The sequence below is a fragment of the Micromesistius poutassou genome, assembly GCF_964030765.1.
Source record: "Micromesistius poutassou genome assembly, chromosome: 17".
In the NCBI taxonomy this organism is placed as follows: domain Eukaryota; kingdom Metazoa; phylum Chordata; class Actinopteri; order Gadiformes; family Gadidae; genus Micromesistius; species Micromesistius poutassou.
Window position 1 is genome coordinate 14,475,751 of NC_140287.1, and position 72,089 is coordinate 14,547,839.

General features: G+C 43.3%; 4 protein-coding genes across 4 annotated transcripts in view; 2 read left to right on the plus strand and 2 right to left on the minus strand.

The window, feature by feature from the left end:
* The window catches only part of wdr25 (WD repeat domain 25), a gene marked incomplete at its 5' end in the record, with an annotated part of 10,512 nt that extends 6,209 nt beyond the window's left edge, over nt 1-4,303 (plus strand). The window contains 4 exons of the mRNA XM_084481643.1: nt 1,536-1,666; nt 2,289-2,459; nt 3,279-3,419; nt 3,966-4,303. Coding sequence (XP_084337769.1) covers nt 1,536-1,666; nt 2,289-2,459; nt 3,279-3,419; nt 3,966-4,187 — 665 coding nt within the window. The 3' untranslated portion in view covers nt 4,188-4,303. The remainder of the gene's footprint in view (nt 1-1,535; nt 1,667-2,288; nt 2,460-3,278; nt 3,420-3,965) is intronic.
* A 15,382-nt stretch (nt 4,304-19,685) lies between these two features.
* Nucleotides 19,686-34,111, minus strand: begain (brain-enriched guanylate kinase-associated; the record flags this gene model as incomplete). The annotated part of the gene is made up of 6 exons (XM_084482661.1): nt 19,686-21,302; nt 23,142-23,225; nt 23,636-23,743; nt 30,228-30,294; nt 31,215-31,376; nt 34,041-34,111. The coding sequence occupies 6 exons, from the start codon at nt 34,109-34,111 to the stop codon at nt 19,686-19,688; spliced, it is 2,109 nt and encodes a 702-aa protein (XP_084338787.1).
* Nucleotides 34,112-56,955: 22,844 nt separating this feature from the next.
* Nucleotides 56,956-60,245, plus strand: dlk1 (delta like non-canonical Notch ligand 1; the record flags this gene model as incomplete). Its single annotated transcript, XM_084482124.1, has 5 exons — nt 56,956-57,007; nt 57,261-57,324; nt 57,824-57,954; nt 58,785-58,926; nt 59,438-60,245. The coding sequence occupies 5 exons, from the start codon at nt 56,956-56,958 to the stop codon at nt 60,243-60,245; spliced, it is 1,197 nt and encodes a 398-aa protein (XP_084338250.1).
* A 7,252-nt stretch (nt 60,246-67,497) lies between these two features.
* dio3a (iodothyronine deiodinase 3a) lies at nt 67,498-68,292 on the minus strand (the record flags this gene model as incomplete). The annotated part of the gene is made up of 1 exon (XM_084482618.1): nt 67,498-68,292. One exon carries the CDS (start codon nt 68,290-68,292, stop codon nt 67,498-67,500), a length of 795 nt encoding a protein of 264 aa, XP_084338744.1.
* Between the last annotated feature and the right edge of the window lie 3,797 nt (nt 68,293-72,089).

Below are 72,089 nucleotides of genomic sequence, written 5' to 3' on the forward strand. Positions count from 1 at the left end.
GTCCCTTGATAACATAGTCCTTCCCAAACAAACTCTGTTTAATTTGGCTGAATCTGTCTGAAGGGCGTGTCATTTTTTGGCGGGTTAGGTTTGAGCGTGTGCAGCACATTTGCTCCACTCTGTCTGCGTACAGACATGAAAATAAGAAAGATAGCCGCCGAAAGGTCGCCGGCCGAAAACGCACGTCGGCCCGTAGGGGAAGCTTGACTAACGGTTCCTCTAAAACCCTTATCAAGGTTCGCTAGCGACGCTAACGGTTCTTTGCTAATTAAAACATGACACTTGGCTGTCTGTTTATTAAAGCGAGCGACATTGATTTGTTATCTTCTCTCACTCCCTCTCAATCTGGAACAGCTTGAAGCCAGTGTGTTGTTCCTCTCGAGGTGGGTAAGGCTTAAGCCAATTAAGATGGGAACGCCGTGCCGGGCAAACACAAGGATGACCTCATAGATGGTTTTTATACTTTGGATCGAAGGGGATCAAACAGAGCAGCACACTTGCAAGAATCTCCAGTTTTTTAGTTTCTGCTCGTTATGTAATCTGCGGGACTATCCAAAGTTGTTTTCCGTAAGGGAATTTATTTGAGCACAGCCATGAACTTGCATGTTGTTTTTTAATGTGTGTGAACAAGCCTGCCCCGGGTGGAGGACTGTGTTGTTTGTACGTCTAATTGGCAAGCAGCCACTGAACCCAGGGGTTCTTTTCTATACATTTTGACCAAGTCCCTGGCCCCCAGTCTGGCTTGGTTCCCGACAGGCCATGCATGTACCCTCCCCTTCTCTTTTCACATTTCATCTTTTTTTGGTATGAGGCGCTCCATGCTTTTTAAGTCGTTCAGATGAAGGGTATACAGCCCTGAGCCATAACATTGGTTCTGCTGATTTATTTCAATATATTACTTCTTCTTCTTCCACTTTTCTCTCTTGTCAGCTTGCATTATCTTTTTCATCTCGAGGGAAGTTGTTTCTTCAAAGGATCCCACCGAAACGTTTTTTCTCTGATGTTTTGATGACACGGCTTCAGTCCAAGTATAATCTCCCGTTAATCTCACTGTTCTTTTTGAACGACCTTATCCTTAAAAAAAACAATTGGTTCTTTCTGCGAGTGACTTTGGCTGCTTCTTTAGATCATACACCTGTCGTTCACTTCCTAGACACAAGACACAGCCATTCATATTAATCCCACTCTTGTGACGAATGCAGAAACATACACTTCTATTTTAAGCGAAAGGGTTAATGTTGAAGTATTTAGTATTCATGCAAAGTAAGGCATTTTTTGTGTTTTTGATGTTTGATCTTTTTATGATGTTTGATGTTTTTATATGTGTTGTATATACTTGTACCTAGGGACTGCAGATGTAAATTAGGCCTAAGGCTAACTCTGGTGCGATGCATCAAATGGTCCCGTTTATGTTTTCATTTGCACATCGTCCCTTTCAAATAAAATTGAAAATGAATTGATGGCTGCGTGACCATTTCAACGATCTTTCTCTCTCTTGACCGACTGTGTTGTTGTTTCCGTGGCGACCCCTGCAGGGCAGCAGGTGGTGAAGGTGGACAACCAGTTCAAGGTGATGTGTGTGGCGCTCCAGCCCGGCGATGAGCACGTGTTTCTGTGCGGAGGCTACAGTCCCGTCGTCAAGGCCTGGGACGCCCGCGTATCCAAGGTCACTCTCTTTACCCCCTCCTTACTGCTCTGCTGTACTGTCCTTGATTTGCTGTAGCAGAGGGTTCTTTAAGCTGAGGCTAACTCACACATTTAGTAGTATCGGAACTGACCTTAGAGCGATGGCTCTTTAAGCACGTGTTAGAGTTCGTGTGTACATTAGCGACAGAGAACATTAGCAAGAAGCCATGTCAGTCACACTCGTGGTGTTTTATGGAAATAAGTGTAGGCTGATGGAGATAAGGTCTCGTCAAACTTGCATTTAAGATGACCCAGGTTCAATGTCTGTTTTTGAATAGAGTATGCCGAATAAAGCGCCGTAAATGGTGTCTAGGTTTGGGTTGAATGGGGCAGCATGTGCGTACATTTCCTCTTCCGGGTTTGGCTAAAATATTTACTAACTGTCTGAACACTTTGTTTTTAACTCTCTATTATTTGCTTATATATTTATTCAACAATGTGTGCAAAATATAAATAAATACTAACTAAAAAATTATGTTGAATAATAAAATAAAAATAAAATGTAATATATCCCTTCATATAAAACCCATTTCCCATAATGTATTCCATGTGATTACCTGTGTATCTTTCGTAAAAAGTCAGTTTTTTCCATTGTCGTTCAGGCGGTGAAGGTGTACAGCGCGAGCATCCAGCAGACCCTGGCTATCTTGTTCCTGAAGGGCGGGGCTGAGTTCATAACCAGCACGGACTCTGTAAGCCGGGACTCGGCTGAGCGCACCCTCATCGCCTGGGACTACCAGACTACCGCCAGGCTGTCCAACCAAATCTTCCACGTAAGTAGATGGCCTGCATTTATATAGCGCTTTTATCCAAAGCACTTTATAATATTGCCTGACATTCACCCATTCATGCACACATTCACACACCGACGGCGGAGTCAACCAGGCAAGGCGACAGCCAGCTCGTCGGGAGCAGATGGGGGGTTAGGTGTCGTGCTCAGGGACACCTCGACACACAGCAAGTAGGAGCCGGGGATCGAACTAGCAACCAGTTACCAGCCAACCCGCTCTACCTCCTGAGCTACTGCCGCCCCAAAGTGGATGGCTCTGTGTGTCTCTGTGAAGCTGTGTGTGCCAGGACTTAGGCCTCCAAGCTGACTACCAACTAGGCCTGGCTGCCAACTGTGATATTGCAACAGAGAAAGAGCCAGGAAGCACTACTCCTTGGAGAACAACCCAGTCGAATAACGCACAACTTTGGAAAAGTGAAAGGATATTGTTTTCAAATTTTTCAAACAAGAAAATATTCAAATGAAACCCATTATTTTATTCAAACCGATACAGGTAAACATCCAGAGAAATTGAATAGATAGATAGATGTATACTTTATTGATCCCCAGGGGAAATTCAAGATAATATATTTTGGGGCGGGGGGGCGTTTTCCTCACTAATATGAATTGAGGGCCATTATTCTGTACCCTATCCAAACCTTCTTATACATCAGCGGTCGTGTCAGCAGGTGCACGCTAACAGGCTGCTGGGTGAACACACTCAGCTTCTTCACCGGCCACTGTCAATGTGAATCACAAGTGAAATCCAACCACCTGTCCATCTCTTTTCCCTCCTGGGTCCCGGTGGTCATCTGGTTCCCAGGAGAGGTACACCTGCCCAGGCCTGGCCCTCCATCCTACAGAGGACTGCTTCCTGGCCCAGACCAATGGCAATTACATGGCAGTGTTCTCCTCCCAGAGGCCCTACAGGATGAACAAGAGGAGGCGCTACGAAGGACACAAGGTAACCAGCCTCTTGTGTGTGTGTGTGTGTGTGTGTGTGTGTGTGTGTGTGTGTGTGTGTGTGTGTGTGTGTGTGTGTGTGTGTGTGTGTGTGTGTGTGTGCGAGGTACCTTTTGGAGGATCTCAGTGCGGATCCATCGCAGGTACCCGGGGCTAAATTAAGTTTCAGGAATTGACCCTCCGAAATAGCCTCTTAAATGTCCGTGGAAAGTACTACCCTGAGCAGTTAGTACCAAATTTAATACAGATTAAAATTATGAATCAAAATACCAATGATTTACTATATACTATATTATTTAATATTTATCTCTTTTGGTCCAGGTAACTATGTTATCAAAGCGGCTCAAATTGAACAGTAAACAAATAAAGGGTAAATAAAAAAAAAAAAAAAGCACATCTATACGACAAATGTTGTGTTAACAACTTTTAGTTTATCGCATGGATTCCTACCACGTGATTGGTCACACGATAGTGAATCGTCACAGAAGGTAGAATGCATCTACTTACTCCGTTCATCACCTCTGACCCCGCCCCCCCCCCCCCCCAGGTAGAGGGCTACGCCGTGCAGTGCGAGCTCTCCCCAGACGGAACCATCCTCGCCACTGGCAGCTCCACAGGCTCCGCCCACTTCTACGACTACCAGAGCACCCGCATGCTGCACACGCTGTGCGCCCACAGCCAGCCCTGCCTGCGGGTGGCCCAGCACCTTGTTCTACCCAACACCGCCGCCACCTGCGACTGGGGCGGCGAGGTCAAGGTGTGGCACTGAGAGCAGAACGCCACGGCCGATTGGCTCAGTGGGTTTTTAAAGGTCCCGTATTATACCAGCGGGTGTGAGTGTGATCAGCCGTCACACACCCCACTTGTGATGTCAGAAGAGGCAGATTTTCTTGTAACGGCTAATCACACTCACACCTGGTGGTATAATGTCACCTTTAACTGAGTGGCAAGGACCTGAAAGTGGATGGCTAAGAGAAGAGGAATGATTTTGATTGCAATGCTTTTGATTGCAGCTTACTTTCATACATAAATAAATGCAGAACAAAAATAAAACCCAGGTCCTGGCTGGTTTTTGTGAGTTCACTTGATTATTCTTCGGACTGGATGGTCTAGAATTGAGGGTTGTTGACTCGAGTGTTTCTCCAATAATTGTACAGGCACAAACAATTATAATTAAAATGAAAATGCAATAAAACAAACAGTGTGTTGTGTGTATTCAATTGAGAATAAAATTCTGTTATTCTGAATTGAAGTTAACTATTTCAGAATTCTGAGAAGTTTTCATGGGGAATAGAAATTCTGCTATTTTTCTGAATTACCAAGATAACTATCTGAGAAGATAAGTTGGATAAGTTTTCATGGCAAAAGTTCACTTTCTCTGAATTCTGAGATAGAGAACTTGTTAATTCAGAAAAACAGCACAATTGATTCTCAGGTGAATGCATTAGGCTTCCATACAGTGCTACCATTGAGTCCCTTTTTACATGACTGCAGGTCGAGGGCACGCCAGTGTATCAAAGAGAAATATCTGTAGCGCGTCATACTATGCAATTCAGATAGGGATGCAGGTTAGATATTGTGACATGGTTCCATAAAAAGAGAAAAAGCTTCAACGGACTACCAGAGCCGGATTAAATAAATGGACTACACTAAGCAGACTGTATTTTTTGGGCCCCCCTCCATCGATGTTATTCATAAATTGAAATCTGAAACTTACCAAATTTACTAATAAAAGTTAATTCACATTTTACATAGCGTAGTGTTTGGTTACAAGTTGGTTATTTGTACGCCAAAATAAGTCATGTGTTGTATATTAAACAGTCTATCAGACTATTTTTTGATTTTTATTATTTATATGTTATTACACGGCTCCATTAAATGCTATTAAATTATCCTCTCTTATCCATTGCCAGTGTCATTGTTAAGGCAGTAGTACCAGTAAATCACCAATAGGTGTCAGCATTGCAGGTTCACAGCTGTCGGACGGCTCGTGATTTTCACATGATTTTTGGGGAGGGGTTTGAGTCCGTCCGCCATGATGGCATCCATGGCTATCGGTTGCCAGGGGCAACGTTGTCAGAGCGGCATAGAGACAGATGAGGAAATACGCGACATAGAGACGCAGGAGACATTACGAGATAGAAATAAAGAAATAAATGGAGAAGAATAAGGCGAAGGAAAAGGGTCCTAGTGAAAATGCAGAGAACACACTCTCATCGACGAAAATCGGCCAAGATTATCCTGTCTCTAGTGTTCCAAGATATAATCTCATCAACTCCAAGAGCACCGGATCGCAAAATCGGGGTTATCCAACATGATAGATAATTTCGGAATGTTGAGTGAAGGGCAATTTCCACCAGAACCGTCACGGAAGCGGCACGGCAATAAAAACGTTCGCCGAAGACATTAAGCCCAGTTCAGACCAAAGATTCGCGACGCAACGACTTGCAACGAGACGGTTTTAGAACGTCGCAGGGGAAAAGTTGCAGCAGTGTGAACTGGTCGTCGCAAGGCGTTGCAAGGAGTCGCCAAAGATTGAACATGTCAAATCGCCAGGTCCAGTTTTAGAACGCAACGATGTGGCTATTTCTCTTCAGCCAATCAGGACACAGCACAGAACAATTTAGGCTTATTAAATAGGCCTACAAGTTGTAGATCCTTATCTTTGGTTCCAGAACAACGATTGTAGATAACGTTAGGCTTGAGCTGATTCATTGACATTATTTTAACGGGACCACCGTTACCGTTACACGTTAGCCGTTGTTATGGTTACATGCTGCCAGTCCGACGTGTTCCCATTCCGACAGTCCTGTGCGCGTATGCAAATTAGCCATGTGCGCCAAACAGAAGAAGGGCCCTATCTTGCGCCCGGCGCAATTTACATTCTACACCGACGCATGTGTCGTTGCTAGTTTGCACCCGGCGCAAAGCTGATTTTCCCCCGCAGCAACCAGGCACCACTACACTTGCATGTTAAATATTATGATGTCAAAGATTATGCATACGTGTGAAACTGCATAGAAATAGCGTGTGGATTGTGGAAACATTTTTTTTCCATAGGGCTGCATGAATGAACATGAATGAAGTATAGTAACCCAGCAAACATTTCGACGTCAATTAGAAGTCTAATCGACGTTGGTCATGGAGGTCGAAACGACGTCGATTTGAGGGGCTGATATGAAAGTTTTTCTGACGTCGGTCGAAATCGTTTCGACGTCTCATAGACATCAATCCACGTCGTCTCGACGTTGTATAGACGACATTTCAACCTACATGAAATTTACTTTTAAGCCAATACACTAAATACCCACTTAATTATGAAAAAAAAATAGTATTAAGCTACATTTCAGTTACCTTGTAGTGTGCCCCAATTTACGGTTTTCAGTATAGCTACCCACTGAACCTATAACAAGCAGTTCTTGTGCTGCATGTAGATAATTAAACATTTCTCAATCTGTTGTAAACATATTTACCTCAAACCGTGTGGTCAACAAGTCCAATAGACGTCGAGTCGCAACGTGACTTTATTTCGACCCTTTGCCGACATGATGTATAGATAGAACCAAATGTAGCCTATAGAGCATTTGGTCATATCAAAAGGACAGCAATATTTGGCTACATCTATAATATTTTGTTTAATTATGCATACTCTTATCAATAAATCATGAATACATGTCCTATTAATCTTCAACAAAAGACAGATTTCAGGGTATAAAGTGCACTGCATCAAAAACATTTTATTTATACCCAAGTAGGCCTACATCTTCTTTAAACAACAAAATGAAAACTTATTGGGACCAAAATCCCATCCCCCCAGTCCTTGCAGGTGCATGTTTCAGGTGTCAACTCATGGCTGCTTCGATTTATGTATCTGTGGCCTTGGGATTCCATCTCTTCACAGCAGCTGGAAAGAAAACACCAGTACAAGGTTTGGTGAGAGTGAGAAGTTAGTTTGACTGGGCAAAAAACACAAGTGTATGGCTCAGTGGACGAAGACTGCCTCACCATCCAGCGCCCCAGCCTCAAGGGCTACCTGTGGCTACATCCAGTCCATTTAGCTCGCTACATCGGACGCTATCACTAACTGAATAAACACTGTTTATATCGCTATTTAACTTAACAACGATGTAACTTTGTAACATTAGTGTGAACGGTAATGTTTACACATTAATAGTATTATTGAAAAGTGTTATTATTCCAAACGCAATATGCTATCATGTATATGGCCAATATAGGTGCTAAAATGTTTTATTCCAGCATTTACTCAAGTTCCATTGAGGAACTATCCTTGCGCACCAACACGTAATCCCTCCAACGCATGCGCAGGTGATATCAGTTCGCCGTCAAGTTCGGCAGCATGCAAGAGCTGCAGGTGAGTTTCGAAAAGACACTGTATTTGTAGAGACATTACCCTTTTATTATTTGCATGCTAAACTGTTGAATTTGAGGCTACATGGTGTATTCTCATGGATAGCGGGTTTTCGTATTTGTAACGTTACATACGAACTGGGAGCGGGAAGCTAGCAGGCTAACGTTAGCTTAGCCCTGAAACGGGACGCTGCTGCCTCCCAGCCGGGGAGCAGCAGCGTCCCGTTTCGGGGCTAACGGTGGCTGTGTGTTCTTGAACATAAAACACGGGTGGCAAAGCCCTTTCCCCGTGCATTACTCCTGTGAACTGTTAGTCAATTTTAGGACCCATTCTTCTCATTATTCATAGCGAGAGGGGTGATAGCGTCCGATGTAGCGAGCTAAATGGACTGGATGTAGCCACAGGTAGCCCTTGAGGCTGGGGCGCTGGATGGTGAGGCAGTCTTCGTCCACTGAGCCATACACTTGTGTTTTTTGGCCAGTCAAACTTCTCACTCTCACCAAACCTTGTACTGGTGTTTTCTTTCCAGCTGCTGTGAAGAGATGGAATCCCAAGGCCACAGATACATAAATCGAAGCAGCCATGAGTTGACACCTGAAACATGCACCTGCAAGGACTGGGGGGATGGGATTTTGGTCCCAATAAGTTTTCATTTTGTTGTTTAAAGAAGATGTAGGCCTACTTGGGTATAAATAAAATGTTTTTGATGCAGTGCACTTTATACCCTGAAATCTGTCTTTTGTTGAAGATTAATAGGACATGTATTCATGATTTATTGATAAGAGTATGCATAATTAAACAAAATATTATAGATGTAGCCAAATATTGCTGTCCTTTTGATATGACCAAATGCTCTATAGGCTACATTTGGTTCTATCTATACATCATGTCGGCAAAGGGTCGAAATAAAGTCACGTTGCGACTCGACGTCTATTGGACTTGTTGACCACACGGTTTGAGGTAAATATGTTTACAACAGATTGAGAAATGTTTAATTATCTACATGCAGCACAAGAACTGCTTGTTATAGGTTCAGTGGGTAGCTATACTGAAAACCGTAAATTGGGGCACACTACAAGGTAACTGAAATGTAGCTTAATACTATTTTTTTTTCATAATTAAGTGGGTATTTAGTGTATTGGCTTAAAAGTAAATTTCATGTAGGTTGAAATGTCGTCTATACAACGTCGAGACGACGTGGATTGATGTCGTCTATGAGACGTCGAAACGACGTCGGTCGAAAGACCGACGTCAGAAAAACTTTCATATCAGCCCCTCAAATCGACGTCGTTTCGACCTCCATGACCAACGTCGATTAGACGTCTAATTGACGTCGAAATGTTTGCTGGGAAGTCTTCCTTGAAATCACCATTCCTCTAATGATAATGTTTTCATGTCGAAATGAAGTCACGTCGTGACTCGACGTCGACTGGACTTGTTCGCTTCGACGCAGGTCGAGAAAATGTTTGCTGGGTGATTTCCGGTCCGCGGGAGCGCGCACGGTCTGTTAAAGTTGTGAAGCGCTGATTCTGTGGCGCTATGGCTGCTTTCGTCAGGCTCAAACAGCGCCAGTATGCCACAGTTTATATCGATGATAAGTATTTGTGAGACAATAAAACATATTTTAACACATTTGGCGGTGATGAACGTTGGCTGTTCAGAATGTAGGCCAATCAAGCGTTTATGAAGCGATCATTGAATGATCCGATAATGACGATAGTGTGAGAAAGATCATCAAATGTTGTTTTTATTTTTTATTTTTTTTTATCTCTGTTTATGTGTTTGATAGCCTCCTGTGTGTCCAGTAGCCTAATAGGCCTATTGTTGTTGGGTAGATGGTGAAAATCAGTTTCTGGCAAAAATCAACTTCTGGCACGACACCGGCACTACTTTTTTTGAAAGTTGCCGGTGTCTCACAACACTTGTACAGCCATTCAGTTTATGATGTTTATGATCTTTATTCATTAATTGCGCCGCGGCCGAACTGACACGGATATTCTCTGATATTATGTAAGCATAAGCACCGCGGAAACCACTGCTGTCAAAAGACGCTGATCCATCTTCACTGTTGACGCGAGTTGCTCTAGTTCTACCTCCACAGCCCTGCAGCGGGCAATTATCGGACAAGATTGCCCTATAGTGTGTGGTGTTCCGTCTTGTGTTCGAATCTCATGTATTTGTATTTACGATCGGAGAGCAACAATCGGCTGAGATTCTCTTTATGTGTGTGGTGTACATTCGACTCAAAAATCGTAGTGTGGGGCAGCCTTCAGTGCGTTGTCCGTTTAGGGAACCAGACAAACTGTAGCCCACTGTTCTTATGGTTTCCTCGACGATCGTGTGAGGCATTGGAGCAGTTTTTAACGCAGCAGTTATTTCCAGGCATTGTTAAAACAGTACAGAATTGCAACAACCTCCTCTGCTAGCAGCTATCGTGTCAACAATAACGCAAAGCTCAGCTGCACTCGGAGGGGCGTACCTACCAACATGGCGGAAAGGTGTTACTGTGCCGTGACGTCAACACAATTCGGTGTTTAGCTAGGCTAGTTGCACACAAAGTCCTTCTATAGTGTCTCTGTTGCACACGTCTTTTTTATGTAGACTAGCCTAGTCAAGGCCTGCGGTTCGATTAATACTTTTCTATTAGATGTAGGTACCCAATGTGTTCGCGTTATCCATACAGCATGGCCTTTTCATGCATTTTAATTGCCCATAGATAGGCTACACCAGCGGTCCCCAACCACCGGGCCATTCAGCTCTTAGCAGATCTTAGCTAGATTCCTGACCGGGCCTATGGCCGGCGGCGGAACCCCGACCGCGAAGCCCCCCGGCGGCGGAGCTAAGATCTGAATATTAGCCCCAGCTTGATGATTCGGATCTTAGATTATGGTAGGTGAAAAGTTTGGACCCCTGGGCTACACTATCCATTGGAAATTGACACAGTTTCTCGTCGGTGAGTTCGCCTTAGCACTACAGGCATCATGCACTTAGCACGTGATCAGACCAGAGTTGTTGGTCGTAGCACATTGAGACTAGTGCCGCGGTCAGTCGACCGCCTATTTATTTTTGTTCTCCCGTCAAACGGCTCACTGTAAGTTCACCTCCGCACAAGTCTGTGCGCTGTGCGCGCCCTGCTGGTTAATCTGCTATCCTCTTTCTTCCCCCTCCCCCCGCCTTCACTGCTTTGATATGAAAAATGGCTGAGGCAGGTGAGTCCTCCGAATCAAGTCGAGTATTTCAGGCCAACTGGTAAAGGAGTGTCACGGCTTTCAAACACACAAACCATAAAGCCTATGGACGCCTCAGAACGGACTAGTCAACGCGCTGCGGCATCACTCGGGCAGGTTGGTGTGTGTGTGTGTGTGTGTGTGTGTGTGTGTGTGTGATTTCAAAGTAACAAACTCAAAGCCGATGCATGCGTCAAACTATTCGTTCAAAACCAAATAAACAACAAAAACAGCGTCCCTTATTCGCTTTAAATACTTTATTTACCGCGCCGTATTAATTCCCAAGTTTTGAAAAGAAAAAAGTATTTGAAGCGAATAAGCGACGACACACACGCACGAACACACGTGCACGCACGTTCATTCACGCAAGCAGGCACCCACTACAACCTGGAGAGGCTGTAAATGCTTTTTAAAATGATAATGGCTATAGACAATTTTTGACAGGTTACAAATTCTCCCAATTTACTTACTATTCCTCTGTACATATTTGTTTTTTCCTGCATTTTACAGATTTGTGAGGAGTTTTTCTGTATTACAAACAAAGATCTACTCGGAACATTCAGAGCTGCTGTAGAAAAATATGCGCCCCTACTGCTGAGTTTGTAGGCCTACCGCGCCCGAAAAACAGAGTTTGGCAAGGATCTGAAGGAGATACTGAGAAAGCTTGATGATGAGGTGTGTGCACAGTACAGTACCAAACAATACTTTTGCCCAGATGAAATTCAATCTGTTGAATTACAATTAGTCTTGCTATTATTAGAGCTATCTTTCTGTTTTTTCTTTTTTTCTTTGAGACCACCAACATCGTCAGACACGGCAAGGAAGCAGCCATGAAAGGACTTCCTGTGTTCCTGCGTGAAGATCCTAATCTACTTTTCAAGCAGTGTCTTGTAAGTATTAATGGTCATTAATATAAATTTTACAAGCATAGAGATACAATTGTAAAATGAAGATACTGTAATTGAAAATACTAGAAAATCTGAAAGTTTATTTCTGTTTTGCCCTCGGACTGCTTGAGAGAGGGAAGGGAAGTTAATTGCCTGTCTTATATAAAAGCTTATTGGTTGTGAAGTGAGTCCCTCTAGCACATTTGACAGGGGTTTCAGATTATACCATGAGGAAAATGCTGCTTTGATATACAGGTTGTTGTCGGCAGATGTTAGACCGAGGCTACCTGCTTTGGCTAGAACAAGGGGGCTAGATCACAGCCATATCACTCACCACCTGTCAGGTCATTCTTTTGATACTAGTGATTAGGTCTAGGCCTCTACAGGCTACAAGCTATTTTTTTTCTTACAGTCCGAGTCAAATGTTCTAGGCCACATAACTACAAGGGTGATATACTCTTCTACATTGGTGAGCTGGCACGCATCTCACAGGGGTGAATTATACCATAGATTATAGATAGATAGATTATACCATGAGGGAAGATGCTTTTATTGAGCTGGCTCCTCTTTGCTCTTTTATCTGTTTAAATGTGCACTATGCATGATGGTGGAAGTTCAGTTTGTATTATTTGTTTAAATTTCTTGGTTGATGCTTTTGCCCAACAGAACGTAGAGTAGGTTTAAAGTTTAGGATCACTTTGAATGTTCTTGTTTTCAATGGAAACACACATGAGTTATCCTGCATAGGAAATATAGGAGACCAAATCCTGTCTTTATTCATTTTTTCCAGATTCATATGGCAGTCTTATCATGGTAAACTAGCTCATTGTCAGGTGTTTAACAGTGACACACACTCGGAGACAGTAAAGAAAGACGGGTCCGAGCTGCTACACGCGTTTGATGTGCTCTCACCGTTCTCATGCACACAATTGTTTTTTTCCATAATATTTTCCAAATGTGTTTTCTTTACAAAGTCCATGATAGAAATGTTCTTACCTCACACAACAAGGAAAAATTATTCAGCTTCCAGTTCATCCTTCTGACCCTCTGCTCCCACAATTTCCTCCTAGTAGGGTCCTGAGGGAAATGATGCAGACGTTTACCACGTCCGGGCCTTAGAGAGCAACCATAGGCTACACAACACAACATTTTCTTTCGAAAAGTAATGATATTACTAGGGGTGACCCCGAATATTCGACTATTCGGTGATTCGATCGAAGGAGCCTGATTCGACTGCCAATCTCATAGTCGAATCTTCGGCAAAACACACTTATGCCGCTTTTCCACCGACAGTATCAGCTCGACTCGACTCAACTCGCCTCGACTCGACTCGGTTCCAGGCGCGTTTCCATCTAAAAAAGTACCTCTTCAATGTGGGCGGGTCGTAGAAAATAACCTCTCCACCATGGGCGGGTCGTCATTAGGTTTTAATCACGGGAGACGAGATTCCCGGGAAATCTGAATCTGATCAAGACTATTTCCTGATTCCCGGGAAAGGTTATGATGGGAAATAAAATAAAAAGCGCAATGACTGCAGGTGGTCTCCCTAGCAACTCTGAACGCTCTGGCACAGCTAAGAGCCGCATCAGCATCACTTCCATCCTGCTAAAAAGTAACCTAACTTAGGTTTGCGATTAGTTTTATTTTGGTTGAGAGTAGGCTAGAGTTGCTGTGTTTCGCCATTCTCCACTACTTCTGCATTGTAGTAATTCGCTGGAGCTTAGTTTGTTTAGATCCCGCTAGTTGGATACATTGCATTCTTTCGTAGTGGCGACTCCTCGACTGCAAGGGAAGCTCGGCTTCCCCTAAAATTCCCCGAAAATTAAATGGTCAGATATAAACTGTTGTGTTAACATTTCATTGATTAAAAATGCGTTAGAACACGTCCATCTCGAAGACGAGTTCGTTCAGAATCAGCTGCTTATCGCAGGTCGACTGACTCGATTTCCTTCTCATACACTTAGGCCTACGTGTTTAATTTGCGTGTGTTTAGACAGATGGGCGTGCACACACACGCGCACCAAGCATCACCCGCATTCATTCATTATTTTAAACACTCACTCGCGGTAAAACTATGTTTTCTCACGATCAAATACTCATCAATCCTAAAAGTAATGGGCTTGTACACGATGTCTTTGTCAAGAACATATGTGTTTGCTGTACGGTGTTTGCAGATGCATTAAAAGTAGGCCTACAATTTACCGCTGTATCAGCTGTTCTTTCCCAAATCATTTAACCAATCATTTACCCTAAAACTAGATTTTGTTTTGGAAGCCTGGAATATACTTTCTCGAATGTATTATTGTTATTATTATTATTATTATTATTATTATTATTTTAACGCATGGCATAGCTTACTATACTTCATTCATGTTCATTCATGCAGCCCTATGGAAAAAAAAATGTTTCCACAATCCACACGCTATTTCTATGCAGTTTCACACGTATGCATAATCTTTGACATCATAATATTTAACATGCAAGTGTAGTGGTGCCTGGTTGCTGCGGGGGAAAATCAGCTTTGCGCCGGGTGCAAACTAGCAACGACACATGCGTCGGTGTAGAAAGTAAATTGCGCCGGGCGCAAGATAGGGCCCTTCTTCTGTTTGGCGCACATGGCTAATTTGCATACGCGCACAGGACTGTCGGAATGGGAACACGTCGGACTGGCAGCATTACGGGGGCGCGATTACGGGCTGGCGGAGTTACATTTAAAAAACGCGTTCAAGTAAAAATAAATAAGAAAAGCGGAATCAATTTGTGGCGCTCGTTGTTCAATCTGTGGCGCAGCGCCACACATTGGCCTATGTGTGGGAAATACTGCACGGCCATCACACATGTGCTCATTCGGAGCATTGTAAATCATTTATTGTTTCATTGTTGTAGCCAGTTCATTTATGTAATAAATGAACCGTCAACAATGCGATCGGGATTTTTGACGGGGGGGGGGGGGGGGGGGATTGTTATTGTTGTTGGATGTGTGGCGTGTGTGTAAGCAGGCAAAAGCGTGTGTCACACGGTGAACCCAGCTCTGCTTCAACTTTAAAAAAAAAAAAAATCGTTCATACTCCGCACCACTAGAGAACGCTCGCGTACCACCAGTGGTACGCGTATCACCGTTTGAGAACCACTGGTATAGGCTATTTCAAATTTTTTTATTTTTTTTTTGGTCCTTCTGTCTGGGCCCCCCCCGCCAATCAGGCCCTAGGCACGTGCCTAGTTTGCCTTTGGGTTAATCCGGCTCTGCGGACAACCCAAAATCTCAACGTTTTTATTAAAAACTCCAAAACTTGCGCTAATATCAGCGACTCACCTTTCTCGCATTGGCCTCCTCCTTAAGGTGACATACTGTACGACCAGGTGTGAGTTTGATTAGCCGTTACAAGCCGTTTAGAAAATCTGCCTCTTCTGACATCACAAGTGGGCGTGTCCACCTAGAAGCAGATTTTCAAAATGTCTTGTAACGGCTAATCCCACTCACACCTGGTGGTATAATATGTCACCTTTAATAACATGTATCCCAAAATAATGGACTATAAGTTTCCTCAAAGCATCTGCTGAAATGACAAAATGGTAAAATTTGAAACATCTACTTTAACTGAATGTCGCAATACTTGGGACTGACATGAAAGCCACCCACAGTATCATTTCATTCTAGACATAACTTTTCATGGCCAGTGGCTTCAGGCTTGGATTATATAGTCTACTGCTTGACTTTATACTCTTAAAGTGTGTCGCCCACATTTTCTTTATCTTGTGCTTGCATTGTTTTGACATCCCATAATCCGTGTGGGTTGAGTCAGGGCGCTTCGTTTTCAAGGATCAAAAGAATGTTTCCCCCTAATTAACATTTCAAAGAGAAGAATGTTAGTGTTGTTGTGCTTTTTAAAGTAATGGGCGGAAGGCACCCATGAAGTCTTTTCCTCTACACTGGCTCACCTAACTGCTATCCAAGTCGGAAATACACAGAAATAAACCACCCCTTTTGACCATTCGACCATTTCCATTAAGAAGGCAATGGTACATGTGTTCTCTAGATATGACTGTAGCCTACGGCTAAATAAATAATATAAGAGTGACACATTCTCTCCATTTCAAACATATCACCTAGTGTCTCTCAGGATGGGGAGTGGGGAGGATTGCCCCAATGCTAACGTCAGATGAAAAAATTTAAGTTAAAGTTAAGTTAAAATAAGAAAGAACAAATATCCCATCCAAAATGTGACGCCTCATGCCTTGTACTTCTCTTTATTAAGTAAAATCAACAATCAACATACAGCAAAAAATTAATATACTCATGCATATCAGACTGACACGCTTGCTGACAGAGGACATAGCACAGACCATGGCTGGGCCCTGTTGCTTGTGGAACCATTTTGGAGGTAGACCCAAACAGAATCGAACAAGGTTCTGTTTTGTTCAGTCACTTCCTCATCCTCAGTCACCTGAACTAACAACATAAAACAACCAATATAAACGCAACAGAAAACAGTTAAGATGTAATGTCAAACGTTATAATGATGGATGTCTATAAAAAATTATACTGCCTCCTGCAACTATACTTCCATATGCATGTTTGTCAAAACTCACTTTGTAAAGATAAAGATTAGTGCTTTTCTGTGATACTATTCTATAAATCTTGTTTTCAGATTAGAGTTTTGAATTCAAACTATGCTTAATCCCCTGCACATGAAAATATACTCAATCGTAAGATTGAGTTAGTTTGGCCACATCACTTTCATAAACATAATATTGAATGAAGAGATACAATCCTTTCTAAAAAAAAGTAACAGAAACAAACTCAAGCGGCTTTGATTCCATGCTTATATATAAATATCAATAGCAGGATAGAAGTATTACACTTGAAAAACTTCCCACACTAAAAAAATAGAAATATTTCCATAGCTATATGTATATCTTTCACTGAAGGAAAGAAATATGAAAGGAGGGCTGCCAGGAGAACGACACGGGAGTCATGCAAGACCCAAGTTAGCCAAAACGATGACGCCTCTAATGTGATTGTTGCCCATGTGAACCATTGACGTATTTGGCATGGTGAGTAGTAGAGTAAACATAGGTATGAGTTTTTTTTCAGCAAAGAACGGTCATGATATCCCGTCCACTTGGTATTATACAACCCGTTGACACCCTGGGACCATGCAGATACACACCCTCTTCTTTCTTTGTCCCTTCAGATATTTTTTCCCTAATGATTCCATTTCTGTGTACTGTATGTACTGATGAATCACGGGCTGTATCAAAACAGCGCTCACCACTCTGCTGACAACCCCTGCTGTGTTTAAAAGGGTTAATCAATGGTGGTTGCACCCATTTGTTAAAAAATAATTTCTTCAATGTCGAGTACGCAATTGGGATGTCGTACCATAGTAACGACTGGACACGCAAAAGATCACTGACCACCAATCCTATTTTGATTCTGTTCCACTTTACTTTTTTCCAGTGAAAGGGATGTCAATAGGAAAAGCAAAAGCCTGAAATATTAACCAAAATAAAAATGTAGGGGGAAAAGTGTTGCTACATTATTTTCCAAATCCCATATCCAATATTTCCTAGGACCTACAGTCAGAGCTATACCTCTGTATAGTGGCTAACCTATAACACTGTACCAAAATCGAGGCAATGCCACTACGTCATCCACTGTGCTCTTGCAACAACAACAGCAGCAACAGCAGCAGCAACAGCAGCAACAGCTCCAGTCTATCTCGAGATGATCCAAACCGAAACACTAGCGTTAGCGCTACGTTCACCTCACAGGAGAGAGGGAACAGTAGGCCTCCTCGTGAGAAAGTAGAAGAGTGTTTTATTCATTCAGCACAAGACAGAGCATTGATCGTAGGACAGGACTCCGGTCAGTTTGCTAGGCTGTTCATCACACTCTTGTAATGAATGAGATCCCATGGTATTAAAAAGCAGTAAGGATGAGCATGCTTTTTCATCAAATCACACCGACTCATATCCAAGTTGTGATCTTGTGCTGACACTGTTGTGATTACATTCCAGTATTGACCGATTTTTTTCTCAACTGTTGGCCACTTCAATGTCTAATGAAACAGATTTGTTTTTCTGTTGTCACAGCCTGGTAGCTAGTGCCAACGTTATAGAGTTTATATCAGGTTTAATATTTGGTTTGTGATAAAATCATAACAGAAATAAGTAACAGCACTTAACATACAGCTTACTAACACACAGACACACACCTTTGTATATACAGCATGTACACCCATGTGTGAGTGGATAAACATTCCATTTACTAAACCGCAATAAGGCAGAGTTTCCTGGTATAAAGTTAACTATTATATTGTAAAATACAGACATAGGTTTCATGCTCTGTACTGATTTTTGCGTTTAGAAAATGAGTTCAACATGAATTTTTGTCATTATGGTATGAAAAAATACTACGGTATAAGCCAAATAATCTGATTGGTGAATGGCCTTCCATTTACTCTACTTTTACAAACTTTCCCTTAGCTGAAAATGAGAAGCCAGCTTCTTTTTCAGTGGTTTGAAAAATGTTCTACCAATGTAAATTTCTTTGATCAATACACGGTGCATATCTGATCAACACAATGAGCACAAATCAATAACATTGTGACAAAAATGCAGTGTAAAATAGCATTGGGTTGATTTTAAACAGAATATCCACAAGGATCAAACGTGATACAAACCTAGGCCACCATAATACCAGTTTAATTGGCGAATGAAGGGAATAAAGAAAATCAAATGAACTCTTCAAACTATATGTACTCACAAAGAGAATCAAAAGTACAGTAGATTGTACGGAAAATAAATGATGAATGAAGTCTTCAATCCTTGGCTCTTTAATGTAATCTCTCAGTATTTCAGTGTTTCTATAAATAGAAAAAATATTTTTGATTAAACATTGTGGAAGTTGTTTATCTATGCTAATCAGCGGACATAAACTCTACCTACCCGTTATATTCATGGTCCCCTGTGAAACATTTTTGCGAGAAATATACTTTCTCCAGTTTATTCATATATGCATTACGCAGCATGCATTTAGTTTGAGGAAAAACTAAGGAATGGAAATTCTAGTCTGCAGGGTACTCTATGCATAATGGATGACCTCCCCGTTTCTCCAAACATCGTGTTAATTAGCTCTTAGTGAGAGAGGCAGCAACGGAACCTGCTTGCAATTACAAATCACCCTTATCTCTATTGTATATATCAGAGTAGTAATACAATTACTGTTGCAGGTTTAACTGACAAAACCCAGAAAAGGAAGAAAAAGATAGCATACTGTTTTTGTGTATCTATAATTCTCATCATTGCTGTCCTTCATTCGCACAGTGTGGATTCGTGTTTGTTTCCAGTTACACTTGGCTGGAGTACAAAGTCAAAATCATCGCAATACAAAGAGAACATAGAACAGGCTGGTCTTTTTGATACCTTACACTATCATAACATAAATATCTCCATTGAAAAAATAACACTTCTGTTGCAACACACACACACACACACACACACACACACACACACACACACACACACACACACACACACACACACACACACACACACACACACACACACACACACACACACACACTGAAATAAACGTGCCTTGGCTTGAGTAACATAGATAGACTTCTTACCACACATTTCCTCACAGCTATGTGTCTTTCCCACAGGGAAACATACAATACAGTACACTACGGATCATAATCAATGTCATGCAGAAAAATAGGGACAATTTTTTTGGTGGTTGGGGTAATAGTGGTCGGTGGGGGGTCTTTTCCTCAGACTTAATTCAGTAATGTACCATAGAGCTGTGCCTTGGTGAGACTGTCCTTTCTCATCAGTCCCGTGCTACCAAACTTCTGGTACCTGGGCGAGGTTTTCTTTGGGAGCTTGGGGCCAATGCTGAGGGCCGAGCTTGAGCTGGGCCGGGGTCGGGAGCTAGGCCGCGGGCAGGGGAAGTGTTGGAGGCTTGACGCCTCCAGGGAGCTCAGACGCAGGGACTCGGGCGAGCTGTGCGCACTCAGGTTGACGTAATCCCTGCTCTTACTGACGGCGGCGGCGGCTGCCGCTGCTCTCCCGGTGTTCTCCTTCTCGTTGGCGCTCCCTGAGAGGAAGAGACTGCACTCCGAGTCCTGGCTGTCCTCTCTCCTCAGCACCGAGCTCTTCTCCTGCTTGCGATGCTCTGAAAGCGGGCGCTTCGACCCGGCGGCCGCGCTCCGGCCGGTCGACGCGGGGCCCGCGTCGAAGCGCTGGTCCAGCAGGAGGCTGTGGAAGACGTCGTCCCCTTCCCGGAAGCTGCTGTAGAGCGGCCCCGCTTTGGACTTGCCCGACGGGCCCGCGGCGAAGTGGCGCTCGGAGAAGCTGTACGGGGAGGCGCGCCCCGTGAGGTTGTGATAGGACGACGACGAGAAGGTGTTCATGTCATCCACGCTCAGCTGCCTCCAGCGGCTGCTCAGCTCGTCCTCCAGGACGTGGACGTTGGCCGTGCGTTCCGCCCCGCCTCCTCGACCTCCTCCGCCGCCGCCGCCGCAAGCGTGAGCCAACGCCAGGGCGGAGCCCATGCTGTGGGAGGAGGTCAAGCGCGGGCTGCTGGAGTGGTACGGCTCGCTGAAGCAGGACGCCGTCCGCGTGTAGGCCGGGGAGACGCCCTGCTGCGTGCTCCTCCTCGGCGCCATGTGCTGGATGCTTTGGGACTTGTGGAAGCTCGTGGAGTCCTTCTCGCAGTGGGGCAGGCCCTTCACGCGCTTGTACTCCCCGCTGCCGCCGTCCCGCCAGTCCATGTAGAGGACCTGGTGGGAGGAGGACAGCGCGCCGCCGCCGCCGCCGCCGCCCACGCGCCCGCAGCCTCCTTCCACGCCGACGACGGCGCCCTTGTCGTCCGACGCGAGGCTGAAGCTGGAGTAGGAGCTGGAGGCGGGCAGGGAGCCGGTGCCAAACTTGTCGCGGGGATGGAAGGGGGACGGGGTCTCGTGGGGGGAGAAGCTACCCGAGTGGAAGGCCTCTTCATCGGGGTTGCTGTCCACCGAGTTCTGGGCGTGGAGCTGGAGCAGCCGGGTGCCGTTGAGGTCCACGCTCTGGCGTCTCTCGGCGTCCTGCCAGCGCTCGGGGCAGTACAGGGCCGTGTCGCTGCAGTACAGGTCGGAGGTCTTGTACGCGACGCGACGGTTGAGTTGGTCGGTGCTGCCCGCTCCCGACAGGAAGTCGCCGTCCGGGATCTGGGGGCTGGGGGAGCGGGTCGCTGGGCAGCTGCTTCCCGGTTCTGGCTTTTCAAGGATTTTTGTGATCACCGAGGTTGGGACGGAGTCGGAATAAGGAGACTGACACATGCCAGCAGGCAATCCCCCACCACGGCTTAGTTCCTCAAAGTGGGAGCCGATGCGTTCTTGGAAATCCAAGGGCAGCTTGATGGGACGGGAGATAGGAATAGACAGACAAAGAGGAGACAAGAAGATAACAATTTTATCAGGACATTTTTAACAATCTTTAACAGATGGAAGAATGGCTTTGTGTCGATCACGGAAATTGCCCGAGGTGGAACAACAATGGAGTTGCGGTGTTGGAGTTTATTTCCAGATTTTTGTCAGTAGGACCCCTTTGTTTGTCTTGCTTCGGCATCAGCTGTTTCACATTGCCGTCATCTGCTCTGCTCCTCTGCTCCGTTGTCGTTTTGGAATAACTTTTCAGCCCATGACCTTGAGGGCCTTTTACGAGCCACCAATGAACTTGTCATTTACAGCAAACAATAATTATATTTCCTGTATTTCCTTTTTCTTCTGTCCTGACTTGCATTTTAGTGCCAGATTGCCTCAGGTTGATGGAAAGAAAGCAGTTCCTCATTTTATGCAATCTCTAGACAAAAGTCTAAAAGAAGGACATGCAGGAGAGGGTCCGGAGCGAAAATCTTAATTATTTATTTCTATTTTATATAATTCAATTCAATTCAATTCAATTCAATTCACTTTTTCCCTCATTCATCCCCGAGGGGAAATTTAATGGGGCGCAGCACAGTAGCTAAAAAACAGACAAAAACAAACACAAGAAGCATTCACGCTGCATAATCGACAAACACACTCTCACACACACACACACACACACATACATACACACACAGACTACACAATCGAGCAACAACAACATTCAACACATGAGTAAAAAAAAGTGCTTCATAAAGTGCTTCAATTATAAAATTATATAAATTAAACATTCTTTCTCCCTAATAATTGAATCCTCCAACCTTCTTCCTTTTTCAGTGACCAGTTTGCCTTCATTTGTCTTTCACTTGTCTGTCTTTCCTTCTTCCTTACTCTTCACCCATTTCCTCTTCATCTGACTAACTGCATCCTTCTCTACCTGTACACCACCATCAAATACACATGGCGCCCGAAGGGATTTAGATTCACATTAAACCTGTGCTCCCGGCCTCCAGCTGGGAATTGAAAGAAGAAGATAAAATACAGACTTGGCTGTGTTATGAATTGGAGGCGCACCGCGGAATAACATCACCAGCATGTTTGAAGTCTGATCTATTTTTAGCCCCCATCCTCTCTCCCGGGTTCTCTCTCTGAATTGGAAAGTAGGTAAGCCCTACAGGGCTAACGTGCAGGGCTAACTGTGGTCCTTATTAGGTAGCTCAGTACCTAACTGTTATCCAACATGAATCATAATTAAAAGTTACACAGACTGCAGCCATAATCCATGTGATAATTGCTGTAGTCATTACTGGAAACGAATATTTGGTTGAATATGAATGAATTCCCCCATCAGTTATTGTTTTTTACGGTTTAAGTTATGACAGTTCCATGCCTGCTTTGTACATATTATGACGTTGATTTCTAAAATTCATTTTTCACATACACACACACACTTTGCTGTGAGGTTTATATGTTGTATGTCAGCGATTCTCTTGTGAGGACGGCCCTCAGACATCCTTGTGAGGTCTTCAGTATTAGGTTATTCAGTTATTTGCATTAGGCCTATTAAGGAACCTTCCTAAGACATCCTTGTGGGTGGGGTATATGTGTTGTATGCTATTGAGTGATGACTTGTGATGACCTACCGCAGACATCCTTGTGGGGTCTATGTGTCGTATGTTATTGATTGATGACTTTTGAGGACCTACCACAGACATCGTTGTGGGGTCTATGTGTCGTGTGTTATTGATTGATGACTTGTGCACTTCTATCTCCCACATCATTTGGGGGTCTATGTGTGTAATCGAATGACGGAGTGTGAGGACCTACCTCAGACATCTTGTGAGCTCTGTGGTGGGACGTGGAGCACTGCAGCAGCTGGGCAGCCAGGTTGCAGTCCTTTCTGTACAAGTCCTGAGAGAGGTAGGTACACGTTGTAACGCAGAACCATAAATGCAAGCAGCAGCAGTGTGGAGACCAATGGAGTCTATGTAATGTAACAAAGTCAAATTCAACCTTAAAGGTGACATATTATACAACCTGGTGGGAGTGTGATTAGCCGTTACAAGACGTTTAGAAAATCTGCCTCTCCTGACATCACAAGTGGGTGTGTCCACCTAGATGTGTGCTGGATAGATCAGTCTACCAGCCTACCCAGTGGACTGTAGCAAACGTTGCTCATCTATCCGTCATATATCTAGGTGGACACGACCACTTGTGATGTCAGAAGAGGCCGATTTTCAAAACGGCTTGTAACGGCTAATCACACTCACACCTGGTGGTATAATATGTCACCTTCTATGGTTGGTGCTTGAGTGACTCACGTTGTCCTTTCGGAGCTTATCCAGAGTGATCTTGGTCTCCATGAGGTGGTTGTTCAGGACGATGACCTCGCGACTCAGCACTCTGTTCTCCTCCTCGTGGTGCTGGGTCTTCACACCAGGAAAAGCACAGGAAATTAAGATCATGTGAATCAGACATTGAGTATTGGAACAAAACAGCAATAAAATTGAGACAACAACAGTGGATGAGAGGTGATCCATGGGGAGGTGGAGAGGATGGGAGGAGATTTAGAAATGGGTTTGAGAGAAAGGTAAAAGAAATGATGAGAAAAGGGTGGGGAGGAGTTGGATGGAGGGGGCAGGAACGGTAGAGGGATGATGGAGAGGAGTTGGCGGAGAGGAGAGGAAGGGGGTATTAAGTCACCATCAGTGTGAGGACTCTGCCAGCAGCAGGTCTTAATTAAAGGAAGATTACACTTGCCAGGGCTCTATTTAATCCTCATACAGAGGGCAGGGGAATAGGAACTAGAGGCAATGTGTGTGTTCGTGTGACTAAAAAAGACAGATGGAGACAATCATTTTGTTTACGGTGATCATGGAAAGAAAATCATTTAAACTGACAGTGTATTTGCATTGCCAGCCCTGGTTCTTTGCAATCTATACCAGTGTGTATGCCTTTCCTATGCCATTTTTCTTAAACGACCATGCACAAAGCACATTTATAGAATTACAATACATGTTTAATAATGTTTTTTTGTCTAAAATCTGAAATTGGTGTATTCAAACCCACTCAAAAGTCATCGTCAGCATTTTTCCTACGATATGCCTGCTGAAGAACACAAAGCATTGTGCACCATGTCCCCTCTTTACACTCTAATCTCTAAATGGCTGTGATTATTGTGAAACACAGGCAGTGGGGAGAGCTAATCTAATAGGTGGCAATTAATGTCAGCCAAAGTGATGGGCCTTTCATTGATATTCAAATCCAATTCTGATGGGGTCTCATTAGATGACTATGAGGCTTGCACCCTTCCTCCTTCTTTCCTCCTTCCTTTGTTTTTGTCTTAATTTGCCTTTCTCTTCGCAAGGCTGAAAGTTGTTATGGTAAATGGACTGCATTTATATAGCGCTTTTTTGTAACCAGTGCCCCCCCAAAGCACTTTACAATATTGCCCAACATTCACCCATTCATGTACACATTCACACACCGACGGCGGCTTCAGCCATTCAAGGCGACAGCCAGCTCGTCGGGAGCAGTTAGGATTAGGTGCCTTGCTCAGGGACACCTCGACACTCAGCTAGGCGGAGCCGGGGATCGAACCAGCAACCTTGCGATTACCAGCCAACCCGCTCTACCTCCTGAGCCACATGCCACCGTTATGCCAGCATTATAAGGTGCGCTTAACTAGCTATTGTTGATTCACGAGTCACTGGGTTTTGTGTGTTGAGAAGAAGATTTGTTGAAATAAAGACATTGCATTTCACAGATATATGCATGAAATGTAAATAGAATGTGGCAACATTAATCACTTTAATGATTAATGACCAGATGATATTTAACACTGTCAGCTAATGTTACAACTTATCTGCAGGTCAGGATAAATGCAGAACATTGGGTTTTCACGGGGTATTATTTGATGTTTGCATGTTTACTAAGCATTTTATCTTCGTCATCCTTAGCATTTGGTACACTTCTCGAAATAACTACTAAAAACATGGGCCCTTTTTTATCGTAAGTGGGAAAGTCTAAATCTCTTGTTTCACAGTTTGATTCAATGACATTATGTTTGCATATTATCTGAGTAATTAGCAAAATTATTGCTTTATTTCCACCACAGGTGTCTAATAAGCAACTCAATCTCAGTTCACAGTGTTCATGGTTCAGTAGTGCCATTTATTATCTTAGTTTATTATATTATTATATTTGCTGGAAGAAAATCCAAAATCTGATTTGTCCTGGTACACTGGAAGACACAGTGTTTCTTTAGAAGTTTAAACTCTGGCAGGGGAGTTTTTCTTTTGCTTAAGCCTACTAATATCTAAGAAATATAATAGCTAATGCCACTAAAACAAAGCCATTCTTAAAATTCAGAAAAAATAATAAAAAGTAATTAGCTTTTAATCCATTTAATTTGTGTAGTTGCCCAGCAACACACACATTATTTTTGATTGAGTTAATTATTCTCTATTATTGTTAGTTTATTATTATTCTCTCCATCATGATTAGCCATTTTGGCAACTTTCTGAATAAATAATAGGTTCTTAGCAACAAAGATTGCAAATGGAAAATAGTTGATACATTTCATCATTACAGCTTAGGGGAGAAACAATGCTTTTGGCACAAATCCCTGTTGTAGGCCTAGGCTACGTTACAATGGTTGGTTTGAGATGAGAAACTGACCTGTTGACCTGCCTAACCTGATCAAACTGACCAACTATAACCTTCAAATCTAAAAGAATGCTCGGAGTAATCTCATATGGAGCTACATAATTAGTTGCCAAATTGATAAGACTCATATCCAGCTAGACACAGGACAGATCTCGATAGCGAACATGATCAGGCTCTGTCGTTTCTGAGAGTGGGCGAGAGAACGAGATAATGTTTTAATTACGCCGCAGTGACCGGAGCATGACTCGTATGCTGAGCCTCGACAATCCCATACGTTGTTGGGTCCCACGGCTGATACTAGCACGACTGTTATCAGGTGCTGTGACACGCATTAGCGGAGAGAAGCGGCGAAAATAAAAATTAACATGCAAAGCTTTTATCCTGCGTCAATCTTAAGCATGGAGGATTCGGGGGTGGAATATCACGCATCCTTCCACCCCCCTCTCAGTCTCACGACACTAATACGCAGTGCCAATAGGACCCTCTATCTAACCCGCTCATACTATTCCTACCATAATGTATTATTCATAGTCTATTATTTGAATTTTCGGGTTAATTTATGTTTGCACTGTATTGCTTGCATTAGGCAACGTGATATCCAACTTTAGCGATGGAATAGGTCGTAAATATCACCCATAACGACCCATATCACACATATCCAATGGGCCCCACAAAAGCATGTCGTCATAATCTGTAACAGATAAATACATACATTTTACATATTAGTTTTCTTAGTTTTCCTAACATTTTTTAGGAATGTTTCAGTACCATGGACAGTGCCATTTATTTTGCCAGAGGCTATATAGTTGTGTGGTATATTTTTAATGTACAGCACTTGAACTTCAAGCTTTTTGGTCTATAAATACTGGTCGGCCTATAAATATAGCCTACTTACTAAAAGCTTATAAAAATAAAAATTATAAAGACATTATTTGTTTGATTCAAACATGTGGTTCCAGACAGGGATATGCTGAGATATGAGTACAATCTGAATATAAAGTGTTACTTCTGACTCTGTAATGTTCTAATATATGACAACTATGACATCACTCTAGTCATTCCACTGACCTTGCCAGTTAAAACTAGAATTTTTAATTGCATTACAAGTGTTGGATGGTGGGCTCCTTTTGTCTCACTGCTTGCCTAGCCTGTCTTCTACAAAAGTAGCCCATTTAAAATGCACTGCATGAGGACATCAAAGACAATGGAAATGAGTTTCCTTCGTGGCCTCTGCTAATGGAATTCTATACAATACACTCTGAATATACTACTCTATAGTGTTCTTCTAGACAGAGGATTTCCTTGAAAAGATGACCATTCGTCAACATTTTAACATGACTACTAGATTACTCAGTGTGTGTGTGTGTGTGTGTGTGTGTGTGTGTGTGTGTGTGTGTGTGTGTGTGTGTGTGTGTGTGTGTGTGTGTGTGTGTGTGTGTGTGTGTGTGTGTGTGTGTGTGCAGTGATATCTGTGTTTGCATATGTGTGAGACTTGGCTACAAGGGCTGCTAACTACTTTTAGATAAACCTTCAAATGATTCGATTTATCAAATCTCAATTTTGTGCACACAAATCTACATAAAATAATCTCCATAGGAATTCGGAAAAACCCTCCTGCATCTTTTCTTATTAATCATTTCACACATGGTCATCATCATTTCACAGACATTTCACATGTCAGCAGCGAGGCAACCGGTCGACGAGCCCTCAAACATCAACATTTAATTAGACCCTGATCCAGTTCAATCAGGATCTATCAGGGTCGATGCTTTCTGATATGCATTGCTCTGGCTTCATGGATAGCTCATATTGGCTAGGGGACTGCAGGACCCTCATAGAATGCAGAAAAGAGAACATGCGCTGTTTATAATCGGTTCAGAGGCTGGATGGGAATGGACAAAACGCCCCCCTCCCAGTAATAGTTTCTTAACGAGGTGGTGTGGCAGGTGAGACCAATCACTTTGGACATTGATTGTGCGCTCTGTCTTTGATCGTGTAATTGCTTGGAGAGAGAGGGAGGGGAGAGGCACTCCACACACCGACAGGCATGTTGGGATCGATCGGGCGAGATTTAGTTTGATTCCTAAGGGAGAGAGAGCTGGAGGGTTGAGCGATGTGAAGAGTTACAGACTGAGAAAAAGTGAGAAGAATTACAAAGGAGATATCATAATAAATAGGACATTTCACAACCTCTGTTGACATTGATTTGTTAATAAATGTGTTTTGAGAGGTGTATTTCTCATGTTTATTTATCAACATTTTGTCTCTCAAATTGGTTTCTCATGCTCTACACTCGAAACTGTTTAGACTGCAATTACACTTCCTTTCTTCAGCAGCAATCTCTGCAGGAATCCAACCACTCATCAGGACGCGGTTTGATTAGTGTGTATGTGTGTGTGTGTGTGTGTGTGTGTGTGTGTGTGTGTACGTGTGTGACACACACACACACAAACAAATACACAATTAAAACTAGGGTAAGCAATTTGGAGAAACCAACCAGAGTAAGCTTAATTTTGAAATTATCCAACCGAAAAAATCATACCCCTCCCTTCAGACCTCCCCCAATGCCACTCCTCACTAAGCTGATAGGTAGGTAGACGGACAGGTAGGCCATCTGATAATTTTATTTGGATGAATGAAATGGTCGAATGGGCTCATAACAGACTGTAAGCATGGCCAGACACTGCATTGGGCTCAATTCACATTCAACAAGAGACGTCCTGTATCACAGGGTCGGAGAAGGAGGACTGGGGGTCCCTAACATAGAGTGGGTGTATGTTGCTGCCAGAGTAAGCAATCTGTTAAGAATGCTTAATAGCGACGACTCAGTCGTGCGTGAGCTCGCCCAAGCCTCACTTCTGCTACATCTAAGAAGACGCAAGGTCCCTGCCTCTACATCTGAGGATGCCAGCTTCCTTGGATTCAAGAAAAAACGTACGCTCGGATTGGCTAGACCTGAATGACCTCTGTAACCACGCTAACATTCAGCAGCGGTGGAAGAGCACATCAGGACAGCCAGTAGAGCTTAATGATAACATCATAACAGACCTGACGACGACGGCAGAGGCAACCATCACCCTGGACGACAGCATTCACCACCTCAACACACAGGACACCAGAGGGACAATACTTAATTGTTTCCGATCGCGCATGATTCAGCACTGGACAGGGCTACGCCTACAAGGAAGCCTGGCCGGCCTGCCGTTGCGCTGATCACAGCGTATCGCATGCCGCACTGCAAAACACAGCACTACATGACGACACACACAAGTTCTTAATAAAAGCTTGTCTTCGGGTATTACCGACAAAAGCCAACTTAGCAACATGGTTTCCAACCAAGCATGAGCCGTTCTGTCTGCTTCACCACAACCGACAGAGGGAATCAATCGCGCACATCCTCAGTGGCTGCCCTGCCTACAAAGGACTATACATCGCGCGTCATGACCGAATTGTGGCGCGATAACACCAACTTCACCACAATCCACAGTAACGAGTCGGTAAAATCGTACTGGTTCTCCACTCCCCATGCTCAGCGGAACGCAATGGAATCTGCCATTAAGAACATTCCAAATACACCAGACCTTGTGATAATTGATGAACACAACAAAGCAATCACAGTAATTGAAATTGGTTGCTCTTATGACGCTTACATGGACACCTGCTATGCGTCAAAATTGTTAAAATACCAACCCTTAAATAATGTTTTAAACACCTATGGCGACTCATGTAAAGTCATTGCCCTGATCTTTGGTAGCTTAGGTCATGTACATAAAATGTGTGTGCGAGTCCTGCAGATCTGTGGACTACCTAAGAAAAGGGCCAAAAGCTTCACAAAGTACTGCTCTATATCAGCACTAATTGGTAGCCTCTTTATCTGGAGGCGCGGGTGTCACCTTTACCCTTAATGTACAAAATGGACTGAGACTTTCTCTGCAATCTAATACTTCCTTTTAGCCAAATTTGGATTTTGCCATGATATGTACTTATTTATCAAATCCAAATAAAGATGTAAAATGTGTGTGTGTGTGTGTGTGTGTGTGTGTGTGTCTGTGTGTGTTTGTCTCTACGGGCATGTAGCAAATGTTTTCATTAAACCATGAAATATCCTAAACGTATAACAACCTACAACCAGAAAATGTATTTCCTGCAGAAAATTCAGTGAGTGCTGTTGTGAGAAGTGTGGTTGAAAATACCTTTTCCATATTTCAATGATCACCCTAGTGAGCCCCCTAACCCTTTTCTCACCGTCCTGTGCATCTTGTCCTCCAAATCTTGATTGATTCTCTGAAGAGTTGCATAGCTGCTCTGGATCCTGAGAAGTAGAGAGCAACAGACACACAGAAACATTAAATGCTGAATCATTACAACAAATGCCGCTAGATAGAGAAAGAGATATATATATATATAGAGAGAGAGAGAGAGAGAGAGAGAGAGAGAGAGAGAGAGAGAGAGAGAGAGAGAGAGAGAGAGAGAGAGAGAGAGAGAGAGAGAGAGAGAGAGATAAATAGATACATATATAAATAAATAGGTACATGATAGGAAAAAGCATAGTACAAATATAGGTTATAGGTTACATTTTCTCCATGTGTATTAAAGTGGTTATTACTACTGGTGTTTAATGTTCCATTTTTCCTCTCTTTAAGGTCCCCTCACCATTAATTCCCCCCTTCGCTCATCTTATCTAAACCCTGCACCCTGTTAGGTTAGCGGGGCACTATGAACGCACTCCTGGAATGAATGGAAAGAGCTGTTGCTGCACTCCTTTTCTCCTTCCTTTTGTCTCATTTGTTAAGTTATTACATGCTTTACAGTTATTCTGAGCCACTGGCTCTTAGCTTTATCTGCCTCCTCAGGCCTCCCAGCCAGGGTTAGATATGTTGGTAATGGGGAGTATCAATCATGCTCTGAATTTAATGAAGACCGTAAAATAAAGACCCTTTAAGGAACTGGACCCGCTGTGGTTAAAATTAAACCATTTCTTGTCGCTCTTTTACATGTAAATGTAGGAAATCCACCATTGACACACTTTGGAAATGTAAAGCTGACACATTCAGGCGTATACACACTCACACCCAAACTTAAGCTCACAAACGCTCACACACACACACACACACACACACACACACACACACACACACACACACACACACACACACACACACACACACACACACACACACACACACACACACACACACACACACACACACACACACACACACACACACACACCTCCGTAATTTATCTGTAAACTTGTCCAGCTCCTCTTGCGCGCGGCGCAGCTCCGTCTCCAGGTACTGGCGGGTCGAATCGAACTCCATCTCCACCATCTCTAACTTGTGCGTGGTGAAGGACAGCCGCTTCCGCAGGTCATCCTTGTGGTCGTGGACAGAGCTTGACATGGAGCAGACAGAGGAAGAGAGAGACCATTATTTGAGAACAGAGAGAGAGTGAGACCACGGTTAATAACAAAGTGAGAGAGAGATGGTGAGAGAGATGGAGACAGGCATTAATAACAGAGAGACAAAGACCAGCATTTAAGGACCGAGAGAGAGAGAGAGAGACCAGCATTTATTTAAGAGAGCAAGACAAGCATTAATAACAGAGAGAGAGGAAAATCCTTTATGAAAAGGAGAGAGAGAGTGGACGAGAATTGAAAAAAGTGAGAGTTTGAGAGTTTTCATTGTATTAATCAGGGGCAGATCGGGGCAGATCTGAGAGGAGAACAAAGGAAAGTAGAGTAAAAGAGGGTAACAGTGAGATAGAGATAAAAAAGAAGCGGGAGTTAGAAATATGAAGGGAGATGTGGGGATTCATGGATGTGTTTTGTGCATGTGTGTAAGTGGCAGTGTGCATGACCTGGGTTTGTGTATATGTGCCACGGCATGTGTTTTATGTATGCATGTGTCTTTGCATGTGTGTCAGTGTACATGCATCTGTGTGTGCTCATATGCCTGTATGTGTATGTGTGTCTGTGTGTGAGTGCCTGTATTTGTGATGTGTGTGTGTGTGTGTGTGTGTGTGTGTGTGTGTGTGTGTGTGTGTGTACGCATGTGTGTGCGAGTGCATGTGCAAGAAAGTGTGTGTGTGTGCTGCAGCTGCAGGGGGGATAAGAAGTGCAGAAGGCTGGTTGTAGCTCTCTTTAGTGAGAATAAGGTCTCGTTGCTGCAGGCTTAGGAAATGCAGGCTGGCAGTCCGATGTGGAGGATAAGATAGATGAACAAGGAATACTAATGATTTCCCATTGACCAGAGAGTCTCCAGACCTGGGACAAGAGCTCCCATGGCTGGTGGGATTCACCATCACCATCACAACACGATACTGTGGGATCCCTATGAGTGCAGTCTCCACAGACACGGGCAGGGCTATTCATTATGCACTCCTGCAATGGCAGGAGTGCAGATCAAAACAACAGATCAAACTGTGTGTGTGAGAGGAGCCTTGCATGTGTGAGTGTGTCTGCATGTCCGTGTGTGTCTTAGATGCAGAGAAAGTGTCATCATGCTTTCTTTCTGTTCTTTAGCAGAGAACATTGCTTGGTGCACGGTTATGCATGAGATGAGCACATGTGATAAGACATATTGACAGGATGGCAGTGAGAAGATGAGGTAATAAAGAGCTGGAGATTGTTCGCGACACCAGAATGCGTGAGCACTCACAGGGCATTTGGCCATACTTATCCCTCAGAGAAGTGCCATTGTTTGGATGCGGCCAAAACGCAAGGCAGCAGCATGCACATCACTAAATTACAGTAGCCCACAGCCCATCACCATTAATAAGAAGCCGAGTAGTATACAAAAACAAAACAAAAAGTTTACAGTGATGTGCCCAGAGAGATGTATTGGACCATGTGCTTGGAAAAGAAAAATGGCCAATGTGGCCATCCTTAATGATGAAATAACAAAATCCAAAACAAAGTGGATTCCATTTGAATTAAGGAATTATGTTGATAAAAGTATTGTTTTCCAATATGTTATTTTACTTTTCTTTGCACTCCCCCTGCACTTGTTTAGATTTGAGATAACGTAAACAAATGTTGAACAAACATTTGAAAGCCAAGTTTTTACAAATATGCACTCTTAGATTTGAAACAAATACACAATTAAAACTAGGGTAAGCAATTTGGAGAAACCAACCAGAGTAAGCTTAATTTTGAAATTATCCAACCGAAAAAATCATACCCCTCCCTTCAGACCTCCCCCAATGCCACTCCTCACTAAACATGTGACAAGCTCGCTAGCTTTAGCAATAGGTCTGCCGAGCCTTGTGGAAGACAAGTCATGCTCAATGAGTTCATGTGTCTGTGCGGAAGTAGCTGAGTAGGTAGGTAGACGGACAGGTAGGCCATCTGATAATTTTATTTGGGATGGATGAATGAAATGGTCGAATGGGCTCATAACAGGCCTGCGACAGCCATATACCAGATTTTTTTTTTTTTTTTTTGTCAGAGAATGATTTATTAATTGGTATTGAGATTTAAGGAGAATTTGAGCAAATGTGGAAAAAAAACATTCTAAAATGAATTGCCTAGAAAATTAGTGAATTATTGAGCATATCCATGCACAAACAACAACAACAAACAAATAAACAAGAAATACAAACACATGAAAGAATGATGCCTTACTAGCAGCTTAAAATTGCATGGCTAGATGACCACGTGCAAAAGACAACAACGCTCGAGGCATTTGTGCTGCCATTTAATTAGGCCTTAGCACAGAGCCATTGATTTTCCCAGATGTCTTGTTGGCATCCAAAAAATTTGTAAGAAATTAGACTAAAAAATAAGCAGCAAAGTGTTGCAATGCAAAACTCTACTTGAATGCAAAGTAGATTTGAAGCCATTTTAAAGCTTTTTGGATAGGATAAAAAGAAATCTAACGACTGCTGACGGGAAACCACAGAACTTATTAATGATGCCTGGTAACTATGGCAATAGTTAAATCTCTGAAAAATCGTATTTCCCCAGCGCTACGAGATGACATGGACGCCCCCCAATGGGGGGAGAAACACAAACGACGTGCGATGGCGAAGGTGACGACAAACTCCTCTTCGACTCACCTTCTCTTCTGATGTTTGCATCCATTTCTCTGACTTTTGAGCGCTGTTTTACCAATGTATATCTTTTTCATATTTTTGCCTCTGCCGTGTGTGACAGCCGTTGCCTTGGCCACCGTCGCCGCCTGGTGGGGGAGAACGCTGTTTCGAGCCACGTTTGAACTCTAGCCACGAAGCGACACTGAAAGCTCTAAGGCGTGCCTGGGGATGCTGATGGGGGCTGGCTATCTGTGATTACCCTGGCGAAAAAGAGCAGGGAAAAACAACACAGCTTTGAAGTCCTTACGTTTAGAAATTGCACATTTTTGTCTCTGTGGCCGTCAATCTATCACACAGTCAATTGAGTCAATATGGTCAAAATAAAACAGCAATGAATTGACGGTTTCAGGGTTCAATTGTTCCATGAATGAGCTGGCTAAGAAATTGTACAGGTAATATCACCTCTATACCAAGTCAAGAGCCGTTACCGTCTTTGCGTCAAGAAAGTCAACAAAATACCAAACAGACCAATTAGTAGTAGTCGTATTAATCAACTTCAACAAATGTTCTCCAATAACCACCCTGACATGAAGGCCATGGAAAGAACATCGTCTTCTCCACCAGCCCCCAAACCATGGCCTTTCTCTCTCAGCACTGGGACAAATAGAGAGACAGAGGGAGAGAGACAGTAGTTCAACAGCATTGTGAATGAGGGTTGTGTGCGTCTGTAATGACACCACTACATATTTTTTCCACATCTCTTGCTCAACACTGGCAGAATGGAAAACAATTGAGGCAACAACCATAGCAACATTTCTAAGGTGGTTGCTATGGTTGTTTTCTTATCTGCCAGTCAGAGAGGGGACTAAAGAGAAACTCAGAGAGAGCTGCTGAATTGCCTGGAATTGCCTGGACACAAACACACAAACATACACTCACATTCACCCACATACACCCACACCTACACCCCGACACCCCCCCCACCCACCACACACACACACACACATACAGTGTGTTGAACAGTTATACTTTATCTGCATCCAACTGGGCCCAATGGAGGATAAACAGCAGTCTTTGTTCTCCAGGTAGTCTCAGGTAAACAGCTCACAGAAGGAGCAAGCAAAAGATCTTCAGCGCCTGTCGTCATCCAAAAAGTAAAGGTTCCTTCATCAAGACTTTCTACTTATGGCCTGCCCCTCAACATGTGGTGGAAGATATGAATGCAATACCTAGTTATTCTGAACTAGATCTTCCTCCAGCATACAGTAAGCCTGCCGTACATTCTCTCTCTCTCTCTCTCTCTATGCCGACACGTAGCTCGCGAAGCACATGGTTGTTGTCTTACACAACAGCATAATTAATGTGGCTCTAGCCGTAGTAAAGGTCGCCCCTGGGGAATATTCATCTTTTATCCTCCAAAGGTGTGTCGTGTCACTGGAAGGGGGATTGAGGAGCTCTGTGCCATTTGAGGAGGATACGATACCGTGTGGGAGATAGACAACATGCGTTGGCCTAATGAGGACATTAAATTTTAATTGCTACAATGTCAACCTCCCCCCCCCCACCACCACCACCACCTGACACAGGCTTTTAAGACCAGAGGAACAGGCTCTGTCCCCACAACACGGCAGTCTTTTGATCAATGTCTCCCGGTCCATCGTATTACTCCCTTGGTGATTTATTAAAAGGAACTTCATCAACATCTGCTTCTCACATGGGTAATGTCTTAAGATTCTATCAATCCATCCTTCCATAGTTCTTTTAACATCCATCTATCCTTCCATTCAACTAATCACCATGTACCCTTTCATCCACATGTCCATCCACCATTCATTCATGCATCCATCCATAGATCAAACCACCTTTTTAGTTTTTTAAATGTGATCTACAAGTGTCCTTCCAGTTGACTGAGAGTGCTACTGGACGAAAGAATCAAGGAAGAAAGCAGATAGGTGGAGTTCCACTCCCTACATCAGGGAAAGTAAAGTGGCAGAACTGGACGTTTTCAAATTAAAGCCAGAGAAGTTAATGGACCGGTGAAGGTTATTCATCGAAATCATATCTTGCCACTTGGAGAGGAGGTTTGACTTGAGCCAGAGATACCCTCTGAGACCTCAAAGCATTAAAGGAGAACAAATCGGAAGTGAAATGCAATGAGAAGAGATATTGTGGATCTTTCTAAAAGTGTGTCCATAGAACCAGTAGAGACAAGTGATTCAGAGAGGGATTCTGATGAGATGGGTTATTACTACTTACCACAGCAGAAGGTTGGATATGACTTGGATGAACCATGGCAGGACACAACACAATATCCAGTTTCAAGAGTTAGTCTAGAGTTAGTCTCACAAAATGTAAACTAACACAAAATGTAAACTAACCTGACAATGTGTCTTAAGAGGAAGAGACACCTGAAGAAGAGAGAAAGGTGGAAATAGGAGTTGAGTCTAACAATATATTTAAAGGAATATATGAATCATATGATCTTTTGAATACGGGTAAATGTATATTGGGTGTGCATGGGATTTTTCGACAGTCTAGCTACTAAAGCTACATCTAGGCCCCTCTCCTGCAAATATGTTAAAGTTAAGGACCCTCTTAGAGTTTAAGAGCAATTTGGGGAGAGGGCTTCACATGTATGAACAAATTCACAAGGCACTTTGAGTAAAAAGTGTCAGCTGAAAGACTCAAAGGTAAAATACTCAAACCAACCACAAGATAAAAAGGTTTACACACACAAAACCAGTTCAGGGGCATTTCATCTTATCATTGAATTTATAACTATAGAGTCTTGCCTCTATAACATATTCTTTACATAATATTCCATCATAGTTTGTGTGTGTGTGTGTGTGTGTGTGTTGTGTGCTGAGGTTGTAATTGGCACCAAAGGCCTCCGGGGAATCACCCGTGGTGAGTAATGAATGGTGTTTTACTACTGCTCGCCTCCAGGCTCATCAACACTTCCTCCGGCATCCCTTCCGTTTCCTTCCTTCCAATCAGAGCCAGAACAAGTCAATGTGGCTGTTATATGACGTGTGTGTGTGTGTCTGGGAACTCAATCAACCCTGCCAATTGAATGGTGGGTTTAACACTCGTCTCACCGAGATCAGAGTGCATCAGGGTCGACACAGCAGGGATGGCCACAGGGAACCTTTTTGCCAATCAGGTTGTTTTGTTAAAGACTGCGGATCGGGGGAACAGAGCTGTGCCAGTGTCTAGAAATGGTTACTTACTACTTCCATTCCTACTTCCATTGAAACTCTTCCAATATTATATCTCCCAATATTATTGCAATCAGAGGCCTATGTTGGCGGGGGGGGGGGGGCACTGAGAAGAAAGGAAATTGTTTACTTTAAGGGTAACCTGTCATGACAAAATGGTTGATGGTTTTGATTGGACTTCAACCTCTTTGAACTTTGTTTTGACTCAGACTTGACAATCCCTGGTCTTGGACTTGACAAGACAAAGGTTGCCTTGACTACAGCTCTGTGTATAAGATGATACATATATTTGTGTAGGTTAAAGATTGTGTTTATAACATTTAATTGTTAAAGTCATTAAGTGAACTATTTATTTCCCCTACTTAGTGCTCTCTCACTCTCAGTGCATGTAGAGTTATCCAGGGACCTATGTTACCTTTCCTTGTGTTTTGATTCCCCTTTTAACAGGGCGTTCTCCTTATTACGCCCTGTAGACGTTCTCCTGAGGCAGACACAAGGGTCTCCAGTCGCTGATAAGTGCCCGTGGCATGGGAGGGGAGGAGGCGTGGTAGAAGAGTTGTAGTAAACGACTAAAATACGACGAACAGGAGATACACACACAGACACACACACATACACACACACACACACACACACACACACACTTTGAGGTATATCCCTCATCAACTCATCAGCTAGATGCTACAGCAGCCTATGCTCCAACTTGGAAATAATTGGGATGAAAATGTGTGTGTGTGTGTGTGTGTGTGTGTGTGTGTGTGTGTGTGTGTGTGTGTGCGTGCGTGTGCGTGTGTGTGCGTGTGTGTGTGTGTGTGTGTGTGTGTGTGCTAACCTAGAGGGAGTAGCTGCATAGGATCCAGATGCCAGCAGAACAAACAGGAGCTTTACAGTTGTATCCTCTGGGTTTGAGTGAATATGAGTAGGATATGTTTTCACACACACACACACACACACACACACACACACACACACACACACACACACACACACACACACACACACACACACACACACACACACACACACACACACACACACACACACAAGCACAAAGCTCTAATGAGGGCAAGCTTTGATGAAATCATAGTCAAGTCGAGAATTTTGTACTATATAGGCTTCATATACTGTATCAAGCTGCCTCTATACAGTATATAGGCTTCATATACTGTATCAAGCTGCCTTGATACAGTATACAGAGGGGGACCTATATCAACGGCAAATTGTTTCTTTCACCTGGTAAAAGCAAAAGGTAATCATCACCAAAATCAAATCAATGCTTCCACTGGAGGAACTACCTGGAGGTTACGATTCAAAGTTCTAAGCAATTAACTTCATGGACTTAATGATCAAGATATGCTTTGTTGCATGGTTTCCAAGCCGATGAACCGTAATATATGAGCAAGGAAATCGTTCCCCATTTCCTCACTGATGAATGCAATCAGCAGTCTTAACTTAACTCAGCAAACTCAGCAAATATAACAATGATAAATCTCTCTCTCTCTTGCTCTTCCTATAGTGGACAGCTACATTTAAAGAGGGAAAGTCTCTCTTTCATGATACACTTGTTAAGCCATAATTGCCTGTCTATGCTATCATCCCACTCTTCACTCTAACTAGCTAAGTAAAAGCTGTGGAAATATCATTAATACAGTAAATCAATCCAAACCAAATGAGCATGAAAGGATTGGTATCTTCTCATGGAATACACAAACACCCTCTTCTGAGGATACGTTCAGCACAAATATTCTTTGTTGGTTTACGACCACGTATCTGTTATGTTGACACCAAAGAGATAACTGTACTGTTTTACCACTAAAAACACACATACACAACACACACACACACACACACACACACACACACACACACACACACACACACACACACACACACACACACACACACACACACACACACACACACACACTCAGAAGCATATTATCATTTGCTCCGTGGTGGCACAGGGTAACCTGTTCCCATTTCACACACATAGGATTATGGAACACATTGTGATGAATCCCACTGGGGCTCAACAACGTGAACCCCAACAAAGCAGCAAAGCCCATACAAGCTACATAGGAAGCACTCACAAATTGTTGCTGTATCCTTCTGTGTGGCAACGTATATAGACACACATATCTCTGAGCAGCTAGTCAAAATACAGCCAGTCATGCACTTGTCGCTGCCAATTGTCATTCGCCCTTACCGTTTATGCACCTTTTGCCTCATTGTCAGCGGATAAGATTGCAACGCTCATGCATCGCCTGTGCAGCCCCTGCCGTCAGATCGACGTGCCTTCCCTTATTCTGACTAGAGACTGCTCGGCTGAAAGAGAGGGAAGGGAGGGTGTAGGGGGAAGGGAGGGAGGCTGAGAGGAAGGGTAGAGTGCGTGAGCCAGGATGGGGAAAAGATGGGGCTAGGGGGAGGGAGGGGGGGATGTGAGGAGGGGAGAGCTAAATTAAATGGGTGGAGGCGTGGAGAAGGAGGAGGGGGGGGGGCGAGCTGGGGTGAGGAGAGAAAGAGGGAGAGATATGCAGAGAGAGAGAGAGAGAGAGAGAGAGAGAGAGGGAGCAGAATATTCTGTAGTGTCAACAGCGAAGGATCAATAAGAAGAAGAAGAAGAAGAAGAAGAGGAAGATGAAGGGTAAAGTGAAGCGTGTCTAACCTGGCTTCACGCTGCATCTCTCCACCCGACTCCTGCTGAGCAGAGAAGAAGAGGGGAGAGAAGAATGGAGGAGATAAGAAGGGAGGAAGGAGAAAAGGAGAGAAAAATAAGAGATAATAAAATAGCAATTGATTTATCAAGCGTATCAGAGACACACACCGCATGCTGCTGAGTGCCTCTTGTCGTGGCATTTAAGGAGCTCTGTTTGTACCCTTTGTCTCTTTGAGTCGCACCACCACCATGTGTACAGCCATCGTCATTGAGAACATTAATGGCAAGAGGAGAGGGGGGAGGCTGGTGAGGAGGAGGGGGATAACATAGATTAACATTGTGAAATATATATATGCTGTGGGCTGCAAAAATAAATGTAAAGGAAAAAATGCTACTGCGGTGAGAGACAGACAACTCTGGATGGACGGAGAGAGAGTCAGGGGGATGGAGAGAGAGAGAGTGAGACAGAGAGAGAGAGAGAGGGGGGGGGGGGAGAGAGAGTGAGCAAGAGTTACTTGTGTCTTTTCTTTGAGATAACAAGGGATTTTATTCTTACTTGCGTTTGTTTGATCATATAATAAATGTTGATTTACCATATAACCCCTCAACCTTTATATGGCATACATTTGAATATATAGCGGGGACTTGAGTCCCTTGCAGAATTCATTATGCATGGTCTGTTTTACATGTTGTTTCTATGTCTTGGTGCAGAGCCTATCACACAATGAATCCACCTCTGGATGATGGTGTAGAGATGCATGAAAATATAGACGTATCAAAAATCGATACAGTTGGATCAGGGCTTTTAGCAAACAAATCTGCAAATCCTGTGTTTAAGTGATTCGACTCAGTGTCTGTGTGGGAACAATTGTGCAATATTTGAAGACCATTGTAAGTCATGAATATATAATTACACAGGCAATAATTATTTTCTTTCTGTTTGTCTTTCTCTATGCTTGAAGTTAATCTTGTTATGTCTAAATGGCTGTATGCAGCCAGAATAAAATGCCAGATTTGCCATTCATGTCATTCCACAGACATGCCATGCTTGAGTCTTTTTAGGCATACATATTTATAGTACAGATATAGATACAATATGTCGAACTGGCACAGCCCCATGGCTCCTAGGATTACCATAACCGGTCATTTATTTCTAAACTGCCGATGGACAATCTGATTCCTTCCTTCCTCTCTCCCCCAACACATATGAAAATATGACACGTATTGTGTACAACATGATGCATACATGCATACACCTATGCTCATGTATATACCATGTTGTTGCATGGTATCTAAACAACGGTGAACAACACAGGGATTCCCCAGGCATACCTGTGTTGTACAAGTTCAATGTAATTGACAAGAGCAACAGTAGACCCTCTGGTGTTAGAAGCAGTGGGTGTTAGCAACCAGTACTACAGCAGCATGACTCATACTGGCTGCTGAATAACACCGTAATCTGAGAGCGAGAGAGAGAGAGAGAGAGAGAGAGAGAGAGAGAGAGAGAGAGAGAGAGAGAGAGAGAGAGAGAGTGAGTGAGTGAGTGAGTGTGAGAGAGAGAGAGAGAGAGAGAGAGAATTCCTAGAATGCAGCAAATTATACGATCTGTTGCCAGATTTTCGACTGGAGGGAAAATAGTATTCGATAGTATAACTATTGAATGGACACTAGGTATCTGTACAGTAACACATATTTTGATGACAGTGAGCTCTGATGATCATAGACAATTAAGCTAATATAGTGAAATCCACTTTATACATCATATAGCTGTATTAGAACAAATAATTACAAACGTGAATGTGCAGTGGGCATTTACTGTTCATGTGAAAGCTGTGGTTTCAGCTGTATTCTAGTGTATAAGAGTCGGGCAAGGTTCACCAGCTTTTTTCCAAGCAAGAAACAAGCCTAGTGTGTGACAGACCAGGGTACTCCATTTCAAACCTTAAAACTCAACACTACACAAAAAAAGATGAATTATTCATGTGGAAGCTACCTTCACACCAACAGTGTGGGAGAGGAGGAAGGAATGTGTTCAAAAATCTTTTTCCTTTAACTCCAGGCGACGAGTGGAATAGTAAATCAGGGTTTATTAGTTATATCCCCAAAATCCTTTTATGGCATATGGGATATTAACATATTGTGTATGCTTTAATATAACATTTCTCTGAACATTTGGGCTATGGGATGCACGTAACTACAATATTAATGAACCACTCAAACAATCAACTAATTAATACATAAGTTGGTAATTGAGTTTGGCTTAGTTCAGGAGGTAGAGCTGGTTGACTCGTAACCGGAAGGTTGCTAGTTCGATCCCTGGCTCCTCCTAGCCGAGTGATGAGGTTTCCCTGAGCAAGAAACCTAAACCTAACTGCTCCCGACGAGCTGGCAGTCACCTTGCATGGTTGACTCCCCTGTCGGTGTGTGAATGTGTGTAGGAATGGTTGTAAGTCGCTTTGGATAAAAGCGTCTGCTAAATGTATGCATGTATCCCTTAAGGTTTATTTATCATCATTAGATCAAGAACAAAGTTCTTTGTAGTAGTTCCATGTTTCCCAACAAAGTACTTTTTTTCATTTTATGCCATTTTAAAGCCAGAAACACATAACTGGAGATGTAATGTAATACTCACAGTGCTGAAGGCAGGTCTGGGCAGGGAGGTGGACCTGTAGGTCATCCTGGGAAATCCCTCTGGCCAACGCAGGTCAGGACTTTGGGTTCTGCTCCCATTGGAGCCTGGTCCAGGGGAATGTGGAGGTTCCTGACTGTCCCACACCACTTTTTTCCGCTTCTCCCTCCCCCTCTCCCTCTCTCCCGGCAACCCTCTCTCTTCTCCACACGGCCTCTCTGTCACTTTGTCCATCCCTCTATCCTTCCGTCTGTCTTTCTTCGAGTGGATTTCCTTCTGCTTCTCCCTCGTTTCTTTCTCCTCATCAGTCTTATCAGCCCTCTGGCCACTCTTCTCCCACAATGGCTCCCTTCTTTTCTCCCGTTCTTCTTCCTCACCCTCGTCATGCTTCTCTGTCACCGTCTCCTGCCCATCCGTCCCCAGGGAGCCATCAGCCGCCAGTTCATCCAGCTGTCGCACCCTGTCAATATCTGTCTCCAGATACAGCCGGCCTGTGGACGGCTGCGTCTGGATCTTCGTACATAGTGCCAGGTCGCGCTCTGGGTATGAATATCTCTCTCTGTTCACCTTCCTGAGAACATCGGAAGGCTCCAGGACCCTGCAGCTGGGCAGTGACTTGCTCCAGCGATGGATGGAGCCGGCCAAGTCCCTCGAATCCTCCTCTTGGATCATCTGGAGGTCCGCGGTGGTCGGGCTACGCCACATACCCGGCATTGGCGGAGGTTCCGTTGTTCTGGCTCTTGCTGTTGTGTTTGAGGTTGTTGGTGGTAATGATGGTCGAAGCGGAGAAGGGGTGGATGGAGGCTTTGGCGACGGGGATTGGTACCCATGTTGAAGGGTGGAGCCGAGCTGAGGACGGCCTTCTTTGAACTGTAGAACCCTGCATGTCACCTCGTTCAAAAACTGGGAGAACTTGAGCCGTTTCTCTGCCCTCTTATCCCTATGATGTTTCACAGTCGTTGGTGAAACAGTTGGAGTGTTGTTGGACAAGAACATGCTCAGAGTTTTCTTCTTAGACAGGAAGGAGGCACTCTTGGAAGAACATGCGCCTTCATGTTCATCGATGGGCCGAGAGAAGGTGAGATTCTGGTAAATTACCTCAGGCACTGAATCGGCAGAGTCGGACATCTGGCCGCCTTTGCCCTTTCCGGCTGAGCCCGGATAGATCTGTAGGACCTGGCTGTCCTGCTGTTCGGCAGGGTGGCGTAGAAGGCAGGTGATCCCGGAGCTCCAACTGTTAGTGTCCCAGCTGCCATCGTCTTCACTGGAGCTACCACTCCGCAGGCTGGAGCAGGAGCTTCCATCATTAGAATTAGAGCTGGATGGAGCTGGAGAGTTCTCGTGGGTGCCTAGTGACCGACGCTTCAGCCCCAAGATGGACCCCTTCAGCTTTGCTATGGAATTCTGGAGTCCGGATAAAGATCCTTTTCGGTTCCATGGGGTGCCTCGTGGGACAGGGGGTGCGCCGAGCAGAGGGGCTTCAGATCCCTGGAGGCTGGGGAGGGAGCCGTTGTGGGCGGTTGGCAGGGAGTGGTTAAGTGTGGAAAGTGTGGTTTTGAGTAGAGGTGAAGACCTGTGCCGCGGTGGAGGGTCTTCCTCCTGGTCACTGTAGGAGCCAGTGAACACGGGACAGGAGGCTGTAGAAGAACACGAGCCGCGGTCTTGACGGGACGAGGACATCCTGGTTCTTGAAGGCTGGTTCCTGGAGGTTGTCATGTCAAAAGTCGTCTTCTTACCTTTCCGGGGTTTTCTCGACGATTCTTTCAGTACAGACTCCAACCGGGGACCCTCGTCAGAAATGGAGACACACAAGTGAACCATGGCAGGCTTTTGTTGTGCTGCTTTTTGCAATGGTTCCACCTTCTTGCTGGCTCTGCCCTATCTCTGTCAGTGTCCCTTGTTGGTCAGGCCTCCCACAGAGCGCCCCGGCTGCTCCAATAAACAGAGCTGACACCATTTCAGCACTTCAGCTCGGTGCCGAATGAGGGCGGCTATGAGGTTAGCATTTGATAGTTATTTGGATGCCAACCAACATTGACAATTTTATTTTTTTGTTCTAAATAGAACTATAGATCACTGATTGTATTGTCTGGGCATTTTCTGTAATGAATATGTGTATTGATAGGGATGCAGTGCAAAAAGAAATGCTGTATATCCAGGTCAACGATATTGATTGTATTACCGCACGGAAATGGATTTGTCGACAGCAGTAAAGCTTTGAGGTCCAAAATCAATTGCTCACATATTGTACTCTAAGCAGTGTTTGTTTTTGTGCTCTTATTGTAGATCAAATAATGTGAGACAGATCACTTTTACTGTGCATGGCAAGTTTTAAAATAAATAACTTTTTATTCCATGATTATTTTGTTTGGGGTTGTAATTGTCTTTCATGTAGCTAACAATGGTTTTGATAGTCTAAAAGTTGAGAAACTGTTGCTAACTTTGGTTATGGAAGATGAAAGGGTAACCAGTTTAACAGTAAACTGCGGTTAAATTAATATCACGGTTTTAATGATGATTCAATTTGACACGGTAATGATAACCGTTGTATGATTTGATGAAAGCCCTTGCATATCTTTTTTTCCCCAACTGTGGCTGTATATGAACAATATAAGTAATATTTCTATACCTGTCTATATCTCTACTCTATAACTATTTCATCAAGAATTAATTACTTGATCTAAGGTAATCTAGTCAGCAAAGGCATATTCAACTGAATTTTTAAGGAACCCAAACAGTTCATTAATTACTTTTTACGTTACGTTCTAGCAAGTGGGGAGACAACAGAGAGATGTGTTAATAAACAGCCGGTCGTTTGAAATACTTCCAGGGTCAGCTATTGTTTCATTCGCCTCAGCACCTACGGATCCATCTGCCTAAGTCTCTCTTTAATGGCTATATGTCTGTGGCAAGGCACAGAGTTAGTCTTTTTTTATCTTATATGCGAGAAATCTAACCCTCCCACTCCTTCACACAACACAGGGACATTCTCCTGTGAATGAGGTAAAAAATGAAAGTCACCAAACAAGGCTCAACGGTAATGATAGCGATGCTATCCCCAACCTCAAAGTGATTGACCCTGTATGGATCACATCTCATCCTATGTGGTGCTTGTAAACGTGCATGGCTCGATGCACAGACATCAGAACATACTAGAACATAGGAGAGAGAAGACAATTAAACAAGTTTAAACTGAAACAAGAGGAAAAGTGTAAGCCTGGCCCTGAACACCCTCTGCATATGCAATGTGACCACATGTAGGCTGTGTGTCAGTGAGACATCAATAGTACCCAGGCCATTGATTCTGCCCTGGTTAGCCAAAGTAGAGTAATTAATGGCTCTGTGGGTGTTGAGGTAAAACCCTGTCCCCAATACTAATGCTCTCAATGGAACCATTTTTAAGGGAATCAAGTAGTTATTGAGCTATACTACAGCCATTATTTTGTTCAAATTGAACAAAATAATGATTTTTACACACTACAAGTATCAAGTATCAAGATTTTACACACTACAAGTATCAAGTTCCAAAGACAGGAGCACCTGCTGTTCAGATAAGTGCAATAATAAGTCAATCTCTCCCAACAGTTTCAGTTTCACAGGTTCACAGCAATATCCACTGCCATCCATCCTCTGATACTACTTACCTCTATACGGTAGCATTCACACTCACATTCTGTTCTGTTCATTCTGTTCTAATGAGCACATGAACAAAACCTGTTCCTTTTATAGTAGTTGTTTTTGTTCTCGTTTGAGTCCATGGAGAGGAGTGAATAGAAGGAGGAGGTAATACCCCGAGAGAGGATGAGAGACAGAGAGTTAGCGAAGAGAGAGAAAAGGAGTGGAAGAGGCAGGAGATATGCAATGCTCTCTAAACGCGATTGCAACAACAGACACTTGGGCCTACAGGACATGTCAGCTAAGTATTTTTGACGGTAGGAGTTTGACAGCCATGTCTTGCATGTCTTGGGGTTGGTCGCGGTCGCGAGGTTGGTTACGCGCGGACACGATTGTTGACGGGGGGGGGGGGGGGGGTGTATTCAAACATTAACGCCCTTCAAACGTTTATTAATCCGCAATGAAGCAAGCCTTCATACGTTTTTGCATGTACACTGGCGCCCTCTTGCGGCTATATACACAATATCACTTCCTTAATGAATGATCTCTTGAATACATCTCAATCGAACGTGTGTGTGTGTGTGTGTGTGTGTGTGTGTGTGTGTGTGTGTGTGTGTGTGTGTGTGTGTGTGTGTGTGTGTGTGTGTGTGTGTGTGTGTGTGTGTGTGTGTGTGTGTGTGTGTGTGTGTGTGTGTGTGTGTGTGTGTGTGTGTGTTTGCCATTGAATATATTGTTGTCCTTATCACCCATTCCCCTCCTTACTCGTGGCAATGCATAGGTTCAGTAGGGTTATGTTAATGCCAATACGGTGATTGCCATTCAATGCAAGGTCATGGTGGATAAACAATAGACATTGTGGCATGATGTTACCTGTTGTGTCCCAACAGGTAATGTGGTAGATAAACCACATTTAACACTAAAACTTAAATAAGAGAGTTTGAGGAGACCGGAGCAAGACAAAAATGACAAAAGACTTTATTTTTACTCGCGAACAAGTAAGAGCAAAGCCAAGTTGGTTTGACAAAGAACTCGAGAGCTGGTCACGGGCCGCTCCTTATATATCCCTTTCTGTCCATCAAGAATGTTGTTACCTATGGATCTCCTGCACACACATGTTCAACCATTTGCAATCTGTTATCTTTCTAGTCTCCCTCCTGGCCTGCATCTTACCTCCCAGGAGTTTTTTGGGAGTGGGTCAGCAACAGTTTTCGGCATCAAGTGTGTCCAGCTCTTCTTTTGCCCCTAGGCTATCCTCAGTTCACCCTGATTCTTGACCTCTATGTCAGTGAGTCGCCACAATCAAGCCAATCACCAGACTTTCTGGCACCACTCCAGGCCACAGTCAGAGAGGAGTGGTGACCTGTCTTCTTAAGCTTTTCTTGACCGTTGTTATATTTATATAGCATATAGTCCCGATAAAAAGTATATGTTAACATAATAATGTAAGGTAAATTTTCTTCCATAGTAACATCATGCCTTCTACATACTTAATAATGTATAGCTAGTTGTATAGATAGTTATTATCGTCAAGACAGAGTTAAAGTCAGTGGATAAGACATAAGATCTCATCTATCAATCAATCAATTGTATTAGGTGACTTGCAAAGTACTCGATTTCTGCAACAACAACCATTGGGGCTCTCATGAAAATATAGCAATCTTGGTGTTTTTTTTGCGAACCGAAACAATGAAATGTGTTATGTTATGACTTTATCAACCAAAATACATTATGTATTAGTGCATCTGGTTAACACCAATTGGTTAACACCAATTCATGTTGCTATACAGCCTGACAGGGATTTCTCCTACCATGAAAAGCATTTTTTTTTTTTGTTTGGAGATGTATTGTGGTGTGAAAACGTTACTTGATATATATATATATATATATATATATATATATATATATATACACACACATATACAGACAAGCAGGTATGTTATTCCATACAGCACAAGAACTGCCTGAACACATGAGAAAGAAAGAAAGAGGGAGATGGAGAGAAATATTTGGTTGTATATCTTATCTGTTTTTGCTCAGAAAATCAAACAAATTGAGGTATCCTCGAAAATCCCTGTTGCCATGACTACAACCACATGGTTGTGTGGTTGCATATGTATGATCCCGCCATGTGGGGGACGCAGTGGGCCCAATTATCTCCTATGAAATCAAACTAGCACCTACCACTCCGAGCACATCCGAGAAGATTATGAATATTTCCTATATATCCTGTTGACCATCATTGGAATGAAAAATAAGTTTCACACGAAAAATACATTTGATAAAATGTCAGACAGACAAGATACACTTAGGATAAGATTAGCTAGAGAGCGTTTGTGAACAACACTACTGCTGTCTCTAATCCATTAGTCAGAAGACAGGAAAAGGGGACAACCTGCCGGTTTAGTCAAAGAATGGGGTCGACTGTAGGCCTGCTCGAAACAACACGCTTTGTTGTGGGAAAGTTCGAGGACAGAGTCATGACCTCTGTTTTGGACTCATTGACTCTGTGGCCTCCTGCTGGTTATTCTGTGTTTTTGTCCACCATGTGTCATTGTTGTTTGTTGTGCCTCTGACTCCGCCATCTACATCACCCTGCCTTTGTCTGTTTCCCGCCTTTTTTCCTTCTCCCCTGTTCCTTGTTGTGTGGTAACTAATAGCCTATTTATACCCTGTCTTGTTAGGTCCAGCTTGTCAGATTATGCTGTTACTGATCTTGCCTAGCCAGTTCTCGCTGTCTTGTTTCTGCCTGGATGCCTGCTTATCCGCCTGTTTTTGGATTTACCTGCCGTTTTAACCTTTTGTCTGCCTGGACTACACTCCTAATGGTGACCTGGTTCCTCTTTCTTTCTTTGTTTGGTTTTTGTCCCAGTTTTTGTCAACAGCAGCCTTTTGCCCTTGTTGTGTCCTTGCATTTTCTCCTGTGAAACAGGATTTGTTTTTTGTTACTGTTTGAGCTGAAGCCTTGCTCTGCTCTAAATACATCTTTGGAACTTTATTCTGGGTTCAGATTTCACACATGAACATAGCAGATTTAAATCAACTGAAGAATATCCTCGACATTCATGTGGCAATGTTGGGAGAACACTAGTCAGGGCTAGACTCTACCTCCAAGACTGTGGAGGCAATCGCTGCTGGCGTGACAGATCTAGCAGCTACAGTGCACCAGTTTTGGTGCACAATCTGGCACCTCCTACAAGCTCCTCAACCCTGGCTCCTCCGCCCTACCGCTCCCTGTTCTGCCTGCTCGTGAACCACGGCTTCCACCCCCGGAGACATACTCAGGAGACCCGCAGGAGGCATTGCGGGTTGCCGGGCACCGTGTCCAACCCCTGTATGTATTTCTGGCACCAGAGCTGTTGAAAAGAGGGGGGGGGGGTCACTGTTGCACTCTATTAATCTGTCTTCATAATGTCAGTCTTTGTTTGTAACACTGCAAAAAAACATCTCATGCCTTCTTGGAATAAAAACACACGTGTCAGAATCTGCGGAGATGAACTAATCCTCCTGATTTTCCTCAGTCTCTAAAAGGGCAGAACTCCATCTCAATGCTTAATGAGGCTCAATATGGCTTTTTCAAGTTTCTCATCTTCCCCAATCAAACTCTAACCCACACAAACCACTGCTGTGACCTTCTAGTCAACTCAATTAATTTCACAGTGCCAGGCATTTGTTCCGTTTGTATTTTGCCATTTTGTTTGCTGTTGTTATGGCTACAAGCGTTCTCACAATTTGTAAGCACTTTTCGGTTTGTGTGGTTTGTTTGTGGTACATTTTCTCCATGGAGGGAATTGCCTATAATGAGCGTGACCCGACTGAACCCCTCCTCCCAGGAGAAATAATAGCATGGTACACCACAGACATTAACATAATGAGTTCAAACTGCACTTTCTGGTATTTTTCTAGCTCATTTAATGCCTTACTATGCACAACCATGTTATAGTGAAATTGTAACTTCAGAAAGACCCAAGTCTTAAAGTGACACAGTGACAAGCTTGTCCAACATAAGAGGCAAGGTGATATATTGATAAGCCATGTTTGGTGCTTGAACATGCAGGTCCTGTATGCCAGGGGAATATGGCACGTCAATAATTGTCTTGAGGCTCAAACCTCTGTGGTTTGTAGTGTTCTCTGAAGGTACCATACATAATACCATGGGCACATTAGTATGACAGCTTCCCCACAAGGCTCTGCAGGAGTCCACACCCCTAAGCCACAAGATGTATTCTACTTGCTGCCAGCTGGGCCAACACAAACTACACATGCTGCACACGGTATGCAATCTGCAGTCTTAGCCGCTTGATACAACATATGTTCGTGATGTATAAAGGTTTGTTTGAGGGTACGAACGTCTGCCGAAAAGAAGGTGCAAAAAATAATTCAAATGACGAGTTGAAGAATTGTGGAAACACACACACACGGGAGCATATACACACTTTACAAAACATACACATGCATACACACATACATAGACACTCTCTCTCTCTCTCTCTCTCTCTCTCTCTCTCTCTCTCTCTCTCTCTCTCTCTCTCTCTCTCTCTCTCTCTCTCTCTCTCTCTCTCTCTCTCTCTCTCTCTCTCTCTATATATATACAGAGAAAACATCTCACTATTGCCCTTGATTCTCCGAGCATCCTCCATTCATTCACACTCGCACACACCTCACCCCTCATGAGGTGATAAAAACGTCATGGACATAGAAAAGATTGCCTCTCTCTCTGAAGAAGTACATTTACTGAGCTGTTTATATTCCTCTTCAAATCCTACACATTCATTAAGATATTCATCATTTCGGTGAGCCCCGGTGGTTCACCGGGTAGAGCGCGAACCATATAGGCTAAGTCCTGAATGCAGGGTCCCAGGTTTTATTCCTGCCCGTGGTCCTGCTGCATGTCCTCCCCTCTCTCTCCCATACCTTCATCTCTATCTCCCTCTATAAAATAAGCATAAAAATGCAAAAATAAATAAAGATATATATAAAGACATCATTTCAGCAGCAATAAATGCAGTATTCGGTAGTTCTGTGACGAATACTAACTGATCATGAAAATTGAATCCTATCGGAGGAGCACAGACATTTTCCATTAACTGTTTTCAATTCTCTGAGAAGGAGAGGTTTAGAAATAGACAATATCCAGAGATGACCTCATAAAAAAGTAAGGAATTTCCGAAATGGTGGGACAGTTAACATTGAATTAATATAAATGCAAATCCCTTTTCGTCTATTGGTTTGGCAGGAAAATGAGCACATAACATTTTGCCTTCAGTTAGTACTGCACTTCAGCACTACGAGAGAATATCGGAAAATATGAATAGATCAAGAAGTTGCCATGGCAGATGTACATTTTCTTCCACTGTAGACCTGCCGTGCTCACTTCCTCAGCTATGACATTGACATGTTGAATAATTCATGGCATGGAGACTGTCTTCAGTCAGAGACAGCCAGGGAGACAGAGGTTGCGGTCAAATAAATTCTGCTCTACCCTTGGGCCATCTGGTGCGTGGGTTATACTCTCTGACCCAAGAAGAGAACAGAGAGAATGCAACTGTTTGATCTCATGATCCATCGCAAAATGTTTAGAACAGCTTGAGATAGAAAAGCAAAATACAGAAAAATAAGGAATCAACAGTTCAACAGTCTTTCAGGGGGATCCACTGTGATGCAGATGATTTATTTGGAGCCTTTAAACTCATAAATAGAGCAAGTAAAACTTGTCTAATTATAGGACACAAAGCTGCAATAATACAAACATTATAGCCTGTATATATCTCTCTCAGCCTTCTTGTGTACTCGTTATTCTGTAGACAGTGGCTTTAATATTTAATTGAAGGAGAATGGCCATGTCTGGGGGGTATAGAGCCAAAGGGAAAGAGAGGCGGACAGGAGGAGAGGACCAGGGCTGCTGCTCCTCCATTAATCTCCATTACTGCTCAATGGCCAGCAGATGTAGACACGGCTTCACAGGTACCCGGCAACCACTTCACTTCCCCCCGGCTGTACAAACCTATATAAATATATATATATATATATATATATAATAAAACGAAAAGTGTATACATATATATGTGAACCCATATATTTTCTGGAAGGATATGGTCTTTTAACCTAAGCAAACTATTATTGCTTCATCCAACAGGAAATCAATTGACCTTCATCGACTGATGATGTTGTGTTAATAGATGGAATAGTAACCCTTTGTTGTTGTTGTTGTTGTTGTTGTTGTTGTTGATATATTGGGTCAGGCAATGATAAATCGACCTTGAAGGAAAAAATTATCCATCTCAAACAAACGTTAATCGAATTAGTTATTTGCCGGTTCTCCCTGTCAGGTTTGGCGCCTGTTGGCTTTAATATGCTGTCGGCTCTCCCGTCCATTTGCCTGGTTGTTTGATCAGCGTTTCCGATAGGACCGCCAACATCCTTGCAGGTAGATTAAACAAACACTGAAATGTCTGCACACATGAATAAACACACACACACACACACACAAACAGACTATCATGCATACATATATATGTATGATTTTATACGACGTACAGTGCATTTCAACTTATGCAGGGTGTAAAGATAAGTGGTCACGCTATGATAGACAACATATTCATTTGTTACAGCTCAGGTAAACAGGCTCACGCCAAGCTGCTACCACCCCAACAGATACCATCGCACTCCAGTTTCTATGGCAACATGACAAGAATTACCAGCTTTAGGTGTCATTAAGATCTCTCTCTCTCTCTCTCTCTCTCTCTCTCTCTCTCTCTCTCTCTCTCTCTCTCTCTCTCTCTCTCTCTCTCTCTCTCTCTCTCTCTCTCTCTCTCTCTCTCTCTCTCTCTCTCTCTCTCTCTCTCTCTCTCTCTCTCTCTCTCTCTCTCTCTCTCGCCCACTCCTCTCTCATCTGCCCCCATCCCCTCGGATAAGCCTTGATAGGGTGTTCTGTGCTCGTGTGAATGTCTGCAGTCTCCCTGAGAATAAATGGCATTGACACTTCTCTTAATGAAAATCTCAATACTCAAAGCTCATGCCCGGTCAGATGGCAGATCCCATATACATACATATGGGATCTGCCATATTATAATACTATAATTTTCATTCTGCAGATTCATCCCAATTATCTACCGTGTTGCACGACGTCTCCATCCACAGTTACCAAGAAATGATAAACTGCACGTCATTAATTTACACAATGTCCAAAGATTGGTACTTTTGGGAATTGTGATGTTATGGTCACTAAAATAATACATCAGACTCATGTCATCGACCTGATTGTCCACAAGCTCGATAGGAAGGGTCCTAAATTGATTGGGAGTTCTGAAGCCTGTGTGTTTCTGTGTGTGTGTTTGTGGGTAAACCCACTTACCAAAACCACATCTCACTGAGGCTAATTTAGGTGGCGCATGCATCCGCTGAGACACCAATCGATGGAGCATTCCCGCTGTCTCACTCGACTGACTTCTTGAGGACAGTCCGATACTTGAATGCCACCACATCTAACTCTGAGGAGGAGGGCTGCTAGGGCTAGGGATAGGGTCCTTCATGTTTTTTCATAGAGTGGCATTGTGTTTAAAATGTGTTACAAACGCAATTTGGCTTGGGGTTGCTTTTGCTATTTAACAATTTAACAGACACTTGTATCCTGCACCTTTTAGCGATTTCATGAATGGGTAGGTAGGGTTCAAGTGCCTTGTTTGAGGTGTCTAGTACACATAGCCAGACATAAGGGTTGGAACCCAGAGCTTTTTTTGGCTTTGAGTCAAACACCCAAATGAATATCATGTCCAAATATCTGGGTTACATAAATAATTTAAGTCGTTGAATAAGTGTTAAGAGAGCTAACGGTGCTATACTCCAGCACAGAACAGTGGTTGGTTCATACAGTAGACAGAGAATTTTGTAAATATTTAAAACTGTGACAAAATAGTAGAGTCTGAAAGTATTAGATGTCTTCCCAATATATTATTGATATATCTTAAAAACCACTTATCTGTTAACCAACTAGGCATAGAGAAGTAACCTTCTATCAAAGCCCAGAGCATCGAATGTGGAGAGAAAAAAATGTGAAAGGAAAAGTGTGAAATACTGAGGCAAAAAAAGACAGTGTTGGATTTTGCGTGCGAATTTCGCTTGATGCTTGGTCGTGAAAGCCAATCAGCGTTCACTCCCTGAAGTCCAGAGTGAGCCGCAACATGGAGGAGAAAGTGATTGTGCCTCTGCGGACTCCAGGAGCTCTAAATGATATGCACTGTCTTTCGGGAGACAGCTATTCCCAGCTGTAGCTGATATTTAATTACGGGTCACAGAATTAGAGAATTAACATAATGTTCTTAACTTGTCTTTCTATCCCAAATTCCCCTCTCTGGCAGCCAAAAGACAGACAACGACACAAACTGAAACGGATGCGACCCCATAAACACCTGGGCTTTTTGTGGCGTGCTTTCTGTGGCATGCCAGATACACAGGTGGAACAAAAATCACCCACTAAAGCTTTCTATAGCATACACCCAGGTACAATATGGGAGGGGAGGGGGCTCTCATGGCGACTACCAGAGGAGCAATGAGCTGAAGCCCTAGAGATCAGTGGCAGAACATTGATGTTGAAGAAGGCCTGAGGGCCGAAAGAGAAATACATATGGAGCAAGAGACACTTTCTTTCTATTTTTGGATCAGTCCTTAACCATTTGCCTACTTCTCTCTTTCTCTCTCTTTGTGTGAGAATTCGCTCGTTGAACAGGAAATTATTCCCGTAGGCGGTTCCACTGGGTTCATCTCCAACTTGGGCTGTTGCGGTGAAGAGATACAGTCATACCTCGTGTACCGCCCCCACAACGCACCCCACCGCCAACCTACCTGCGTCCCCTCCACTACACAGAACCCAACCATGCTGAATGGCAATCATGGAGTATTATGAACGATGAATGGCAACAATGGGTGTCAGAGCACTGGAATTAGCTAAACAGTCTGAACTTAGCTAAACTTTGTAGGCCTACACCGTGTACCACCTCAGAAAATATCTGTCTCCCTAAGTACCACCATGACCGATGTTATAAAATATGATCAAATACAGTAGTGTAGGCCTGCAGCCCTATTCAGCAGTTCACACAGGAGGCACATTAATTCTTAAAGATAATATTATTTATTGTTAACTGTCAGCTGTACAAAGTGGTAGCACTAGAACTGACACACACACACACACACACACACACACACACACACACACACACACACACACACACACACACACACACACACAGCAAGTGACAACATTAAGAATAACACTGTGTACCAACGACCTGTTGGAAAAATGTAAAAAAATGCTAAATGCAAATAATATTAAAAGTTGGCCAGCTCGTTGATAACTGAACTTTCAACAGCCTAATGAGAAGGCTGCACCTGCCTCGGCGAACATGAGTGCACAGGCAAACACACACACACACGATGGAAATCTGTTACTTTATAATATATTGTCCCATTGGAAACCTCAGAGGATGTGGATAAATAAATCAATAAATGTCTCCTTCACTTCAATAAAACACATACAGAATTTCATTACCGCCACTGCCTGATGTTTTTCTCATATACTCCAAGAAGACGATTCATATCAACTGGGGTTGTCGGTCTGCGAGTGATGGGAGATCGCTGGGCTGATGTGGAGTGCAAGTTTCAAGAGACATTACTGTGAACCTGAACTATGAAATATTAAAGCCGACTTCAGGAATCTTGTATTTATGTACCTGGTATTCTACTGTCTATCTATCTATCTATCTATATATGTGTATGTATATATATACATAGACATATATATATAGTCTTTCTGTCTGACTGTCTGTTATATCTTTCTGTTTGCCTATCTGTGTATCTATCTATCTTTATTTTCCATTATAAAGACTCAAGGATAGCAATGTCTCACAGCTGCACTGTACCAAATACCATCCACTTTGAAAAAGATACACTTCCAACAATAATGTCAGGTTACAAAATGATAATTTGTCCTTTATATGCCCTGTGCTTACTCACAGTGAAAAGCGCATGTGCTCTTGGGACGGACAGGAGATTAGAGGGGTAAAAAAGTGGGGACTATTCCAGGTAGAAAACGATTTTAATTACACATTTACATGAAAAAACAGGCTGTTTTGGACATATTCAAACAGATAATATTTACGCAAATCATTTACGGCTAAGTTGAAGCCGTCCCTACAGAAAACAAGTATTTATTTTTTCTAACCCTTTTTACAGGATTCCTAGAAGGCATTATTGATCTAGTGGTCTGTTCGTGGTGGGCGACATAACATTGAGGCTGTTTTGACAGAGGTCAGACTCGTAGACACATCATCTCCTAGAGTAGGAGGGGCGTGCAGTGCTGAGATGCTGCATTATGCATCGCTTTCCCACCAAAATCTTAGTCTATCACCACACCACCGAACCGTGGTGTCTAGGAGGAGAGCAACCGTTTAAAAGTGCTTGGATGAAACAGATACAACATGTGAAATAATTAAACGGACCACCAACGGAGCACCATCCATCAGTTTTCAAATGAATGGTTTATTCAACTCGGTTAGATAATGAGTGCACGTTTATGTAAATGATATTTTATTTTTAGGTTGTTGTCGGTCGTTGTTACCAAAACGGATATATCGGCTTTGCTCTGCGCTCTGCTTTCCGAGCAGATGATCCAAGGTTCAGGTACGGAACTTTTACGCACCATCAACGTTCGACTATATGCAATACCTCCCGGATGACAATAAAATCTACGTTTTAGCAGTTGGATGGAGAACCTTGTGACCTTACCCACGTACATTTTGTAGAAGACCAAGAGCCCTGCTTAAAATTGCCATGCACCTAACAAGGATTAGTTTACTTCTGCTCTTGACCGGAATCGCCAAAGGTAATTTAAATAGCCCTGCACTATTTTAGTTCATTTTCGTGTGTAGGCTACTTGCTTTGACTACTTACGACATTAATCGATTTGATAGTTTGTTAATAATTTTAAGCCTACTCTAAACTATTTTGTTTTGGGGGTCAAGCGTCTGGTAATAAAGTGGCAAAATAAATTAGCATGACTTTTAAATGTTTAATGTTTAAATGTTATAATCGAAATCAACGTACTGCAATCTCATCCATTGCAATGTATCTCTAAGGTTGGGAGTGCGGCGCGGGGTGCAACACAGAGAACGGGTTGTGTGTGAAACCCGGAGAGTGCAGGTAGGCTAGAGATGGCGATGTCTGTGCAGTAAGATCGGATCACCAAAACTGAAACCATCCGATAAACTGCTTGATTAACCTTCTAGGGATTGATTAACAAGGGCTATTTCATGACCTTAGATTCATATTTGTTTAATATATTTTCTTAAACAATAAATATATTGTAATACAATTGTAATAATATTGATTTCACATGTGACATCATGTGATACGTAAAAACATAGCCTTTAGTATATCACGCAAAAAAATATTTAGAATTTAGCCCGTTGTGGTGGCAGAAAAAAATAGTCGGTCTGGTCAGTGGACAATTGTCCATTGTGTCCATGACAACTCAATCATCCGACCTCCTTCATCACCTTAATAACCTCAGAATCCTATTTGTCAACATAAAAAAAGAGAGGAGATATCCCATCGTTATAATAACTGTGCTCCTGAGACCTCCAGTAGATAAGTTACAGAGTGGTTATATTTAGGTGAACTCTCTGTCTCTGTGGACCAGGTGCAAGCCAGGCTGGTGCGGGACGACATGCGACCAGTGCATCCCCTTCCCTGGCTGTGTGCACGGTGCGTGTGAGAAGGCATGGCAGTGTGTCTGTGAGGAGGGCTGGGGGGGCAGCCACTGTGAGCAAAGTGAGTACAATCCCCCCTCCCACACCGTCACCCACAATGTATGCAAAGCAGTCTAGGCTGGTCGGATCATGCTTGTTGGTTGTAACAGATCTGGTGTTATATCGTTTTTTATTTCTCAAATTTCTTGTCTGGGATTATTAATAAAATGCATGACTGGAGACGAAGAACAATTTAAAATATATCCCAGAGAAGGAATCTGAGTAAATTATACACACTTTTACATACTAAATACAATGAATAATACTACAAATAATTCCCTTACTAGTCAGTAGATTGAAGAGCTTGATGAAGAGCTAGATTGTTTTTGCACTCCTATTGGAATCCTTGCAGCTGTTGAAAATAGCATGCCAGTGTGCAGACTGGGACTATTATCAGATGCAAAGGTGCAAAGGTGGAAAAATATCAGTGAGTGTAAAAAGAAAGAGAGAGAGATCCTGTCTGCCTCCTGGCTCTGTCTGCCCTCTATTTATTTATTTATTTATATATTGATAAAAACATACCACGCTATCTCTGTATAGAGGCAAGAGGGTGAGGTGTTAGAGAGAGATAGAGAAAAGAGAGAGAGAGAGAGCACGGAAGAGACAGGGACTGAGACAGAGACAGAAAGAGCGAGAGAGAAAGACAGAGAGAGAGAGAATGAAAGAGAAAGTGAGACAAGGAGAAAGTAGAGAGCAAGAGACCAAGACTGGGTGAGACAGAGTGAGACAGAGTGAGAGAGACGGAGGAGGGAGAGAGAAAAGAATGAACAAGGGGGGAGGTGTTATGGGAATAAATAGTGTGTGTATCTTTGGGTGCGCAGTTACTAAAAACAGCATTTCCCCGTTTCACAGATATGCGTCCTTGCTCATCGGCGCCTTGCTCTGCCAACGCCACCTGCGTGGAGACGGGAGCAGGGGGGTACGTCTGCACATGCCCCAGTGGGTACGTGGGTGACCGCTGTCACCTGAGGAAAGGACCATGTCTAACCAACGGGTAAGAGTGCACACACACACAAGAAAGCCTTCCAATTCTTGCACAAACGAGAATCTCTCTCCCTCGCAATCTGTTTCGATCACTGTCTCCCTCTCTCTATCTGTAAATCAAGGTTGGCATCAGATAGAAGAGGGGAAATGAAGGTGCATAAATTACCAATGGCTCCATTTCTCTCTCTCTCTCTCTCTCTCTCTCTCTCTCTCTCTCTCTCTCTCTCTCTCTCTCTCTCTCTCTCTCTCTCTCTCTCTCTCTCTCTCTCTCTCTCTCTCTCTCTCTCTCTCTCTCTCTCTCTCTCTCTCTCTCTCGCCACCTGAATTCATTTGCATGTCAGATGGGAGCTGTTTCTGGCACCACAGAAAATCAAATGAACAAGTCAAATGAATGTCCCAGCTTATCTGATTTGTTCTAATTGGTGGGGGGCCTGCCGTCATGATTTCACGAACGTCATATATAAATATGTTTGTACATATATTAGTATGTATACGTATTCATATACTGCTTTGTCCTTCAGCTCCCCTTGCCAGAACAGCGGCACGTGTGTGGACGGCGAGGGGGAGGTGGCCTCCGCGTCCTGCGTGTGCCCCGCAGGCTTCACCGGGGCCTTGTGCGAGATCCACGGGGAAAGCTGCGTGCCCAACCCCTGCCTCAACGACGGAAACTGCACAAACCACGGCCCGGCCTTCTCCTGTGCCTGCCCCCCGGGTTTCTCCGGGCTCACCTGTGACCGCACTGCCGGGCCGCCACCCCCCACCCCGTCCCCGTGCGTGGAGCGGCCGTGTGTCAACGGCGGCACCTGCGTGGCCCTGTGGGACGCGACCTTCCGCTGCGCCTGCCCGAGGGGCTTCACTGGCGTGCGGTGCTCCCTGCAGCGGCACCGGCTCAAGGCCGCCCGACCCAAGCCAGCCGGAGCCCCCCCCGATCACAGGGTGATGTCGCTGACCCCCAAGCACTACCTGCTGCCGGCGCACGGCTTCCACAAGCTGCTCCACCCGCCCGAGCCGGACCTGAAGGAGGGGGTCGCGGGCTCCTCCTCCTCTGGGGGGGGGGGTCTGGTCAGCAGACATGGCCAGCTCCTCTGCTTCAGCATTCTGGCCCTGCTCACCTGCCTGGTCATCCTGGGCACCACCGCCATCGTGTTCTTCGGCCGCTGTGAGGCGTGGCTGGCCAACGCCAGGTACAGCCAGCTGGTGCGGCAGCACAGGGAACACCTGCTAAGGGAGTCCGGTGCCGCTCAGGATGAGCCCGAGCACTCGGTCAACATCATCCTTCCCGAGAAGATCAGGCTCGCCAGCTTCGGGAGACATTACACCTCGATCTGATCTGATCGGTTTTGAGGCTGGTCTCTCTCCTGCTGTCTCTCTCTCTCTCTCTCCCCCACCCCCTTTGTGGCTGTTAGCACACCTGCACAATACTGTATGTCTGCAGGAAGGGAAAAGGCCATTCTGCCAACATTCCTGCTCCTCCTCCATACAGACAGGATGTATTCAAAGGGAAGGAGAACTGATGAACCGTGACGAAAGGATTATATTTTTGTATTAAAATGGAACGTTAGTTCCAACGTTAGTTCCAACGTTAGTTCAGGATTTTGGACAGCGGGTCTTATTTCCAAGTGAGCCAGTGTGTTATTTATCATTGGACACCGTTTTCAACACTTTTCATTCAGTCCTTCTAGTTGCAGAAATCGCTGGTGCTAGGCTAGCTCAAGTCGAGGGGAACTGCTAGCCTGCCAATAAAAACCCACTCCCGAGGCAAACCAATTATAATGCCCGACTATCAATGTAAATGTATGTGTTGATAGAATAGTTTTAGAAATAAACTTACCCTTTCATCGCATTGAATTTAGTTTATAATCCCTGTAGTTGGAAGCAAGCTACGGCAGCAGCGGACTAATATTACCTGGAGTGCCATTCTCTGTTTACCTTCTGCTGTAGTGAATTGGTTGCTACACCGGAGCAAAGTGAAATTCCGCCGCTGCTAAGAAAGTAGTCCCCCAAAATGTAATGTGATCATTGCGATACAAGGATAGTTTTATTTCTAATATTATTCTATCAACACAGACATTTACATCGATAGTCGGGCATTATAATTGGTTTGCATCGGGTGTACTTTGGAGTGGGTTAAACTGTTTTTATTGGCAAGCTAGCAGTTCCCCTCGACTTGCACTAGCCTAGCACCAGCGATTTCTGCAACTAGAAGGACTGAATGAAAAGTGTTGAAAACGGTCTCCAATGATAAATAACACACTGGCTCACTTGGAAATGAGACCCGATGTCCAAAATCCTGAACTACCCCTTTAATCCTCCTGTTGGACCGTGACCGGAGAACCACCGACCAATGGGGATGTCCTGTTGGGCAGCGTTGGAACTAGACTGCATCATATTATTTTTTACAGTATAGACCTTATTCTATAAACGTCACCGCGTTCGCGGCGGCCATATTGTTGACATAGTTGACATTCCTAACATAGGCCCTACGCGACAAACTGAGGATTTGAGCCAGCGAAGGAGAGATTTATGGCTGGATAGAATTAATAGGCGAGACTTCAGCCGACTACTCATAGCGAAGTCTGTTCCCAACATTTCACCACAGGTAACGAGAGAGTTACCTGTGGTAGTAGTTAGAGTTAGATCGGGAGCGTAACTATGTTCCCCGGTCGCGTTTTTCGTAGGTGGAATCCGGAAAAAGTTCCGCCTCAAGCGCTAGGATTGGACAGACAGCCTGTCAGGCAAACTCACACGCTGACTCCTAACCCTAACCATAACTATAACCGTTACCCTCACCCTAACCATAACCCTAATCGTAACACTCACCCTAACCCTAACCATAACCGTCGCAGCAGCAGCAGCTCCAGCTGGGGGCCCCAAACTTCCCTTTCCCGGGCCACACTGACCAGCTCTGACGGGGGGATCCCGAGGCATTCCCAGGCCAGTGTTGAGATATAATCTCTCCACCTAGTCCTGGGTCTTCCCCGAGGCCTCCTCCCCCCTGGACGTACCTTGAACACCTCCCAAGGGAGGTGCCCAGTTGGCATCCTGGCCAGATGCCTGTACCACCTCAACTGACTCCTTTAGAAGCAGAGGAGCAGCGGCTCTACTCCGAGTTCCTCACGGATGGCTGAGCTTCTCACCCTATCCCTAGACGCCAGCCAGCGGTAGACCGCCCCCGTTTCTCAGATTCTCCGGCCAATCTCACGCTCCACTGTGTCCTCACTCGCCCAAAAAGACCCAGAGGAACTCCTTCATTTGGGCTAAGGACTCCCACTTGGTGGACAAGATTGGATTCTTGTTTCATGGTAATTGGGAGTGAATGTATCCAAAGAATGTTTCCTGTTTTTGTTCCCCAACTCAACTGCATTCAACGGATTACAAAGGATTTATGAACATGGCATTGGAAATACAAAGGGGATGTTTTTTTGTAGTGGGTTAGAATTTTGATTCAGTATTATAGTTAAATTGCCTTGGAATTCAAACTTAAAATATGAATCGGGTATATGAATATATAGGGTAAATTTGTATTTTAAATTAAAATAATGTATAAAATAACCCTTGTGGATTCGTATAAATACATTTCGTGTTGATGGTATTGTAAGATGCTGTGTTAGAAAGCTATGTTATTTATGAATGGTACTTTGTACGACAAGTTAATGTTATGTGTTCTGGTTGGGTTGGTTTGAAAGCATAGTGGTTTGTCCATCTTGATGTCACCATTGAAGCTTTTCCCTTGGAATTGTTAAGCTGCTAACTGACATCTTAAATGAAATGTAATCATCTCAGAATCATTGTGGCTGTTTCGTTGTTGTTGGTATTACAGCCATGTGCTATGAGGTGTATACAATTCTCAGTTCATTCATAATATTGCCGCATATTCAAGTGTGGTCAGAAAAATACCTCCTATTAAACCATTAAGAATGGCTTTATATATTCATATTTAAGTACATTTTGGGGTGGATGAGGATGTGTGTGAAAATATGAATTATGGTATATGAATTATAATGGTCATCCACTCTGACATGCTGTGCATAAGCAGAATATGGCATGTGAACTTTTTTTTAACCTATAATTTTGGCCGATTTATTTTTGATGTATTCTGTTTTTAATAAAACAGACATTGTGTACAAACAATTCAATGATAATATGTTTCAATATTTTAGGGGGGTAATTTAATTAAAACAATAAAATTACTCAGACTCCTTTATATCCATATAATACTCCACGAGAAACACAAACACCCACACACACACTTGTCACTTTTACAATTATATGCAGACCACACAAATTAATACTTATTATTTGAGGCTGACAACAACCAAGAAAATAACTGTCTTCCAGTAATAACGGTGATAACAACAGTGGATTATGTGGTCAAGGGCCCCTTCACTTTTGTGGTGCCTCCAATGAATAAAATAATAAGCATTCACTTTCCAATGTGAAACTACTGTAATTTAACACGGATGGATGGTTCGCTAACTAGCTCACAGCATACAAAACATTGTGACTGACAACACATTGAACATTGTGCCCAGCACAGCACTAAAGCAAATGCCCTTCTGCTGGGCTACAAAGACCGCTGTTAGATCTTCCACAGCTTTTACTTGAATCCCAGACGCTTACGGTAACCATGTTAACCGTCCCGTAGTCTCTGTCTCCATCTTGTGGCAACCTTCCGATGTTATATTTGGATAAAAAACTGTAAAATAATTATAATTTCCAGTCTACGTTAAAATTCTACGTGAAAATTTAGCTAGTTTTGTTTAGATGGAAGTGCAATAGAAAAATATATGGGTAAACAGAACAGAGCCAGGGTTTTGCAACCAATCCATAAAACAAACATCAATGAAATACCTGGGGGAGCATGTGCACAGCACAGCATGTTGATCTCATCCACAATAAGGTAGGCCTGCTACAACATATTGTGGCGACCGTGGGGTTTGTGTGTGTGTGTGTGTGTGTGTGTGTGTGTGTGTGTGTGTGTGTGTGTGTGTGTGTGTGTGTGTGTGTGTGTGTGTGTGTGTTAGCGTTACTTGGTTATTTACTTAGTTATTTTGTCCGATACCGTCAGTGTGATGGTCATGGCGATCTGTTGAGCCAGTGTGTGTTTTTTTTAATTTTATTCTGTCTGTGTGTGTGTTCAAATAAAGGCAAATCTCGCAGTCGAGCGGTGTAGGCCTATAGGGCGCGAGAGTTGGATAACTGCTTAACCTGTGCTCCCATCTCGTCCTTCCCGTGCTGCTCGCCACAATATGATCTACTTTAGAGGGAGTCAGGTGTTTGTGACTCAGGTGTTTTGTGGCCAGTCAGGAAATCCGCACTCTATTCTTCTGCTCCACCATGCAGAGCATCAGTGGCTCCGTCTGCTCCAAGGTGGTGGGTCACTACAAGGCGGAAAATTCCTTCCTAAACAGCTGCACCAAGCGCACCCTCAGACTGGCTGAACTAGCAACTGCTGGCCGCTCGGGGGCGCTACAGGGTCCCAGGCTGCAGGAAGAATAAATTCAAGCACTCTTGTGGATCCTCACCCTTAACACTGCTCTCCCCCAGAGGAGCACAAGGAGTTGAGCACCCCTCCCCTGCACATATAACCCCCCCTCCTATATACATGTTGTTCTATGCGAAACAAACTTTTGTGTGAACGGATATATTTTTATTATTATTATGATTATTATCAAAATAAATCTTGTTCCATCCATGTTCCTGTGCATGGAGGAACATACAGAGAACACACACACACACCCTGGGTTGGTGCGTAGGCCTCTAATGGGACATTATTGGACAACACACTAGCAGCTTCTAAGCTGCCTCCACTAAGTGATTTTAGGATGAGCCAATAATTTAGAGTTTCAGCTCTGAAACAAGTTAACATATAAACGATAGCAAGAGTTAATGTCTGTGTCACCCTGACCGCCAGAGACAATAGGGTTGCAGGTTGTGTGAAGCTCTGTGCTAAAGGGGTTGTTTTACACCAAAGCTTCGGGTAAGCTGAACAGGAATAAATACAACTCGAATTATTGGGCATTGTGTTGCCAGTATCTATAAAATGTATAAAGTACTGAATGCAACATGATCTGTATACGACCACTTCATGTAGTCTGCATAACAGCATCTCAGCATCAACCCCCTGTGAATTTTACAATCACACCAAAACATTTTATTTTTGTGTGTGTGTATGAGAGTAAGTGATCGCGAGAGAAAAGAAAAGTGAGAAACATTGTGTGTGTTTAAAGAAGACACACACAACCTTCAATTATAGATTGTGTGTGCAATAACGGAGAAGAAAAGTCAACAAGCAAAATGTATCAAACAGCAGATGTGAAAACTACGGTATAATGAAAAGGACTATCGGACTATAAGATTCAGCCAGTAAAGTGGATGTAAAAGTGAGCAATGAAATCAGCCCTATACCATCAACGTTAACAGTCTTGACTGCATTCTAAGATATTGAGCTCCTTGTATCAGATGTTTATGATTTTGTCATTTAGTGTTTAGCTTTCATCCAAAGTACCTTACAGTGAAGCGATTATGATTCAGATACATGTCATAAAAGACCATAGGGATTGAAGGCCTCTTTCTTGAATGATGCCTTCACATAAAGGACCATGGTGCAGTCCATCAGGGATCAAACCCAGTACCTTTAGAACACCCTAGACACGACAGGACACCTATCCCCTGCCCCCCCACTACGTGCTAGAGAGGTCCCAACATAAAAGATACGGATGGAGCGGACACCTGAGACACTGCATCTGAATAATTCAATGGCACGTCCTTGGATGTCATCCACAAGTTAATTACCCTTTTAGGAGTGAAGACATTCCTTTATTTGGGGGCGGGGCTGATTTCAGCTCCTGAGTGTTGCAGCTTGCTAAAGTTCTCTGCTTGATGATCTGTTTTCATGATGATCTCCACACTTACATAGAGAGCTTTTCACCATTGTATTTGTTTTAAAATAATCCTCATGGCTTGGCTGACACCTGGGTTCTTATTGGTGAAGGTGTGTTTTCATATCCACAAGAATCCTATAATGATGACGAATGTAGAACCAATGTAAGGAGAACTATACCTTTGATGTAGCCCAAGTAGATCATCAACAGAAGCAGGATTCTGAAAGCTAGTTTTAAAGGCGTTAGCTTCTGTAGTTTTGTTTCGACCTGACCAGTGTTTCTCAAAATCGGGTCTACTTGAAAATGTTTCATGACCTTCCAACATCCGGTCATCCAAAAAAAATAACAACACATATTACATACACAAACACATACATTTGAATCAACCTTGTTATATGACACTATTAGAATAATACCATACAGAAGAACATGGCTACAAAAGAGAGGCAGAATTCAGATAGCCTTAAAGTTTATTTTATGAGATTTTTCAATAAAAGAGAACAGCTTATTTACAATAAATGCAGAGGTGGACAAAGAACCCATTTAAATCCTATTATTCTATGTATACATACATAGACAGCTCTGAATAATGAAAATGTCTAAGGGAAAGTGTCCATACAAATTCAGCTCAACGTCAGTCAACGTGAGTACCTGTTTCAAAAAGTATGTCAAATGACACATTACTTTAGCACATTAATTAGCACATTAGTATTTTTTTTTCAAACAATGTGTTGACAGAACCTATTAATGTTATTATCAAAACCACAAACTAAAGTTTTGTGCACACACATTTCTGAAGGATAATACAAGTACGAGTACTTAAATACATATTGTTCCAAAAATAGCAGACCACTGTAGCTGTATTTCCTTAAAACACTGTTGTCATGAAATGCAAGGTAGAAGATTGTGAGCTGTCTATTTTGTCAAGACCAAATCAGCTGAAAACCAATCAGATGATGTGTTTATTGTCAATTATTAACCTATTTTTAAACCAAGACACTTAAAAGTTTGGAATTTAACATCTGAGCGACTATTAGCTGATACAACAGCCATTGGTCCCGTGTTTGGTTTGAGCTAATCTTACCAATCAGACTCAAGATATGCGAATTGTTGTCACTTTCTATTGCTTCATATTTGTTTAGACCAATCATGAAACTGACAACAATTTGCAAGTTAAAAAAAATGGACTAACAAACAAACAAAAGATCAAAAAAAGTTTACTGCATGTATAAGAAAAATAAACTGTACTTGCCATTCACCACTGTATATTTCCTGGGGTCAAATAAGTGTGTTTACCATCACCTCCAGTATGATAACATCAGTATCGGTTCTGTGGTTTAAATCCGTTTAAAAACCGCACTTCACAACTATACTGGAAGCAATGGTGATGATGCCAAAAACAGTGTAATTCTTAACTAATTATTTCATTATACTCAATCCAACGTAGATAAATAACGTCCACATTATTAAATGTTGCAACATCTTGGATAAATCCAAGACACTGGCTTACAAAATAAAAGTTAGTAAACAGGTCGACTTCTAAAAGACTGAGATGGAATGAGTTGACTTGGCAACACAGAGTTGCCAAGAGTGAATGGTGAACATAAAACATAAATAAAGGCTAATACAACATAAGATGGTGTGAGACAAATTCAGTTGGATTTGAAATAAGTATTAATCACATTTAAATAACAGTTCTAAACATCCAGGACGACCTTGCTGGGCTTTTCAAGCAGCAGTGTTTGTTTGTAGTGATTAAGCCAGTCTCTCAGCTCAGAGATCCGGTACCCCTCCGGACCTCTGCCGCCCTGGTACACAATTTTACCATCGTGAAGTATATAAAGTCTGTCAAAATAGGCTCCGTACGCGGCGTTGGACGCGTTCTCCATGTTGTCCACCACCACCGCGCACCCGGGCACCTCCAGGTGCATCAGCTGTGCTGCGCTCAGCCGGTCCTCAAGACAGCGGTGCTTGGGGATCTGGTATGGCGCGTCGGAGCTCACCCACCCGTCGGAGGGGTGCGCTTCTTCGATATACACCACCAAGTAGTCCGCTACGTCCTCGTATTGCTGTACGAGGCCGTGGAACGCCTTGAGGCGCGCCATAAACGGCGGTCAGGTGCAGCTGCCGAAGTTAAGGATGAGCGGCCGGTGGTCCTGCGCGTAATCGAGAACGCGGCTGCGCTTCTGGTCGCGCAGCTGCACCACCTCGGTGTTGGGTGCTCCGCATCCGAGACGCGCAGCTTTTAAAAAGTCCAGCTTGTGCCCGTGCCACACCGCCTTAAGGGATTCCAGGGTGCACATTCGGCTGGAGTCGGAGATGCACAGCGGGGGGTCTATGGCATCTCCCTCTTCGTGTGGCCTCATCCGGAAAAACACCCTTTTTCTGATGCACAGAAAGTCCAGCAGCCAAAACAGCACGGCCGCCACGAGAAAGCGAGGAAGCAAAACAAGACACACTACTGCATTTTTAATAGCTTTGACAGTGTTCATTGTTGGTTGGTTTTCACCTGTTTCTTCCTTCCTGGACAGCAACAGGAAGATCTCGTGTCTGCAGCTGCAAAGTCCCGACACGTGTGAGCCGGTCTTGCTCTCTTGCTCTGAAGTTAGACCACTTGCAACTTCCCTCTTTTTATAGCACCGATTGGAAAATGAATGACACCCCGCCTCCATACGGGGAGCGCTGCCTCACACGGTGGGGATTACCTTCTGTCAACCCGCAGCTTGGTTTTACAGCCAGACACCGGAAAGGATGAGGCGCCATGAGCGCTTTGGTGCTGGAAATGGTGACATTAATGTAGGTATGTTTGGCTTTACTGAAGGCTTTTTACTTTATTGAAGTAACAATCGATTACAAGCCTTGAGCCGTTGTCTTATATATATTTGTTGGGCACAAATCATGAACCATTTTCAAATGAGTTGCTGATTGTTTTAAAAAGACTTGCCGTTCTGTTTACCTATAGGCCTATATATTTTTTATATGAGTTGATATATGAAGCGATATATGACTATATATGTACGATAAACTGTATTGTGGTAACATAGATGTTTGTTCACATCCTTAACGATGATGCATTTCATTCATTGCATTTCATTATTTTAGATGTTAACTGTAAAAAGTTTAATTCACAGTAACTGGCAGCAATTGACAAGTAACTTAAAAAACAAATCACAGTACAATAAAAGTAAAATAAAACAGAGTAATATGCAAGTACTGTATTTAACTGTAGTAGTGTGGTAACTGTGAAATAAAGCAGTAATTTACATTTACATTTAGGGCATTTAGCAGGCATGCAAGCAACTTACAGTTAGTACATTTGTCAGAAAAAAGAGAAACGACAATATATCATGTGTTGGTACAGTAAAGATGTTTATAGAAACAAGCCCCAGGCACTTAATTGTGATGTTAACCCATTCCCTGTATACAACAAAGATAGCTAAGATGCTACTAATGCTTAAGTGCCAAGACGTACAACATACAGTAAGTGCGTACATAAAGTGCCAGGATGTACCACATACAATAAGTGAGTAAGAAGGGTGTCTTTTAGGAGAGTACGGGAGGAGAAGGGAGTTGGGGAGAAGGGATGGGGATGGAGAGTCCAGGTGAACTCTGAAATAGTAAGTCTTGAGTCTCTTGCTGAAGCTGGTGAACAACTCTGCAGTCCTGACTTTGGTAGGGAGATAAAAGTTTTGACTTTGTTGTTCGATTTCTGGCTGCTCTTAGTGATGGCGGTACAAGCGTCCAGCTGAAGTAGTTGAGGTGAGCGGTCGAGTTGGAGTGTGTGGTCTGACCAACATTTGGAGGTAGGCAGGTGCAGTTCCATTGACAGACTTGTAGGCCATTACCATCTTCTTGAATCTGATGCAAGCTACTACAGAGAGCCAGTGGAGGTCCCATAAAAGGGAGGTCACATGGGAGCATTTTGGTAGGTTTGTGGTTGGTTACAGTAGTAGTGTGGAAACTGTAAAATAAAACTACTATCCAAGGACTGTATTTTTGGTTAGAGTAGTGTTTTAACAATATTCAAGCTTACACAGTCAAACAATACTATTTATTGTTCAATGCAGAATGGTTACAATTTAGTTGAAAACACACAGCTAAGTTATTATACAATACTACTATTCTTACATAAAACACAATAAAAAAAAAGTTGAATACAATACAGAAATGGTGGCAAACCCTGTGAAACTTCTCAGTCTCAGATGATAGTTAATGAAATTGGTTTTGTTTTATGTTTACAGCATTCTGAGATGTATTTCTTAATTACCTTACCTGTTATAGTAGCAAACAGTTAAATAATGTTAAACTATTTTTAGGATGCCAATGTAATTTATATTTGCTGTAAAATTGCAGTGTAAATGTTACAGCAACGTGTAGGTTATTTTCAGTAGTGCCAGCATGTATTCTAGAGACTCTACGCTCTGGTGTAAGAACATTCAAGAACTTGTACAAAGTAATCCCTTTCAACACAGTTTAGACCTATTTCTGTTCTAAATCATATTTAGAACAGAAATATTCGTATGTATCAACATTTCAATTCATAACATTATCATTTTTTAATACCAATGATTTTGGGCTTTCTATCCTTCTCCATCCTGTCGGTCTGTCAACGCTGCATAATCTATTCCATCTATCTCTCAGTCAGCCACTTCTCCTCTCCCCCCTCCCCCTCTTTATCCCTCTACACCCCTTTAACGGCACCATTGAACTCGCATTATTACCCCGTTAACTGTTCATTCCCAGACACACAAACAAAAAATTGATTTGTTTTTGCTTCTCCTTCTTCTTCTTCGTCATCATTCTCCTTCCCTTTTCAAACCTATACCTGCTGCTTGTGCATTTGGTATCTGATGAACAGCAGACTCTCTAACCCACATACGGTTACCTTAGGTAAACTCTGCTGGGTTCTTGGCAGAGGCAGACGGTTCATCCGAGGACAGTGCCGATCTGGGAAAGGAGCCCCCTTTTTCCTTTTTTCCCCCCCCTTGCTTACTTATTGAGATGGCGATGCTCCAGAAACCGCAACTGATGAAATGTCCTAATGACTATCGCTGCAACAAACAAAAAAAAGAAGAAAGAAAAAAGAAAGAGAGGATGTATTTTAAAGCTGAAACACTGGCTCCTTCTCTTTCAAGTCCCTGACAATCTGTTTGTTGTTCAGTCAATGAAACACAGGGAAGGGACAGCGGCCGCCTCCCTATCTCTTCCTCTTTTTCTTCCGGAACACGTTTCTTTGTGGGGTTTTTCTAAATCAAAGAATTCAAATGTTTCATCTCAACTTGAATGAACAGCCATTGCTTGCCCCATGGTCTATTTGTATCTCAGCAAATGGCCGAGCGATGGGCAGTGGCGTAGTATAATAATCGGTTTCATTTTGCAGCATTGTTCATCATCTATCTAACACTGTTACTGTAACTACTACAGTTAGGGTTAGGATTATTCTGAAACTTCTTATTTCAGAATAACCGTTTCTTCTTCGACGGTGCTGTGCACAACAATGGCGGTAGTCATGAAAATAACAACACACCAGATTTGAACGGTTATTCAGTTAGTGCTTTAATAAATAGCTTGTAAAATACGATTAATTAACACGTTTATCTATAGATTGAAGTTTACACTATCTGAAGTTTTGTTCAGTAGAATTATGTGGCTTATGGCGCTATCCATTTGTTTGGTACGCCCACCATCCCAGTCAGATCTCCCAGCTTTCTTGCAGCATTGATGCATTGCGGCATTGAGGCACGCCTCCTTTTCTTTGGGGATATCAAGCACTGGGGCTTCTGATGAGTAACCGAGTCGCGAAAGATCCCCGTGACGCTCGACAAACGAAGATGGCTGCACCCGTAGTTAATAAAGTTGAGATGTATTTTCTTTCTCTTTGTTCCACGTTGGTGTCTTTAAGGTCGATGTACACTGCTCTTACACACTTGATTACGTTGCTGCTTTAATCCAGTCACCAATGTATGCATTGCACTGTCTTGCTGTGCGTGCAATACAATGCAAAGTTTTGTTTTCGAGCTGGTTTGCTTAAGAGCCTAATGTTGCTAACAACAATGACTAGCCTGCTACTTCTGCTGCCATCTCCAGGCGTCCATTATTCTCCCATTCGTCGCACACAAAAGACTACTGGAACACTTTTAAGGTGGTCGTTCTTGTTGAGCAGGTCGGCGTACCAGCACAAAAGGCCAAATGGATAGCAGCATTATGCTCTGGCACCTGAGAATTTTAAACAGCCCACTACAGTAACAGTACACAGCTCTTTTGTTAAACGTTGGCCTTTTCTTCTTCT